Source organism: Eumetopias jubatus, unplaced genomic scaffold, assembly GCF_037043125.1.
Source record: "Eumetopias jubatus isolate StellerSeaLion01/CBP00866 unplaced genomic scaffold, mEumJub1_p1.0 scaffold_11, whole genome shotgun sequence".
Taxonomy (NCBI): Eukaryota; Metazoa; Chordata; class Mammalia; order Carnivora; family Otariidae; genus Eumetopias; species Eumetopias jubatus.
The window spans coordinates 94463976-94524923 of NW_028274817.1; the positions used below are offsets into that span (position 1 = coordinate 94463976).

Genomic DNA, 60948 nt, shown 5'->3' on the forward strand with positions numbered 1-60948 from the left:
GAGCTCAATTTCAAAGGGCAGGAAAATACATTTCGTCCCTTCTTGAGAGGAACTGTAAAGTCACATTACAAAGGGTGTGCACATAGGGAAGGGTGAGGAATGGAGGCCATTAACGCAATCCATCTGTCATGTGGGAACTACCTTAACGTAATGGTGGCCTCCAAGTACTCTGCCAGGCAAACTGTCCCAGAGGTCACAGAAAAGACCCACAGACCACATGAAAAGGCTTGATTGACATAGCTTATCAGACAAACTTTAAAACACACAGCAAATGGCAAGGGGAAAGAGACGAGGTAGGTTTGCACACTGCACACAGGGTGCAAACAAGCAGAAGCCCCACGCTTCCTGAACCCTGGAATAGGCAGTGGGCATACATCCTGTCTGTCTGTCTCTTATTGCGCCAGCCTGCCCTGTTGATGGTGTGGTTGTGAGCACTGGACTTGAGGTTTGAGCCCAGGGTCCACAGACAGAAAGTGCCTAGGCACAATGGCACACCCTTCCTCTGAGGGGTGCAGAGACAAGGACAGCCAGCCACAGCTACAGTTGTCAGTAAGTCTGCTGAACAGCCGAGGGTTTTATTTGTATTTCTTAGGGAGAGGACACACAGGACCAGGAAGGTGTAACCAGTGGGCGGCCAACATTAAGCCTTCATGAATATGGAATCCTTCATCATCCTCATGTAAAACAGTATGTCTCAAGTACCTCATGTATATTTATCACATATATCATTACTACTAGTGTTTTCTTGTTCTTTCCATTCTTTTCTTATTTTTATATATTTTTTTAAGATTTTATTTATTTATTTGACAGAGAGAGACACAGCGAGACAGGGAACACAAGCAGGGGGAGTGGGAGAGGGAGAAGCAGGCTTCCCGCTGAGCAGGGAACCAGATGCGGGGCTCGATCCCGGGACCCTGGGACCATGACCCGAGCCGAAGGTAGACATTAACCGACTAAGCCACCCAGGCGCCCCTCCATTCTTTTCTATCTAGGTTCATACACATATTCTGTACTTATTTTACTTACCTCACATGTCTTCCAGGTTAATAACGTACTCGTTGTTTTGGATGGAATTTTGTTACCCCAGAATTCATGTGTTGCAGCTCCCTCCTCCAGTGTGAGTGTATTTGGAGATAGGACTCTTAGGAGATACTTAAGGTTAAATGAGGTCATACAAGTGGAACCCTAATCTGATAGGACTCGTGTCCTTGTAAAAAGAGGAAGAGAAAGGGGTCTCTCTTTTTCTACACACACACACACACACACACACCAAGGAAAGGCCGTGTGAAGACACAGCAAGAAGGCAGCCATCTATAAGCCAGGAAGAGAGGCCTTACCAGAACTGAATCATCCTGGCACCCTGATCTCACACTTCCAGTTCCCTGAACTTTGAGAAAATAAGTTTCTATTATTCAAGCTACCCAGTCTATGGTATTGTGCTCTGGCAGCCTGAGCTGACCAAGACACTGACCTCTGCCTAACACACTGTATGGGTTTCACCTGTCCCACCTGTTTTCTTGTCTTCTACAGCAGAATTGGATATTCTCAAACAATACAGCAAATAGACACGATCCTACGACTGTGAGAGACGGTAGTGATGTGAATTAGACCTGAATAGACTAGGGAGAATGGCAAGGGAGAGAGATGGAAAGTTCAGAAGCAATATTGCTAGGATTTGTTGACTGAGGAATTAGTTGGATGAGACTGAGCAACAGGAAGGAGTCAAGTCTGACCCCTGGTTTCTGGTTTGGGCAGCTGGGTTAAGAGTAACGCCATATGGAGAAAATGGCCAGGAAGAACAACCCTTATGTGGAGAAGGGTGATGAATTCAGTTTTGTACAGGATTGAGTTCAGGTGCATCGGGAAGGAGAGATTTCCAAGGGGAAGCATTGGCTGGTTAGTTGGATGTATAAATGTGGAACACAATAATGAGGACTGGCTGGAGACAGGTGTGAGTGTCAACAGTAAGTAGAAGGTGAGCAAGGCCACAGGAGAATACAGCAGTAAGAAGGAGGCCAAGGGCAGATATTCCTTGGAGACTTTGGTGTGAAAGATAGCAGAAGAGAACGAGTCTGAGATGGAGAAGAGGAAAAGCAGTCAGAGAAGACAGGGCGAACCTGCAACTATGGGACTTGGCAGCCACTAGAGTTTCAGGAACTAGTCATTTGATGTCAAGAATTAGGTATAATACAGACTAATGAGTAACCCCAGACTTAGCAATAAGTGTAAGTTATCAGTGACCTCAGTAACAGGTTTCAGTAGACGGTGTGATCAATAGACAGTGGTGATCCAAGGGGAGCCAGATGTTAACGGGCTCAGATGAAAGATTGGAGTCGCCTCAAAATGGCTGGCTCTGATAGGGAAGAGAGAGCATGGCTGGATTCGAGAAGAAATGTGGATACCAGAGGGATTTGGTTTCATTTTGTTCTTAATTAAGAGCTTGTAAGTATTGGTGAGAACGAGCTAGGACAAAGGGAAGGAGCTACACGCAGAGGATCTTTGATAGAACAAGGTTCCTGAGTACTTGGAAGGAAGGAAATGGAAGGAACCTTAGGCAGGAGGGGGAGGGGCTCTTCTCTTGTAAAAGGTGGGAAAGAGAGTGCAGATGCAAAAAGGTCTGTAGGGCTGGTGGCAGGGGCTCGAGGGACTTCCTCTTTGTGGTTTCCATTTTCTTTGTGAAAGAACAGGAAAGGTCTTCTGTTGAAAATGAAGTGGTTAATGAACATTTCAGGAAAATGAAGAAAGCTTTCAAGCTTCGTGTCTGCTGTTCAGATATAGGGCTCGGCTGTAGAGAACAAAATGATTCAAGACAGAGTTAAGAACCCAATTGGCCCCGAGATCATAGATCAGCAGTGGTATGGATCTGGGGTAATTTTCATAGCCCTCCTTACCAACTTATGTGCAAGTGTAGAGGCAGAAGCCGGTTGAGGTGATCAGGGTTGGGTTTTGCCTGACAGGTGGTACAGAAGGACAGTGTGTGAGGGAGTTCAGGACGTGTGCAAGAGAATGCTGAAGTGATGGATGGTAGAGTCTAAGATGGGTAGAGCACCAGGAAGTGAACAGATAGGAGGGAGGCAAAGTCAAAGAATCGAAGAGAAACCAAAGGTTTTGATGAGGTCGAGACAGTCACCTTGGGTGTGAGTGAATGGGGAAGAGAGAGAAGCAGAAAGTGGTGATCCAATCAATGGGTCATGTCTGAGATGGAAACTTTAAAGGTGCTATACTTCTGAGAGATGACCAGGCTCAGAGCATGGCTATGAGACAGGGTGGCTGAAGTGGGGGGAGATGAAGATTTCTGAATGAGGAGGCAAAGGAAGAGTGAGGCAGGGTCTGGATCCACTGAAGTCACCCAGAATGAAGGCCCTCCTCTGGTAGCAAAGGGGTTAATGAAATTGCATAGACTTTGTTTGAATCCAGACCCTCTACGTAAAGCTGTATGACTTTAGTCAATCTGTTTCACCTTTCTTACTCTCACCTTCCTCATCTGAAAAATGGAATAGGGATATTAATACCTACCTCATTGGGTTGGGGGGATAATGAAGGGTATACAATGCACATAGGGCTCAACAATGCATGAGTTTTTCCTCCCTTATAAATGTGGTGCACAGAACTGAGAAAAATGTTCTAGGTCTTGTCTGACTAGTCAAGGGTGAAGGGGGATCTTGACTTCCTATGTTTTAAAGATAGCATGTCTGTGGTGCAATCTCAGACCAATTGTGCTACCCTTTAAAGACTTGCCTCACATTATTGGCTCACATAGAAATGTGCAATCAATTTCAACCACCAGATCATTTTAATAGAAACTGCAACAATTGAGGTATCTGATAAAAAATTTCAGGCCAAGTATATATAAATTGTGAATACTCATGGGAGGAAGGGCTGTTGTATTAGGTGGCCATAACAAAATACCACAGACTGGGGGGCTTAGACAACAGAAATTTATTGTCTCACAGTTCTGGAGGCTAAGTCCAAGATCAAAGTTTTGGCAGAATCGGTTTCATTCCGAAGCCTCTCTCCTTGGTTTATAGGTGGCCATCATTTCCTTTGTCTTTACATGCTCTTCCCTCTGTGTGTGTCTGTGTTCTAATCTCTTCTTATAAGGACACCAGTCATTAGACTGGAGCCCACCCTAATGGCTTCATTTTAACTAAATTGCCTCATTAAAGACTTTATCTCCAAATGCAGTCACAGTCTGAGGTCCTGGGGGTTAGGACTTCAACATGTGAATTTGGGGAGGGACACAATTCATCCCATATCATTTGTAAGTGAGAATTCCATTTTAAAACACTGCAAATTTGTCAAGGCTTCTGGTCATATTTTAAGACACATTAGAAACACACAAAAGTAAAAATGTTGAGATAATATGAACTAAGTATCAGTAACATGTAATAATAATAATAAAAATATTACTACTACTAATATAATATTCCTGCCAAAAGGGAAAAACCTTGAAAAATTAGTCACTGAGGGAAGAAATAAATAATGCGTCCTGCTCTGTAAAGATAAAATGTATAAACTGTTGAGTCTAAGAAACAAAACAAGACAAAATAAAACCAAAAAATCATGCGAGCAGGCAGTCCCTCTCTGTATTTAAGAGCTGGGCTGGTGTTTGAACACATGTTTCTTCTTGGAAACATGGGTAGACGTGTTCCTTGGGAGTTGGAGCTCTGAAAGAAGCTCTGCAAAAGAGTTCCAATGATGGTGCTGCGGCCCTCCAAGGAGGGGGCTTAGAACTGCTGTCCGAGGTGAGAAGTTGATTGCATCACATTATCTGAGTTCTCTCACCCACTCCTTATTTGAAGGCCACACAATTTCAAGATGGCCCCATAGATGTGGGAAGGAAAACAACACTGCTTGACCTACTGGCAGGGTCTGTGATAGGCGGTTGCATTCATTAATTCATTAATTCAATACAGTGCTCATGTCAAGATTAAGAAGTATTTCTTCTCATCCCCACTCTACAAATGAGTCTGTTGAGGATTAGGAAAACCAGGTACTTCATCTAAATTCTCGTGGTGGTAGTCACGGAGGTAGGATTCAAATTTAGGATGGTCTGAAGACAAAGCATTAGTACTTCTGGTTATAGCAAGCAAATGGGTCTAGACCAGTACTGCCCAATATGGTAGCTGCTAGCCACATGTGGGTCTTTAGATTTAAAATAATTAAATTTAAATAAAATTTAAAATTGAATCTCTCAGCTGCACTGGCCAGATTTCAGGTGCTCAATAGCTATATGTAGTTAGTGGTTTCTGTATCGGAGAGTACAGATGTAGAACGCTTAGATTATCACTGAAATTTCTATTGGACAACACTAACGGGCCCTGGCGTAATTTAACCATTATCATTGCTTCTGTGAACCTTTCATTGACAAGATGTTTTACAGCAACTAATAAAAATGTAGATTTTAAAGGTACCAATTTGATCACTTTTGAAAATCTCTTTAATAAAATCATGAAAGATGCATATCTGGAAGTGCATATAACATCAACGTACAGGGGCGCCTGGGTGGCTCAGTCGATTAGGGAACTGCCTTCAACTCAGGTCATGATCTCAGGGTCCTGGGATCGAGCCCCTCGTTGGACTCCCTGCCCGGTCTGCTTCTCTCTGCCCTCCTGCCCCTCTCCTTCTGCCCCTCTTCCCATTCGTGTTCTCTCTCCCACTCTCAAATAAATAAATCTTTTTTAAAAAAAATTAATGTACAATTTAACTAATAATTTTAAAGTGAACACCTATGTAAGCACCACCAGGTTTAAGAAATGGAACATCACCAGTCCTCTGGTGTCCCTCACTTGGTCTATCCCTTCCTGATTAAAGCCTAGCTGCCTTCCCTTCAGAGGTAGCCAGGAACCTGACTTTAGGCAATTATCAGTTTCCTTCATGATTTTACCACCTACGGGTTAAGTCACAGAGTTTAATTTTGCCTTTTAAAAAATTTCACATAAACTGAATCGTAAAGTAGGCATTTTCTCGTGTTTTTATGTCCAAAAGAACCTTAGTTAGATTCATCCATTTTGTTATGTATAGTTCATTTACTTCCTTTGCTGTATATATAAAATTCCCTTTGTATAATTACGCCACACCTCATTTTTCTTTTCTAGCGTTGGTGCTATTTGAGTTGTGTCCAGTGTCTGACTATTACAAATACTGTCCTTCTCTGAAAAAAAGGAGGATTTTCCACTCTGTCAAGGTGAGACTTGGGTTAAGAGATTTACCAACATTTCTGACCACAGTCACAATAAGAATACATTTTACACTGTGACTCAGTATACTCATAAATGTATAGAATGGAAACAAAAATCCCCCCAAAGAGTATTTGACGTGACATGTGGGATGCACTTTTCTATTTTCCTTTGTATTCAATTCTAGTCTATTTCCCTTTTTAAAAAAAATCCTGACTGTGACCCCCCCCCCAAATTGATTTTGGGATCCCTTGGTGGTTTGCCAGCCACAGGTGAAAAATTTCTGGATTTAAGTTACAAAAGATACGGATGGCAACACCAGGCTAGTGGGCCCCTCCAGAACAAGCCTTCCACAGTTTCCATGACTACCCATTTTTCTGGCCAATAAAAGCAACCATGCAGTGAACCAAAACTATCATGGCAGTCTGTTTCTTCCCCTCTTCTGCATCAGAACAGGAAGGCAAATGCGGCACAGGAACGAAGCAGCAGGCTTGCAGAATCCGTCGCCAACCTTTGTGGAAGGCATCATGTCCCAGAACTGGTGTGTCAACGTATCTCACCCAGGCTATGGAAGGGCTGACCCCTTCCCTCACCTCAACAGGCGCTCGGAGGGTAAGTTCTTTATTTCTGTATGGGCCTTTCAGGAGCCAGCCCTTCCCCAGGGTGTGGAGGAATGACTGACTTACTCAGAGAGGCCAAACCTCAGCTCTGAAGGGGCATGCTTCCTTGCAAGGCGCCCTTTGTGTTTTCCCCACATTTGCAAGTTCACCCGGCCTCCTTCGGCACTGCAGATCATGTCACCTCCCTCACCCTATGTCCAACCACCTGTTGCCATTGTGTTAACTTGCCTCTGTGGGGATTATAGGGGCTCTTTCCCATCTTGCTGGAGATGGGACCCCAGAGTAAAGGAGCACAGCCTTTCCAGAGTGGCAGGTCAAGTTGCCAACTCTGATTTTTCTGCAGAGCTGTGAGCCATGGGTGGTGAGGGAGAGTGACATCTGGCAAGTGTGGATGTGGGGTGGGCACAAGGGTGATGGCAGGCATTGTTCTACTTTTGGCTGCTGAAGCAAGAACATGTGATGTCTTGGAAGCCCTCAAAGGAGTGGGAGGTTAAGAGCAAGGGTTTTCAAGTCAGATGGTCTGGACTCAACTCTGGTTCTTCCACTTCCTGGCTGCATGACTTAGACCAATTTTTTAAAAGATTTATTTATTTATTCGAGGGGGTGGGGCAGAGGAGAGGGAGAGAGAAACCTTCACAGACTCCTTGCTGAGCACGGAGCCCGACAGGGGGCTCGATCCCACAAGACCCTGAGATCATGACCTGAGCTGAAATCCAGAGTCAAACGCTTAACCGACTGAGCCACCCAGGCGCCACTTAGACCAATTGTTTAACCTCAACCATGGTTTCCACATGCATAACTGTTACTTCTCAGCCCTGTTTTGAAGATGAAATGAGATGATGCATGTGACTCACTTAATGCTTTGCACATAGAACGGGCTCATTGGTCATAGCTGCTTGCGTTGCTGTTGTTCTCATACTGGGAAAGAGGAATGGTTGGAGAGGTCTAGGCAGCGGCCCAAAGTGCAGGATGTAATGCCCGGGAACTGCACATACACACCCTCAGACCCAGAAACTTGCCCTACCTGGGACGACAAATGTGGGTTTGTCTTGCTGGCCTGTTGTGTACGGGAAGCTTCCTGGAGAGCTGTGCTGACAAGGATCCTGAGGTCATGGCAAGTGTCAGGGTGGCAACAGATGTCATGATTGGTCATCTTAGCCTACTATGGGCTTGGAATGGAGTGACGAGTTTAGAGTGAAGACACCGGCTGGGCATTTGCCTTTCCTGCCCCTTTAGTGATTGAATATTTGGTGACCTACTATTGAATTTTCCAGACTTTTCAAAGCAGCTCTTTTCGAAAGCATTATTTCTGGTAGGCACCTTGCTGGCTGGTATGCAAGCCTCAACTATGTCTCTGCAAGGCCACCATCTACCGGGTGCGTATTTGAGGAGGTGCTTAGATGTAGGACACAGGTGGGTCAAGCAGTCCAGGGGAAAAGAAGCAGAAGGAAAGGAACAGCCCATCACAGGACACAAGAGGGAGTGTGTGACTTCTGAAATAGCAGGCCAAGCTCAGGCAGGGCTCCCGTGTTAAGGGGGCCGCCATTGCTTTGTATCTGGCTGAACAAACACCGCCACCTGGTGGCCAAGGAGAATGTGCCTCTGTCGAGGAGGCCGGTCGGAAATCACATACTTGAAAAATGTGAGGAAACGGGTGAATGAATAGAAACTAAAATATTTAAAATATCGTGTTTCACCATGTAAGGGTAAATGTGGGGTCTAGAAACCCGAGGCTAGCAGAAGTGACATTAAAAGGCAAATGAAGAAAATGCATCTATTTTTGTATAGCGGACATTTATTGCATGTTTACAACATGCCAGGCCCTAGTCTAAGTGTTGAATGTGTCAGCTCATCTACTCCTCACGTCAACTTTATGGGATAGTACAAGTGTATCCTGATTTTACAGCTGTGGAAACCGAGGCACAGAAGGATGAATGCTGGCAGTGCTAACATTTCAACGCGAGCAGATCAGCACAGAGCCCACTGCATATATTTGAAACACAAAGGGACCCACAGAGGGCAAGTAACTTTCAAAAATTTGAAGAGTAAGCAAGTAGGGAAATTATCTTTTCGCAAGTGAATCACTCCGCAATAGGACTGCCCTTCGCCTCCCCCCCCCCCCCCCCCCCCCCCCCCCCGGCTCAAGGAGTTCCCAGTGAAGGTGAGGAAGTAAAACGCTCATGGAGGGCATGGAGGACGCAACCAGAAAGCAACATATAATCACATCAGAGCATGGTGTGAGTTGTGTAGGGCCGAGTTTCGGTTATGGCCAGGAGAAATCAGGAGGCAGTAATGAGTGAGATACAGTGGGGATGGGAGCCTTGCATAATAAACAACTCTAGGTTACCGGAAGTGTCTGGAATTCAAAAGAGCCTGAAGCGAAGGAAGGACTTGGATGCCACAGAGACAGATTAAATACTGTGGGGAGGGGGCGCTTTAATGGTTGATAGTAAATACAGTTGAAGTCGCCTCCCAAGCGTTTATTTACTTTTTGAATATTGTACTCCAACTTCTCCCAGAAGGCATTTCAGTAGTGAGATCTCTTGGGTCTCCCACGTGAAAAGATCGCTTCCTCGAAGCTTCTCACCATTGCATCTCCCAAGAAGAGAAAGGAAAAGCCGCAGAGACGGAAGGGGCGACGTGGAGGGAGGGAAGAGCTCGGGAGGTTAAGAGCATAGACTCTGGGGGCAGTCTAGATTCAAATCCCTGGTTGACCTTGCCAGCTGTGTGACTTTGGGCAGGTTACTTAACCTCTCTGTGCCTGTTCCCTCATGAAGTTGTCACCAGGATTAAGATGATTTGATTCGTGTAAAGCCCACAGAACAGGGCCTGGCACTTAGCAAACTGTTCCTATATAATTGTAGTAAGAGTGATAATCGTATCTTGAGATGCATATTAATGGACTTCTCCCTCTTGCATTCCATGCAGCTGACCCTTGTCCCTAGTAACCCTGAGGCAGCATCTGTTTAGGATGGGGGGATTAAGGGATGTAATATGGGCTAGAACTGGGGCGAGGAAGGCGGAGCATTTCCATTTGGAACTTGGCAAAAAAGACTTTTTGAGTTGAAGACATGATCTTGAAACTCAGGCTGTGTTGTGAGAGAGAACCGTTTTCTAAGTTCCTTTGGCTCTGAGCACAAAAGCAAATCCTAGAGGGCTGGGGCCACCCTGCCCTTGTAGAGCAGAGAGGACACTCTCAGCCTGGGGCACACAGAACAGGAGACATGCTGCCCCAGAGAAGGCCAGGCTATGAGGCAGAGGAAGTGGGCAGTGGGCCCTTGGGTGATTATGGGAAGAGGCATCTTGATGCCAGTCCCCATTCCCGGGGGCATATTGAATCTATCGAGAGAATACCAAAGGTTTAGGAGCTTTTGCTCCTCTTCCCATTGGTGACTCTTGAGGGACATTTATCTGGGGACCCACCTAAGCATGTGTTAGCAAGGAGGAGGAGAGGTGCAGTCAGACAGACAGAGGACAGGGACTAGCCCTCTGGTGTGGCTATAGGGATTTAGGTAGGACGTGAGGCTGAGGCCTCCATATACCCTCTTCCGTGTGGGGAACAGCCCAATCTCCGGGCCTAAAGGAGGGAACGGTATGGGCTCGGGTCTGCAGCTCACAGCGAGTCAAGGAAGGCTGAGGAAGCAGACAGAGAACAGGCCCCCCCACCAACCTGCAGACCTCAGCAGCAGACTCCAACAGAATGTGTAGGACCCAGATGTGAGCCAACACTGGCCTGACCTGGCCTCAAGACCAGCCTCAGGCCACAGGTTCTCTGCCTGTGAAATCACACAGTCTCTCTCCCACAGACTTGGGTGCTGCCATCTTAGGAAATGAGGAGGGCAGGGCAGGCATTCTGAAAGACAGAGCATTTTGAGTCTAACATGTCCAGTTAGTTCAAAGAGACTTTAGCAGAGAAGCCAAGCTTAGCAAGGTCTTGTGGGTCCTGTGTGTGTGTGTGTGTGTGTGTGTGTGTGTGTGTGTGTGTGTGTGTGTGTGCGCGCCCACACGCCAAATGGGGATTGGGAATCATGAGGAAGTTCAGATGCATTCTATTAAAAAGATACATTTTATTTGGACATCTGAGCACAGTGTGGGGAAATCAGTGATTTTGCTACTTTTAGACACATATATCTGATGAAAGATTCACTTGTTTAAGCCCCAGACACCTACCTCTGCTTATGAAGCAAGATTTCTGGAATACTGGAGAGCCCAGGTACATTGTAATCGCCTGGGGAATGGGGGGGGGAAACCCTGATATCTGGGTCCCACTCTCAGACATTACCATTTAATTAGTCTGGGTGTAGCCTGACTTCGGAATTTTTAAAAGCCCTCGCCCTCAGGTGATGCTAACGGACAGCCAAGTTTGAGAACCGCTATATAGAATAACATTTTCCCCATTGCTCAGGGCACTCTCTTTGAATACAGAAATAATAGTGAGGAGTACGTGTTCTTACTGTAAATACAATTTTCCTCACACAAGGGGAGGAAAATGCCATCCAAGGAGCAGACCTGCCTGCTCTGGCATTTTTCTGGTGTACTTAGCATTCTTCATAGAAAAGCAGGTCTTAAATGTATCTGTCCAAATGTCCACATATAACACAAACCACAAGTGCCAGCCACATATGACATTTAAAATTTTATAACAGACACATCTAAAAAGTAACTAGAAAGAGATGAAATCAATTTTAAGCCATTTTATTTAGCCCAATATGTCCGAAATATTATCATTTCAGCATGTAACAAAATATAAAAATTATTAAGATATTTTCCATTCTTCTTTATACTAAGTCTGGGAAATCTGATGGGTCTTACACTTATGACAAATCTCAATTCAGACTAGGAACATTTCCAGTGCTCAGTAGTTACACATAGCTAGTGGCTGCTAATACCGGTCAGTGCTGGTTTAGACATCATGGCATTCACTAATAGAGGATGCCGAATCAGAGTGCTATCTAAGGAGATGATATTTTAGCATAAAGTTTATTTCCCTTTGGAAATCTGTTAATGATATCAGGGCCCTGAGAACGTAATGTTTGTTTCCTCCCATAATCCCAGGTAGCCCTGTCAGGTACAGAGTCCCACCTTGCCTTACTAGTTCTTTGGGACCTAATAGAAACCTTGCTTATCCCTTTCCTTCAGAATCAGTTCTCCAGAGGAAGTAGAGAATGAATTCAGATGGGAGACGAAGGTAAACCAATCCCAAGGAGTTCCAAGACCTAAAAAGTGATGTCAACATTCAGGCAGAAGAATTAGGATCTTTTTTCCCCCTGCCCTGTAACCCACGGTACTAGAGATATGTCACCCCAGAGGCTGAAGATCACTCTTGCCTCCTTTTGCAACTCCTGGGACCCTCTCCGTAATTCAAGATGTCCAGAGCCAATTGGTCAGATTTCAGGGCCAGGATTAGTCCACATGAAATCCATTACAGGTGAAAGATGTGCCCTCTGGAACAGGTGATTGAACATTTTGGCCCGTTGGTCTTTGTAATTCCAAGAGTTGAGTATTGGCAGTGAGAGGAAATACATAGGGGAAGTCTTATAGCCTGCGGTTAAACATTTAAGCTACCTAAACCTTTCTAATGTGGGGAAAAGGATCCTTCCAGATGTGTCAGACCAGCTAACTAAAGTTCTGCATCAGAGTTCGGGGAGATAATAAAATCTCTTCCTTGCTTCTCTCAGGGAACACTGTGGGTATTCGTCCTCCCATAAGCTAATGGATGGTGGCCCCTTTGCCAGTCCCCGGGAGTGAACGCTGCACAGTCGTGGGAAAGCATAGCAATTGCATTCTCCTTGTCGGAGACAGCTTTAGAGGTGGGGATGTGACTCAACCCGAGCCAGGAAGAAACGGGAAGATCTGCTGTAGGTGCTGGGGGGCTTCTAAGAAAGTTTTTTCTCCAGAAGTAATAGAGCTGCCCAAAGGGAAATCCCCTTTCTAATTTTGGACTTGGTTGTGTATACGTGATGCCTGGGACTCAGGTTGCCACCTTGTAATTACAAGGAGGCAAGCATGAAGGTGAAGTGACAGGTTGGAGACAGTGGAAAGGAAGCAGGAAAGCCTCTGGGGCCTGAGGCTCTTTGGCCCATTGGAATCTAGAACCACCTCTCTCCAAACTTCTTGTTAGGTCAGGTAACACAATCCTATTGTTTAAAAAACCACTTTTAATTGGGTGTTCTACAAATTGTAGCTAAAGGTACCTTGCTATATAATTCCTAATAAGTCCAAGGGGGTGACTTGGGAGGTGAAGTGAAGAATGCACAGAAATCAGTTCATTATTGTGATGGTTATTCTGCTAACATATACATTTATTAGTGCTTTGAAAGTGTAAAAACATTTCACCTTGATGACATACTTTGTGTGAAGGTGGATAATTTACTTTGTGAAGGTAGAACATTCACGTTACATTTTAAAAAACTAAAAATATTTTCTCATCTCTTGAATCGAGCTGCAAATGAGAGAAGTCAAGTGATTTGCATGTGAACAACCTTCATTTCCAAAAGAAAAGAGTATATGATAAGTATGCTTGAGAACAATATTCCAGCAGAGCAAAAAAAACAAAAACAAAACACAAAAACCAAAAACCAAAAACAAACAACTTCCAAGGGTAGTAATTCCTGATATTTCTAGTTACAAAGGAGGTCTTTCAAGGTCACCTCCCACACAAGAGTAGTTGAATTTTTAATACCTGTTCATGGTAGTGGCTGGGGGGATGATGACAAAGTTACTTTTAATGCAGCAACACATTTAATCAGTCCTGTTCTATCACTCCCAACAGCATTCCCATCGGTTTGGAAATTGACTGCACAAGTGTGTGCCAGATATCTCTAGTTAGCCTGCAAACATCTCTTGTTAGTGTAGAGGAGGGCAATGCCTGCCCAATTCTTGGAGGTCGGCAGCCCTACAGCCGGGCACCATTGCTCTAAAAAATTCTGCCACTCGGCTTACAGTCACTTCGTTAGAAGAAGGTGACACCAGGGAATCATTCTCCTCTGCACTGGGGTACTGGCAGGGATGGTCTTACAGCACCACTCCAAAATAGACTTTCTAAATCCTGTTTTGTTTCTTGAGTGTTATCGCTCCTGAAAACCTGCCACATGAACTGTACAGTGTAGGTAATTAAGAGAGGAAGCTGACCGATAAGAAATGAAACCAGTATGCATAATGTGGATGTCTAAGGAGGGTGATATTCCCAGGGCTCTAGGAAGCAGGCTAATCAGGTTTCAATCAGGAACCCATCATTCAGAAAGAATTAATTCAGGCTGGGAGGCAGGGAGGGAGCAGAAGCACAGGTAGGATCTCAAGATCTAACTGGATGACCCTCTCCTTGGGAGGAGGCAAACCATCTCTGCTGTTATGAAGTACCTTTTCCTGGGGCGGCGGAAGGCTCAAAATATTACCCATTTAATTACAGTATATAGAGTTGACATTTCTGAGCTCCTTCCCATTTGGAAAGCTATGCAGAGAGAATATACTCTCCTGGAAGAGGAGCACCCAGAGAAATATGGCCATAGAGAAATAACATATATTTCCCTCATCTCCTTCATAATCTTTACAAACGTGGGGGAGGGGGGGAGGGAGTAAACTACAGGCTCACGTATTAAGCAGCAAATCTTGATGCCTAAAATGTACATCCCTGAAAAAACTACCCAGTTTACCAGTAAGCGTCCCAAATGTACGGTTTTAAGCTGTTCATCAGTACCCGTAACATGTCCCAGTGTTCACAGGGAAGTTAAAACGTACTCATAACTTTAAATAAAGACACCCTCTGAGAAGAGGGCTGCGTAGATTCTCATAGTTGGGGAAGCGTTGCGAAAACAAATGAAGTGATTGGCACCGCTGTGAAATGGACTCTGGACGCCAGATGAGATAACTAGTATTGTGTCCGTGTTGAATTTCCCAAATTCGGTCACTGTACTATGCCTTTGCTCTTAGGAAACACACATTGAAATATTTCAGAATAGCGGGCGAAAGAGACAAAGCGAGAATGACAAAGCAAACACAGCAAGATGTTAATAGGTGGACCTAGGTGCAAGATACAAAGGAATCCCTTGCAGTGTTCTTGAGGCTTTTCTATTAGTTTGAACTTATTTCAAAATGAAACATTTACAAACACCAAACGAAGTAATTTTAGGTTGACCTACTCAAACACTATATTTGTTGACATTCACTTTTCTCAAGGGGTTGACTGAATGCCAAGAGCTCTCTTTGAAAAAGACTTATCCTACAGCTAAGTCTTTCCAAATTGCAAGGCCATCTTCAGAAGAAAAGGAATTACTCCAACAATCCACATCTATCTCATGCCCTGAAATGACCCCTTTAGTAACTGATAGTTTTTCTTCCAAAACTATCAATGGATAGTTTGTAAATGGATTGTCATTTACATACGATTACTCATGTTAATATCTGAATCAGTACACCATTTATGTTTGTCTAGAAGAGAGTTGTATTGCCTCTCTTTTTTTGGTTATCACACACAGCAATCAACAGACAGCTGAGCAGAATCCTAGTATCCAGCAGTGCGGCTTCAACAAATGGAATAAATGCTTATAAAACAGAAAATTCCATGAACTGTCTGTCGGTGTCTTGCAAGTCACAATCCTAGCAGTCTCAAATTTCTCATCCTACAGAAGGAATTTCCAGGTGAGGTTACAAAACCATAATTAATCACAATGAAACCATTTTCAAATTTCTGTTTTTTTTTTTAAATAGTCCCTGACATCAAGAAGCCAGGAAAGGACTGTATAAGGAATGAAACACAAGGGGAAATTGAAAAATTAATTTATTATATGAAGAAACATAAACAGTATTTATTAGAGTCAATGGCTGCATAGAAGCAGCCTGCAAAAGCTCACATCCACAGTTTATTGACTGAGAAGTACTGACACATCACACTCATAACCACAGCACTAATGTTCTAAGGTGGTTTCCAAGGAAATGCTGTATTTGACACTTTTAGTATTTATTTTCCCATTTACAAGGCTGAAAAGATTAAACCCACATTCAGTTAAAGTGTACCAGGATCAGGCATTCAACTTGTAAAGCACAACTGTCAAAAGACACTAGCTACTGTGTCCTGAATGAAAGATGCAAGATACAAAAATGATCAACCCATGATCACCAAAAGCAATTTCTCAGATGCCAGTGGGTTTTCTTCCTCCAAGTACCATGTGTTTGGGTGCTAATATCTGTAAGCAACTAACGGCAAGAGAAAGGGCAAGTGCTGAGTTCTCTCCAAGAATAAAGACCATTTACACATGCCCAACGTATTCACTGAACACACTCATGTGGATGACACTGCTTGTTTCTTTTCTAACAGTAAAAACATAGTAACAACCTGTTTCTGGACTTGAATAACTATACTAACAACTCCTTAAATATGCATGGCACTTTAAAATATTTTCACAGCATTTGCACATCTATTATTTACCTTGATCTTTCAACCAACAACCTTGTGAGGTAGGCTGGGCAAGTATATCATCCAAATTTGGTGGGTGAAGAAACTGAGGCATACAACAATTAACTAACTTGTGGGGCTACACGGGGAGGTGCCAATCTCTACACTGTGCTGTCTCTAGGAATGAAGAGACAAAGCCTAAATGTGTTTGATGATCTTATTTCAATATATTTTGATGAAATACTTCACCTCCGTTCAGCTAAATGACCACGATTCAGTTCGAGCAGTTGTCATGACAAGTTATGGCATGCAATTAATTAGACAAAGCTCTGAGAGTTTTAAAAATTGGAATTATAATGAGAAACATTTTAACTCTCAACACATGAGGGAACTTGCTTGTTTGTCTTTAGGGCAACCTAGCTCTGCAGTCTGAACTATCACTTTATCATTTCAGAGGTATAATATAAATAATTTTAAAACAAAAATTCTCAGTTCACTATGACTTAAATTTTTACCATACAGAAAAACACCAGTGGTTTCTCTCCCTCAAAGTGAATGGACACACATAGCCCCAGAGCAGGGCTATCTGTCTAGCAAGGGTTAAAGATGACAAAATGTCCAATTTAGTTAGCAAACCTCTTTGTCCTTATAAATGTGCCTTATAATTGGGTTATGGGAGCCTGACAGACCATCACTGTTAGTCTGGTCTGGGGTCATTTAAGATGCTTAGCTATCTTCTACATTGAAATGATTTTAAAATGCATTTGAAGGCTCCGATTTTGTAACGGTTCTTGAGACAGGCTTCCAAGCCAAGGTTGGATGTATCCGTCCCTCCATCCCTGTTTAATTCAGACCACGATTCCTGCTCAAACTCACCATGTGTAACCTGTCTCCTGACAGACTGCCTATTAGAAGCTGGGTGGGTCAGAAAGTCCAGCCATTAGGGGTCCTTAGACCATCAACCCTGACTGCCCTGCAATGTCCAGCCTAGTCAGTGACAGGTCGCCTGTTTCCAGGTATTTCATTATCAAGGTTTTTATGGCAGACACAATGGCACTAGATCCAGGCATTTTCCCGAGACAACTGAGAGTATGCTACACAATCCTTTTATGAAACAAATACGGTTCCAGATTAAAGGAGAAATTACACTGGAGACAGGAGAGCATAGGAGCATAAAACTGGAGATATCATTCCATAAACTCACAATCATGCCAAGTCAAAATACATTCAGTTAAAGACTAAAATCCTCTGGTCATTTCATCTCTTTGTATAATTTAAAAGTTTCTGACGTCAATATCTAACTTGGGAGAGGAGAGCCTTTTCCTTCAAAAAAAAAAAAAAAAGTAAAATGCCCTACACAGTCACGCCTGGTGAGAGATTTCTAAGGAGTTTTCTAGAAAACCTTAAGTTAACCAGTGTAACTCTTGTCTAAAACTTTTCTGACAGGCAAGGAAGAAGAGGGGGAAGAGAAGGCTATGGGTTTTATTTTCTTCTTCGTTAAGAAGGCAAATCCTAGCAAATTCAACTAGAAATTTCCCAGAATTGTAGGATGGGACTGAACCTTGAAGAGCTTTAAACCTACCTTCCAGCAGATTCATTTATCTTCAACCATCCCGAGAAGGTAAGATTTCTGCTTATAAAAGCCTACATCATTCTGATGTTTTAACAACCTTCTTAATCTAGAATTTCTTGAACACATTGAAGGAATACAACTTTCTTAACATTCTAGCGCTTCTATAGCCAGATTCAGAATTCAATTTTGCATCCATGGATCCCTGGGAATAACGTCTCCAAGTCTAGACTTTTGAATCAATCAGTCAGAGATAGCAGGCCAAGGTGGCTATGGCTGGTTATGTACAAAGAGCCCTAATGAGAGAAAATGGAACATCTGTATATTCAAAAAGCAAACTTGAACAGCCCTCTCTGACAACTCTGACAGGAATGATATTGCTGATGACAAAACCCCAGTAACCTTCTGTGGTCATGAGGACAGCTCTTGGATGAAAGCTATGCTCAGGGAAAATAAGACAAGGGGCTACCTACACCAGCAGTTCAAAAAAACCTAGAAAACAAGAAAGCTCCTGTCCTCACTCTACCTGATGGATCTAACCAGCCCAACTCAGATAGCATGGGGACCTTGTCAGTGAGAAGGCCAGTAATGCCTGGGAGAACAAGGTCAACTACAAATGGCGGTACCTTAGGCTGCCCCTCCAACGCTCAGGGGTTTCCTTGGCTTCTCTCCATAGTTCCCACATGCCCAAGAGCTCTCTATAGGGGAGCAACTCACAAGGAGTTGAGAGCTAACTTCCCTCTCTTGTTAACTGCGCAGGGCCGATCACTTGTAGAAAGAACAAGGATCAACCCAGAAAACAGTTATGTCTGAACCCCGAGAGACTCAGGCCCTATTAAGCAGAGCAGAGCTCATCAGTATTCAAAATCTGGCTGGGCATAGAACTTATTTTACTGCTAGAAGGTGTCTCATCCCTGTCTCCGGTTGACCTTAGATCCGTCTTGCCTACAGACTCACGGGATTTCTGCTGCCTACAGTCACAGCAAACACACTTTAGCCACTCTTGAAAGCCTTCGGAAACACTGGAAGAAAAGAGCTTTTTGCAAGGGTGGAAGAACTGATAGAACACCAGCATGAACAGGATGGCTGTGCAGTACCCAATGAGCAACTGCAGAATCAACAGAGGAGCACACACATACATATAGATGTCGGTCTTGTAAAGATACCACATGAGGAGGAGGAAGGCGTTCTCAATGAATCTCAGCATGTAGTACACCAGGAGCCGGTACCAGTTCTGGGACTTGCTGATGAGGTCAGGGTTGTTGATTTTCAGCTGCACAGCTGACCAGCAGAACATATTGATCCCGGCATAGAGTAAGGTGAGGAAGCACAGCACAATGGTGGTGCCCACCCGACTGAGGGCCTTCTCGATGTTCTCCGGGAATGGGGAGCCACTGCACCAGAAGAGGATCCAGGGATAGAGGAAGAAGCTGAAGAAGTTGATGAGTACAACTATTACCACCCAGGCCTTCAGGACGGAGGTAAAGAGGACCAGGACAATGACTCGAGTGGCAATCTCGAAGCTCCTCCAGAGGAAGATACACACATAGGCCAGAGGCTTCACTTTGACATCGTATTCATCATACTTGATCTTGATGGCTAGGATATTGCAGCGCAAGGCTCCGTACACAATGGACAACAGGGATAGGACCATGAAGAGACCTGGGGAGAGGAGAGAAAGAGCACTGTCGAGTCTCACCTCGCCAAGAATCCTACCCTTGCAGACACTTCCTTGCCCCTACTCCTTGGACCCCTCTCTCTTATGTTCACAGGCCGACTTCCGGTGGTCCGTACCTGCTCACTGTGCCTCAGGGTTTCTTCCAGGGCTGCACAAGGCTGCTCTGCCCAGGGGCCAGGGAGGCTTACGGGCCAGGGAATCCGTGCCCCTGGGAGAGCCCTCCATACTCAGGTCCAGCCCTGCTAAGAGCTGGAACAGAACTAACCCGGCTCCCCCACGCCTTGGGTAGCGTAACTCTGAGGCCTGTGTCCTCTCCTATTTACCAGTGTCTCCTCACAGGGCTACTTTCCGGTCACCCGTGGTGACAGCTGTCTAATCACGCTCCCTTTGTTGGCTGCCTTGCCTGCCTTGTCTTAGTCCCTGCTCCTGTGCTCCTTGCACCCTCCTCCAAAAACACATGCACTCAAAGCCTTGTCTCAGGGTCAACTCAAACTGAAATGCCTTTCTAATGCCATCTCGCTCTGTCGGAATATGTAAGGTCCTTTATGTGGTGTGCTCTGTTTCCTCACTTGGCGGATAAGCTCCCGAGGAGTCAAGAATGACCAAGTCTGACGTTCTGTCCCGGTGCCTCTCAACATACACCAGCAGTAGGTACACAAACAGAAAGGTCTCAATAATCAATTGCTCAGTGAGTTCCTCTATATCTGCGCGACCTTTGCAATTTATATCCCGACTATAGAATGCTCACTTTTCTTTACTCTTCAGTTACTATAACTGCACATTGCTGAAGAAACGGGAAGCTCACCATTACTGAGAATCTTGTCTTGGGCTGAAAGGCCTTAGTGTAGTGTTTCAAGAAGTCTCAACTCGAGCTGCTTATTTCTTAAAACGACCTATGGCTAATGGGTTTATCCAATTTATACCAAGCAGAAGTTTGGCATGGCAGGGGGCAAAATATAGCTCATTTAAATGGGGCATGGTGCGGTGCCTGGGTGGCTCAGTCGGTGAAGTGTCTGCCTTCGGCTCAGGTCATGATCTCAGGGTCCTGGGATCACCCCTGAGTCAGGCTCCCTGCTCAGCAGGGAGCCTGCTTCTCCCTCTCCCAATGCCCCTCCCCCTGCTCATGCTTTCTCTCTCTCTCTCTCAGATAAATAAAATCTTAAAAAAAATAATAATAAATGGGACATGGTACCGTGTTCGAGAGCACGACACTGTGGCTGTAAGCTACTATCTCAGAAATGTGCCACCAAGCTATGAACACAAACTGTGTGGTCGAAACTGAAATATAATCCCTTACAACAGGCCAGCACCACCTCCAAATACTGGAGCAAGGAGAGACCGGAGGCAGGGCTTGGGGTTAGGAACCAAGCGTCTGGCTCTGGTTTTAGTCTTATCCCGCCAGGCCACACTAGGGAAATGATGATCTCTTTGGGTTCTGTTTTCTCACCCATAAAATTATGATGATAATACCTTCCATGTCTGCTTTATAAGGTGCAATGTCCATATAACATAATTGTCTCTACCCTAAATGTATAATTTTAAACACATGGCAATAAAGGGTTTTATCCTTATTTAAGTTCTAAATCAATGGAAAAAACACCTATATTGGGTGGACATAAAAGCTCTGAGGCCTTGGTACTTATCTGCCTGGGAGAAGCTCAATTTTACTCAAAGCATTGACTTTTTTCATAGTCTTTTGGCATTGATTTAAAGCATCAAATTCATTCACTGGAAAGACTGTCATCTACTAATCAAATTTAAAAGATAGAAACACTATCACAGGAGTAGACTGGGCAGCAATTGGACTGAATTATTTTTCCTGAGGGGCTAACTCAGCGGAGCCTTGTAAAGCAGTACATATCGGTGATGTATGTTTATATGTTTTATATATTTTATATTTTTACAAATTTCTACACTCTAAGGATCTAACATTGAATCCTTTTCTTTTAGTCCTTTGGTTCTTCCCACTATAAGAAAAATGCTTCCTAAGCAGAAGATGAGCTAAGCCTAAGTAATTAAAATGTCAATTGTGCCTTCGTACACACACAGTATTTATATTGTTATATTTTTGGTACTTCAAATTATTTATTACTTTTAACAGTGCAATGACCCAAACAATTTTTTAAGCATTTACCCGTTTCTCTCTTGTTAGGTCAATTATTTCCAAATTGCATTTATTTCTCTATGAAGAGAATGAGCCAATGATTACCCAATTGGTGCTCAGTGGCAACTACCCACTGAAGCCCTCTGAGAATGCAAAGAAATTGTCGTAAAATCACTGACTTCGACCGTCACTCCCACTGTTGGGTGCTCACTGCCAAATGTCACAGATAGAAAGGGGTCCAAGAAGAGAGATGCACTTGGAAGACAAGAAGCTCATACACTCATGCAAATACCTACTTATTCAGACTTAAATGGAGAAAAGTTCCCTGATGCCACTTGCCAACCTTATCCTCCAACAATCAACACAGAAGGGGATCCGTTGGCAGTCCTGCCCATTTAAGTGGCACTTCAGAGAAGTCTCACTTCCCCTAATAATCCTATTCTCATTTTCTATGGGGCGGGGCGGGGCATTGTGCTGCTCTCATCTTTTATTAGAAGGCAAGACATCCCCTTAGGTAAAGCTGAATAGAAGGCTTTGGCACTTTTCCAAACTCTTACCACACTTATAAAGCTTCTTCCCACTCAATTCCCGCCAAATCACCTTCCAAATGAACTCTTTTCCTATTTCACAGAGAAACAAATTCTTATTGGGCATGAATTTACTAATTTCCTGACTTGACATCAAAACTGAATCCTTATGTTAAGTGATGATGAATATTTTATTCCTCGAGATTCCTCTTAGGAGGGGAATTCTATATGTAGGAGAAGGGGAACGGTTTCTCTGTTGCTTTGGAGAGGTAACAGAGGCTGCTCCCCAGGTGGAAGACGGTAAATGGCTGTTCTCTGTGATGTGCCTACCCTCCATGGACACTGGATCTTCAAATAAAACGACTAAACTTACAAAATGTTTAGGTGGAATAGATATTTCCCAAAAATTTAATGAATGACTTCAAGGAAGGAACCAGCACACACGGAAGGAATGTGGAGTACGGTGGCAGAGGGCAACTAAAGGGGTTAGCACAGGAAGCTTCTGAAAATCGGAATTTTAACCAGATTTTTTTTTTAAGATTTTAGTTATTTATTTGCCAGAAAGAGAGCAAGAGCACAAGCAGGGAGAGCAGCAGGGAGAGGGAGAAGCAGGCTGCCTGCTGAGCAGGGAGCCAGATGCAGGGCTCGATCCTAGGACCCCGGGATCATGACCTGAGCCGGAGGCAGATGCCCAATGACTGAGCCACCCAAGCGCCCTTTTAACCAGATTTCTGAAGGGCAGTACTTTTTACCTCTTCTTCTTTCAACTCATTAGCTGCAAAGTGCTTTCCTTACTATCTGGAGCCAGGATCTGCTGTACTGCACTCCACCACTTGCTTCCTTCTCAAAAGCCTTGCTCCATCAATTACCATCTTTCTCTTCTCAAGTTGCAGCTGCTCCCTCTCTCAGCTCTGTTCGTTCAGTGTACAAATATGCCTAAGTCAGCTGCATCTAAAAAACCATCCTTCACTTGCAAAAACCGACATAATTGTGGAAGATGTGTGATGGATACGGGAGAGTCATTATAATATCTTCTCAATCTTTTTGCCTGTTGCAAAATTGCTATAATAATAATGCTAAAAGGAAGGAAGGGAGAAGGGAAGGGAAGGGAGGGGAGGGGAGGGGAGGGGAGGGGAGGGGAGGGGAGGGAAAGGAAGGGAAGTAAAGGGAAGGGAGAGTAGGGTACGGGAAAGAGAGAGGAAGGACCCCTCCTTCACCCTGAACTTCTGTCTACTACTCCAACCTCCTTGACACTTTTCAGTCAATCCTCTTGAGTTATCTCTAATCAAAACACTCACTCTTTAATCCTCAACTGCTTGCAGTCTGGATTCTGGTCTGGCTCCTTCCTGATCTCTCTGTAACATGGGATGTTGCTTACTCGCACCTTCCTGAAACTTTTCCTGTAGAAGAGATCACACTGTTTGCTCCTAATCATCCCCTGGCTTTCCTTGCAGCCTCTCCTCAACTTCATTCATAGGCACATCTTTTTCTTCCACTCCGGAACCATGGTTACACGGTCTCCTACTAGATTTCGCTTCCTAGATATCTTGTAGGTGCCTCAAAACAAAACAAACAACAACAAAACAGCACCACAAACAGAACAAAACTTATTTTCCTGAAAACTCCTCTGATGTTTCCTCTAACAGCCCCTGACACCATCACCCCGGATCACCCTATCCAGAAAAATATGTGTTTAGTAGGACTTTTCCCCTTCCTCTCCCATCACAGCCAAGTAGATCTCTAAACTTGCTCTGCATGGCTCATGGACCAGCAGCACGGACACTGACTGGGAATTGGTTAGACGTGCTCTGCCTCAGACCCAGTCCATCAGAATCTGTATTTTATTTTATTTATCTATTTGACAGAAAGAGACACAGCAAGAGAGGGAACACAAGCAGGGGGAGTGGGAGAGGGAGAAGCAGGCTTCCGGCAGAGCAGGGAGCCCGATGCGGGGCTCGATCCCAGGACCCCGGGATCATGACCTGAGCCGAAGGCAGACGCTCAACGACTGAGCCACCCGGGTGCCCCCAGAATCTGTAACTTAACAGGATTTTCAAGGTGATCTGTATGACCATTACAGTTTGAGAAGTACGGCCCTAAGTTCTTTTCCTCTTGCCTTTCTGCTTCTGTCACTAGCTAACTCTCATGTGGTTCTTGCCACAGTGTCCTAATTCATTTCTTTCTCTGCCACCACTCTTCCTTTTCTCTTTGCCTGAATAAACCCTACTTATTCTTCAAGGTTCAGTTAAAGGGTTAACTCATCAATGATGCTTTTCCTTAGCCTTTATTCGACTACATTCATTCAGTTGTGCTAAATGCTTCCAAGACTCTTCCGAGCCCAATTAACCGTCCCTTTATTGAGATCTCATAGCCAGCCACCTATGCAGACCTTTATTTCATCACTTGATATCTTGGATTTGGCGCGATCTCCTAGCTGTAGCCACTGTTTCATACAGATTTTTATCACCAGCACCTAGCACAGTGACTGGCACAAAGCAGGTAATTGATACATGTATGCTGAATGAATGAATGAATAAATGAATTAAAAAATTGCACTTGTGAACAGCCTTTTTTCAGCACTGGATAAGGAATTTAAGCTCCAGATCTCTCACGGACTTAAAATTGAAGTGAGCAATGAGAACTCTCAAAGCCCCTTACCAGAGGGTGATTTCTGTGCTTATGAGCTTCCTATGCAAATACATCTGCTTCCATGTGCCTTTCTCAATCAAGAAGTTGCACCTGTTCCCAATATTTCCTGAGGTTGGATCCAAATTAGAAAATGTCTTTGAGATTCAAGTCTACATTCTAAAAAAAAACTCCCTTTGAGGTACATGAGAGGCCTGCAAAACAGGGAGATGTAGGAACAGTACAATATTCTCTGACCACAGGCATAACTAAGGAAGCTAAGCACTGCTTCAGCATGTGGGGGCCCAACCAGAAGCAAGACCATTCTGGATGATCTTGGCAGTGTTGGGTTTTCCTGGCCACTTATCTAGATCACTGTTCTTGCAGGATTCCACAGCTTACTCCCGGGAGCGATCGCTGACCACTTATTCTAGAACCCAGTGTTCTACTTTATTATTTTTCTAGTGTGCTGCCCTAATTCCACCCCAGGCCCTGATAACTGGTTAACAAACTGTCAATAAAGAGGTTGAGAATGAGAAAGCTCATCATCACCATGAGCATCCGCATCTGCCACCCGCCCTCCCTAGCTGCTACTACAAATACTGCTTTGGTTCTTTATTTTAATGGCTTTATTGAGATATAATTCACACACCATACAACTCACAATCTAAAGTGTACAATTCGGTGGGTTTTTTTTAAAGTCGATTCACAAATATGTGCAACCATCACCAGAGTCAAAAATTTTTTTTTAAACAAGCTGTGGCCAGATTTATTAAAGAAAAATTTTGCGTGATTTACTTTTCACCAGTCTGTTCTGGCATGTTTCGAATGATATCAGAATCACCTGGATCAATGACAGCCAGTGTGCGTACTCTGTAGTATTTCCCACATGCTGTGCCCAATTTAATATTACTGCCACTGTAGTGATGGACACCAGTTTTGGCCAACATGGTGTAGTATTCTATTTCAGATTTCCTCAAGGCTGGGCAGTTGTTGGCAAGGAGGACCAGTTTCGCTTTGCCATGTCTGATCATTTTCAGAGTCTGCTTGTACCCCAGCACGTATTTTCCACTTTTCATAACAAGCTGGAGCCTGGAGTTGATCGACTCCAGCGACCTTTTCGTCTTCTTTGCAGCCACCATCTTCCTGCCTTAAATGCGGGACGGCCCCAACCAAAAGCAGCCGCCAAAATGGCCGGGAGAGAGAAAGGCCACCAGAGTCAATTTTAGTACATTTTTATCACTTCAAAAAGAAACCCAATGCCCATTAGCTACCATTTCTCCAACCCCCTCCGCTACTCGGCCCTAAGCAACCCCTAATCTACTTTCTGTCTCTTTAGATTTCCCAATTTTGGACTTCCATGTGAATGAAATCATATGTGTCTTTTGTGACTGGTTTCTTTCACTGAGCATAATGTTTTCAAAGTTCATCTATACGGTAGCATGTATCAGTCCTTCGTTTTTATGGTTAAATGATATTCCATTGTATGGATATACATTTTTTTTATTAAAGATTTTTATCTATTTATTTGAGAGAGAGAGAGAATGAGAGATAGAGAGCACGAGAGGGAAGACGGTCAGAGGGAGAAGCAGATTCCCTGCTGAGCAGGGAGCCCGATGCGGGACTCAATCCCGGGACTCCAGGATCATGACCTGAGCCGAAGGCAGTCGCTTAACCAACTGAGCCACCCAGGCGCCCTGGATATACTACATTTTTTAAATTCATTCATCAGTTGATGTAAATTTGCATCATTTCTGGTTACTATGAGTAGTGCTGTTATGAACATTCACGTACAAGTATGTTCTCTTCAGTCTATCATATATGCTGGGTCATAGGATAACTTTATATCAAATCATTTGAGGAACTGCCACACTGTTTTCCAAAGCAACTGCACCATTTTATATGTATGCAGGTGTATGAGGGTTCCAATTTCTCTACATCCTTGCCAATGTTTATTATTATTATTGACTTGAATTTTTATTAACTTTTTGATTCTAGCCATCCTAGTGGGTGTGAAGTAGTATCTCATTGTGATTTTGATTTACATTTTCCTGATGACTAATGATGCCAAGCATCTTTTCATGTGCTTATTGGTCATCTGTCTATCTTCCCTAGTTGCTTTTCATTACTAACTGTAGAACAAACTCATAAGAGATTTCACACTGTCCCATATGTATCCCAAAAAGCTTGACAAAATTCAAAGGCCAGATCTGCACAGATTAATTTAAGAATCAATATATTAGCCTTACCCAGAGCCATCAATGAGCATTTTTTAAAAAAGTACAATTCTATCTTCTCATGCTTTTTTAATGCCCTAAAAAAACAAAAACAAACAACAACAAAAAAAAACAAAAAAAAAAAACAAAAAGGCACCAAAAAGCAAAAAGAGGATTTTCATGCTGGCAATGGTAGATTAGTTTGTTTTGGTCTAGTATTTCTGCCAAGAACAACTGGAAAAATATCCATTCAAAGGCATTAGAGATCTACCAAAGCAGTGAGTACTTCTTGGGCCAAGATCTCAAAGAAAAGTCCAAAGAAAAAATTCTGAAGCTGCTTTTCCTCTTAAGATATTTGTCCATTTGATAGCAGGTACTAAGAGACTAAGACTCTGAATACAGCTTTCAGCAGTATCTCAAAGCTGGTGGGTGTGGGAGCAAATATTGACATTCTGGCCCTATAATGGTCCTGGTATACACCCAAAGCTTTCTGGTGGGAACCCAAAAGACTAAATGCTAGGAGTATCGGTGACCAGAAGTAGATCAGCCCTCACGAAGACTAAAGTACAGAATTTAACCAACTCAAGTTGTAACTGAATAATCACATTCATCTGTATCTAATCCAATTACCTGCTATAAACAAAAGTTAAATCTTCCTGGGGGTGCCTGGGTGGCTCAGTCCGACTCTTGATTTGGGCTCAGGTCATGGTCTCGGGTGGTGGGATTGAGCCCCGAGATGGGTTCTGCATTGGGCATCAAGCCTGCTTAAGATTCTCTCTCCCTCTCCCTCTGCCCCTCCCCGGCCAACCCCCCAACCCCACTCGTGTGCGCTCTCAAAAAAAAAAAAAAAGTTAAATCTTCCTGAAGAAAGATAATTCATCCAGACTCTCAAATTATCTCTATTTTTAAATACAAATAACTGACATTTAATTAAAAATAAGTCGGCATGCCAACAACCAAGAAATGATCAAAATCCAAGAATGAGAACAGATGATAAAAACAGACCAATAGGAGATCTAGATACTGGAATTATCTGACTTAGACTTAAAAATATCTGTAATTAATATGTTCACAAAATTATACGAGAAGATGAAGAATTTATCAGAGATTGGAAACTATTTTAAAAACTGAACTCAAAAATATAGAACTGAAAAATTCACTAAGTACAATTTAAAAATCAACAAGTGGGTTTAACAGATTACAAATAGCTATAAAGATAATTAGTACCAGGCAGAAGGCAGGTCAGAAGAAAATGGAGAAACAAAAAGGACTTACAGGAAAGGGACAAAAAGAATGGGTCAGAAGCAATATTTAAAGAACTGAAGGCTAAGAATTTTCCCGAGCTGCTGAATTATAAAAACTAAGCCCCAAGTAGGATAAATACGAAAACTACACTAAGCATATCATATTAAAATTGCTGAACACTAAAGTCAAAGTGAAAACCTTAAAAAGCAATCAAGCAAACAAACAGATTAACTTCAAAGAAGCAACAAGGACATCGGCATCTCAACAGAAATAATGGAAGGCAGAAGACAAAGGAATGAGCATCTCAAAGTGGAAAGAAAATAACGTCTAAAGATGAAGGTAAAAGAAAGACATCTTATGACAAAACAAAAATGAGGGAATTTGTCACCAGCAGACCTGCTCTAAAGAAAATAATAAAGGTGATATTTTGGGCCCAATGAAATTTATCCCACATGGAAGCATGGAGATACAGGAAGGTCTGAACAGGGACCAGAAGGATAAATACAACTCAGTTTTTATAATGGGCAAAGAGACTTGAACAATCAAATCTCTCTCTCACACACACACACACACACACACACACACACACACACACCCCAAAATGTCCACTTAAAGATGTGAAAAGGAACTCAAGCTCATTAGTCATCAGGAAACACACATTCAATCTAAAATGAGACACTATTACATACCCACTGTATTACTAAAATTAAAACCAAGTGTTGGCCATTGGAACTCTTACATACTGCTGGTGGGAATGTAAAATGGTACAACCACTTTTGCAGTTTCTATCAAAGCTAAACATAGGCATTCCCTATGGCCCAGCAATTCTACTCCTGAGGATAGGCGTTAACAGAGCTGCATATATACGTATACTAAAAGGCAAGTACTAGGATCTTTTCAGCAGCATTATTCTTAATAATCCCAATCTGGAAATAATCTAAATATTAATCAAGAGAAGAATGTATCAATTCGCTGTGGTATATTCATACAATGGAATGCTACAAAACTACACTAAAGAACAAACTTGTACCACAAGCCACAACATAAATAACTCTCACAAAGACAGTGTTGAATGAAAGAAGCTAGGCCTGATTCTGTTTATATGGATTTTTTAAAAACAGGAAAAATTAATCTGTGATGTTGGAAGTCTGTTTTCTGCTTTTTATCCTTTGGTCAGGAGGCTTGGGAAAGTGATTGAGAAGGGGTACAGGGAGGCTTCTGGGAGTGCCAGGTACTCTTCTGTTTCTTGACCTGGACAGAGGGCTACATGGGCGCATTTACTTCCCACATATGACGAGTATAGTTTTCTGTATACCTTTTATACTTCAATAAAAATATTTACTTAAATACATCTAGATGCACTACTACTATACTTACTAGGCACTTAATAAATGTCTATTAGACAGTATTTTTAATTTTTTTTAAAGATTGTATTTATTTATTTGACAGAGAGTGAGCAAGCACAAGCAGGGGGAGCATCAGGCAGAGGGAGAAGGAGAAGCAGACTCCCCGCTGAGCAGGGAGCCCGACGTGGGGCTTGAACCCAGGACCCTGGGATTATGACGCAAGCCGAAGACCGACGGTCAACCGACTGAGCCACCCTGGCGGCCCTAGATTACATTTTTAAAAGGCAAAAAAAACTACTCATTCATTACCGCAATGAAGTTGTTTCAGAAATAGTTTCCTTCCGTACGCTGGCAAAATGCCAAATAGAAAACACAGTTCAAACCCCTACTTAGCTCACTTTAGCAAAACCGGTTCTACAGACGTAACCAGAATGACACTCTAATGCTGTAAAATACGTTTTAAAGTTCTAGTGATTAAGACCTTACTGTTACCAAAATCTCACTTGAATATCTGCCAGTTTACCAGATGTTTGATCAGAAATTGAGGACTTTCAATATGTATTTATATCCTGTTTAGTACTCAGAATTGTCAGAACAAATATTATGGTCCATCATTCATAGCATGGATGATGTGATTATTACTGTCTACAATCCCCAGAGATCCTGAATGATTTTGCTGTTTTTCTTCCCAAAATATTTTGATTTCTTGCCTAAGGAAACTGGATGATAAAATCTCCTTCAGCTCATCTATGTTCAAAAAAATTATTGTACTTTTACTTCATGCCAGGGACTAGTATAAACACTTTATAGGTACTAATCACTTCATCCTAACAAGTCTATAAAGTAAATACTCTTATTATCTTCATTATACAGATGAGAAAACAGATACACAAAGATGCTAAATAACTTCCCAGAAATCACTCAACTAGCAGAGTTAAAATCCAAACCTAAGCACTCTTGCTCTAGAGTCTTGGTCTTAACTAGTAGGCAATTCTGCCTAAATAAATATAATGAGGTCCATTTCCCTAGCAGTGGTCTTAGCTTCACTTTTCACCTCTTTTATCAATGGGAGGCAAGAAGCAGCAATCTGGTACCCCTGAAACTGCCCAGGGCCTCAAAGAGTGTGGCGAAAGCCCCCCCTCCGAGTATTTGAGGAGTTGTCCAATCCTTCCTTGCTTCCACTGAGCCCAAATTCCATACCTATTTTCTATTAACATAAGTATTCTCTACATAAAGACTTCCTGAAACCGTGCTGTCTTAGGCACCTGGGAGTGGGTAGACCTCAACTGCACTAAGCTGGTTTCTGGGAATCGCCTCCCAAGGCACAACAAATGAGAGGAAAAAAAGTGAGGCAGGCTCCTCTATCTGCCCTTCCAACTTCCTTATCATCCTGCCTCAGGCAGAGAGGAGAGGCGTCAGTGAGTTGAGCTACAGAAAAGAAAAGCCTTGCCCTCCATAGCCAGACAAAGGAATTTAGTACCTGACCCATGTGCAGGCCCCTATATCAGGTTATCTAACAGCAAAATGGTAGCAGGAACACTCAGAACCCCAAGACAGAAGTTCTACATTTTGCTACACCTTCTTAACTACAGCAAGACACCTCAAACCTTCTTAAAACACAGTTATGTATGTACAGTGAACTTCATAAATAATTCAGGCACAGCCACTTGACCCTCCACAGCTGAAATAATCTCTTCCATTTTCTGCCTTTGCCAACACTTGAGCCACAGACACTCACACAACTATGTGCACACACATCCTTACCTCCACCAGTCTTTTCAACTCCCACAATGATTCTCAGTATAATTTTCCCCCAAATCTATCTTCCCTTCCCTCTTTTCAAATGCTTTTTTTATATTTCATCTTTTTTCTTTAAATTTTTTTGTTATGTTAATCAACACACATCATTAGTTTTTGATGTAGTGTTCCATGATTCACTGTTTGTGCATAACACCCAGTGCTCCACACAGAACGTGCCCTCTTTAATACACATCACCAGGCTAACCCTTCCCCCCAGCCCCCTCCCCTCTAGAACTCTCAGTTTGTTTTTCAGAGTCCATCATCCCTCATGGTTCGTCTCCCCCTCCGATTTCCCCCCCTTCATTCTTCCCCTCCTGCTTTTTTTTTCTTAACATATATTGCATTATTTGTTTCAGAGGTACAGATCTGTGATTCAACAGTCTTGCACAATTCACAGCGCTCACCATAGCACATACCCTCCCCAATGTCTGTCACCCAGCCACCCCATCCCTCCCACCCCCCACCACTCCAGCAACCCTCAGTTTATTTCCTGAGATTAAGAATTCCTCGTATCAGTGAGGTCATATGATACGTGTCTTTGATTGACTTATTTCACTCAGCATAACACCCTCCAGTTCCATCCACGTCACTGCAAATGGCAAGATTTCGGGGTTTTTTGATGGCTGCATAATATTCCATTGCGTGTGTATACACACACACACACACACACACACACACACACACACACACACATATATACCACCTCTTCTTTATCCATTCGTCTGTCGATGGACATCTTGGCTCTTTCCATAGTTTGGCTATTGTGGACATTGCTGCTATAAACATTGGGGTGCATGTACCCCTTCGGATCCCTACATTTGTATCTTTGGGGTAAATACCCAGTAGTGCAATTGCTGGGTCGTAGGGTAGCTCTATTTTCAACTTTTTGAGGAACCTCCATACTGTTTTCCAGAGTGGCCGCACCAGCTTGCATTCCCACCAACAGTGTAGGAGGGTTCCTCTTTCTCCGCATCCCCGCCAACATCTGTCGTTTCCTGACTTGTTAATTTTAGCCATTCTGACTGGTGTGAGGTGGTATCTCATGGAGGTTTTGATTTGGATTTCCCTGATGCAGAGCGATGTTGAGCACTTTTTCATGTGTCTGTTGGCCATCAAATGCTTTTCTGTTCTTATTTAATGCCCTTATTTTGTATGTGCTTATGGTTGTAAATGACATGAAAACCTTTAGAAATATGTAGAATATAAATAACAAAAAATGGGTAAGTAAATGGCTTGGACTTTGCAAAGAAGACCTCAGTTCTTCTGTGTGTGACTATACCTGCTCAGGGCCCCCAATTCCAAGTTGTACTACCAAGACCTACTTTGCATCGATGTGGATGTGGAGTCAGAAGGTCCTGTGCTGCATTCTTCAAACACAGGCTCTAGAAAGAAACCTGCGAAGCTATATAAGCAGCACTGCCATCCTCCAGTGAATCCAAGCACAGCCTTGACAACATACTCTTACAGGGAGTAGGGGGAGGTCCTTCACACTGAGTAACATTAAGTAACTTCCACTGGCTTGTGGCCACAGAATCCAGAAAAGAAAATCGAAGCCTACACCCAGAGAGAAGCCAAGCCTGGATGAAAAGTTTTGGTGGTACACAAGAGCATTTTCTCCCCCCGTGCATTCAGAGGTGAGTTCAATTTAGGAGCAATGGATATGAACCCACCCTCAAGTCTTCCAGACTTCGTATTGTCATATACATTGACATACACCATTATATAATCACAGAGACCACTGTTTAGACTGCTATAACAGCTATGTATACTATACTGAATATAGCTGAGAAGGCTCTTTGATGCAGAAAAGTATTATATATACATTATCACTTCTTTGTTGGATTTGCAATGGCTAAATAAATTCATCTGGTTATAGGCTGCTGATGAGAGCATTGTGCAGTTCAAACACAGACAACTAACATAGAGCAGAGGTTTAAGCAACTTCCATATTGGAGCAAAGTCGATACAATACACCTAAATCAACCTTAGGGTAAGAAGAAAACAAGCTGTAGTAATCTTTTACAGTTTTATTGTGGTATAATTGATATACAAAGAACGGTACATATTTAATGTGTACAATTTGATGAGTTTGGACATATGCAAGTAAAATTTTTAGTAGCTAAAATTTAAAATAACCACTAACTTCATTGAGCCTATGTTTAACCAATTTTCCAACTACCCAGTGCTCACTTTTAGGTAAGAGAGAAATATGTCTAATTCATACCCTTAATAGAATATAAGCTCAGCCAAAACACAGATCCTGTTTTGTTCACTGATGCCTGGCAACAAGTACAGTGCCTGGCACACAGTGGGTGTTCAATAGATATTTGTTGAAGAAGTTAGGTGATAACAAAGATTTACTATTAAATAAAAAATCGTGTATTCAAGCCAGTATAACATATCTTCTTCGTTTACCAAACCATATGTTACAAACATGTTCCCAACAGTGTACCATCCTCAATCCTTTAAGAATGTTTCTAATACATATGGGATCTTCTCCAAAGAAAGGCAGAAGGATAACAAATATAAGGCTGAAAAGTACATGAGCAAAATAGGTTTCTGGAAGGCCTCTGTTTACCAGAAAACCAAACACCCAGAAATCTCCATTTCCTTTGGACTGTTTAACTGAGTTTCATGGCACATTTGTTCTGCCAGTCACTGTTATTTTAAAAGAGATCAGTTAACCAACTCTTTGCTCAGCATATTACTATCCTTTTTACTAAGCATTAACTAAAATAATTCAAATGCACTTCTAAAATATTTAAAAATGAAGAAAACTTTGAAATCAAAGAATTAGCAAGTTTTCTAGATTCTTCCTAGATAATCCAGTGCCCTACTCACACACACATATGCACTTCCTTTAATTAACCCTGACATTTGGATCCTAGTCCACATCCACCAGAACAACTGTGGTTGTTCACAGAAGCAGAGAGTAACAACTGCATGTCCTTAAGGTCAACTCGAAGTAGCCAATTTTCCGAAGTTTTGAAGTCATGAATTTATTGTCTTACTTTTTCCTAAACACAATGAACATACGCCACTATAGTTATAAGAGACTTTAAATTTATGCTTAATATTATTTTCCCTAGAGAAAATTCTATTTCATTCTATCCACTGATTCCAAATTACTTTTAGGTCCCTTGAAGCACAATTAGAAATACCAGATCTAGCTTCCAATCTGAAGCAAGCATTAAAAACTACTTATCTCTGGAAATATAAAGCTTGGCTCTCTAAATCTTTTTCAGCCTCCTACATGCTGAAAAACTGCAGAGTCAGCCTTAATAATAAAAAAAAAAAGGCCAGCGATACCAATGATTATTACCCACATTATAATACAGCTGTGGGAGCCAGTTTGACCCTTTCTACATGTTCCCCTTGCCCATCTGCAAATCTCCAGCCCTTAGCCAACCTGCTTCTCCCACTCAGGGTGATCTTTGACAGCAGAGGACGAGGAAGGATCGAGTATGTCACACTTGAGAAATAAAAATGTGAATTCAATTCACCTTTTTAAAAGTCTTTAGTATGTTCACATGCCTGTCACCAGGCCAAGTCCTATTCAACATGTGCTTAATTAAGGAGGTGTTTGTAGTAATGTATGAGGAATGCTATTATTTATGCATATTTTTCTCAAATTACAGTTCTTATTTTATTTTATTATTTATAAGATTTTATTTATTTATTTGACAGACACAGCGAGAGCAGGAACACAAACAGGGGGAGTGGGAGAGGGAGAAGCAGGCTTCCAGCTGAGCAGGGAGCCCGATGTGGGACTCGATCCCAGGACCCCGGGATCATGACCTGAGCCGAAGGCAGACGCTTAACGACTGAGCCACCCAGGCGCCCTAAAGTTCTTATTTTAGGATAGTTTTAAAAGTAGACATACAAAAGCTGGTTCTTTGAAAAAAATCACAAAATTGATAAACTCCTAGCTGATCAAGGAAAAAAAAAACAGAATATGAATTACCAATATCAGAAATGAGGTGCTATCACTACAGACATTAAACGTATTAAGGAAGTATTATTAATGTTTGCCAATAAATTCAGTAACTTAGGTGAAATGGACAAATTGCTGGAAAAATACAACTTAGCAAAAGTGACACAAGATGAGATTAAAAATCTGAATAGTTGTCTATTAAGGAAATTAAATTCATTAGCAATACCTTCCCATGAAGAAAAATCAATTCATCACTGTTTTGCATCAAGACCAGAGAAGGAGCCAAAACACAGAATCCAAACTCACTTGAATCACCTTTTATAAGGTTAAAAATTTCATTAAATTAAAATCCATTAAAGTTACCAATGCTATACCAAAAAAAAAAAAGTAGGCATATAACCCTTGCAGACTTGTCATCTAGTGTAGCTTCCCTAAAAGGGGACCCTCCATAAATAAACAATAATATAGTAAATTAACCTATAGTGAGCATCTTAACCAAGGGCCTATACCACATGCCAATGTTTTCTGCTTGTCTTATTTAATTTTCACAACAATCCCGTGAAGCCTGTGTTGATAGATGCAGTTTATAAATTAAGAGACAAAAGGTCTCTGAGGTCAGCTCAGTTACACTATTCAATAATAGAACAGGCAATGAGCCCAAGCTCCTGACCTTAGTCCCAGAGGATTTAAACAAAGTGCCAGCTGTGTTTCAGTTTTGAGGTTGCCCAGAATGAGAATGCCCCCTGAATTTCCCAGCACTGATGCCCCAGAGCTGTGGGGAAACCTCCAGCAAGAATATAACACTGTTTGGGCTCAGAGCTCCCCAATCCCGAGCTGCCCCATAGGATCTTCATGTGTCTTGACCATCTAGGTTTCTCAATGAGCTCCCGGATCTCTTCATGGAAATTTAATTCAGGGCCAACAAAACGGAAGGAGGAGGGAAGGAAAAGAAAGAAAAGGGAAGTGAGAAGAGAGGAAAGGAATAAAAGAGCCTCTGTAACATTTCAAAGCATTTTCAAATCCAGTATCTGCCTTGTCCTCCTACCCTAAGAAGGTAGGCAAAACAGTCATTGTCACTTCTTCATAAAAGAAACTGAGATCTAGGAGGCCATATAATATCAAAAGGAGAATGGAAAAATAGTGTTAGACTCATACGGTAGAACAAGGGTTGGCAAACTGGGTCCTATTTTTGTACAGCCCAAGAGCTAAGAATGTTTTGCACATTTTTAAAGGGTCGGGAAAACAAACAAAAACAAATAAGTGACATAGACCATGATGGCCTGCAAAATCTAAGGTATTTACCATCTGTCCCTTTACAGAAAATTGTTGCCTGCAACAGAACACTTCTAAGTCACACATACAAGATAAACTAGCACTACATTCATCAGCATGCATGGTTCTCGAAATATTAATTATGTGGAGCAAAAATGCAAATTTCAAGATGATGTTTGCAGTATGATAAAGATTAAAGATCTACAAAATCAATGTATGGTTTTTATGGATACAGTACAAATGCAATTAAGTTATAAATCCTGCATGAGAATGATAAATTCTGAAATCATGACAAGGGTCACAGGGTGCCCCAATTATACTAATATGTTATTTCTGAAAGAGGAAAAAAAGATAATTCTGAAGCAAACATGTCATGTGAATATCTGATAAAGTACACAAGGAGGTATGTGGGTGTTTGTTATATTATTCTCTACTCCTAATTCTGTCTATATGCTTTAATATTTTACAATACCAACATTTTGAGTTAATGTACAAAGAAAAAAATATCTGCACTTAATAAGTGGGCGGATAGTGCAGACACTGTGTGTGGTTTTTAGCAGACCGCAGAGAAACTTCAAAAAAGCCCTCCTTGTGGGCAAGTCACAGAAAGCTCATATGCTAATACGAGTGCAGTTGGATGGATTTGCAACTGGATAAGCAATTTGTACTCATACTCTTCACTACTTCCATTCAGGCGAAAGGGCATTTATCAAGGAGCTTGAGGCTGTGGCTTTGGGGCTGTCCTAGTCTCACATTCTTGTCAACTACTGAAGACGTCTGAGTATACCTAGGACAAAACTGGGAACACAAGAGCATCATGATTCAAAATGATCTCGACAGGCTGATACCCTGGGCGTGAATCCAAGAAAAGAGAATAGAACAAGAAAAAATATCAAGCCCTACCTTTATATATTTAAAAATACACTGTACAGGTACAGAATGGTAAATGTTGGCTTAGCCGGTCTCAGTATGACCAAAAAAAAAAAAAAAAAAAAACCTGGGAGAATTTATATCCATCCATAGAAACCAATTGTACCATTCAGCTCCTCCCGAAGCTACATTTGGGCACATAAAATCACAGAGTTCAGAGTAAAGCCAAAAAATAAAATAAAATAAAACATAGGCCCACTGTTATCAGCTTTTGTGGAATAAGTCTGCAACATCCCATGCAATTACGAATGCCATGTTTTAAGAAAAAAAGTGACAAGCCAGATTTTATGTCAAGTACAGTAACCTTGATAGCTACAAAGCATTCCATTAGAGAAATGACTGGAAGATCTGGAGAACAGAAAAGAAAAAGGAGACAAGATAGTTGTGAATATTTGGAGGTCTGCCATGAAGGGAGAGTGGATGTGTTAGTGCTGCTTTAGTGGGAAAAAAATCAGGTCTAACCATGAGGCTGAAGATTAAAGGAGGCTGATTTCCATATAATACAAGTGAAAAATCTCTACTTAGTGTCAGCTTGGTGCGGTATTAGCATGAAAGGGATTTATTCCCGCCCCCCCCCCTCCGCCCCACAGTCTCCTCTCAACTGTGCTCTGCGGAAACAGAATGTGGAAGAAGTGACAGTGTCCCAGTTCTGAGCCTACATCACAAGAGGCTCTGCAGCCTGCATGCTTTGACTCTTCCCAGAGCCCTGCAACCAGCAGGCTAGCCTGCTACGGGAGTAGAGCTCCTGTAAGTGAGCCATTCCAAGTGCAGTCATCCTAGATCAGTCATTCCCCAATGACCCAAGATCAGCCTGGCTGGCCCAGACCAGAACTGCCTGGTTGACCTGTAGACTTATGAGCAATAATAAATGTCTTGGGTGATCTGTAACTTACAATAGCTAGCTGATATCAAGGAGACCTCTTGTCCCCTTTCCTGACATATGGTACCTTGGCCTCTACTCACCCCAGGCTATTCCCTCAGGTCTCTCACCTTCAGAAATCTATAAATGATAATCAGGCCTGTCTTTACGCTTGTGAATACTCCCAAACTCCAGGGTACACACACTGAACTATTTCAGGAGAACAGCAGTGGGGTGGGCCTGTGGGTTCCCAGCTTAGAAGATAGGAAATAAAGTGCTCGGATACCCATGTTGTGAGCACTCTTCATCTTGAAATCCCACTTTAGGTGGCTTAAGTGAGGGAGTAGCCTCTTACCACATATATTATGGAAGCCCCTATTCTCTTACCCTTTCCCTCAGGTATGTCCTTATAGAGTCTGAGGGTGGGGATTGGGGTTGATTGTGACAGGGCTGGTTTGTCACACTTGGAAAATCTTGAAGAAAGGAATCTCACCAATTCTTAGTGGCTTTTCTTTTTTTTTCTGAATGTGGCACATACAGCTAGCTCCTGGGCCTGATGTCTTCTGGGGGAAAAGGAAAGATACCACTTAACTTATTATACAAGAACATACTAACAAGAAAGTTTTATCAATGGAACGGTGCCTTTTGAGTACTGAGAGCTCTACTGCTAAATATAACCAAGCAGAGGCTGGTGGACCACCTTTAAGGGACACCAAAGAAGGGATTTCTACATAGAGTACAAAGTCAGACATGATGACCTCTTAAATCCTTTCTACCTCTTAACATTCTCCATCTCCATGAGAAGCAGTGTTGGCTAAAAGACTAGCAAAGGGCCAAGCATCCAAAATCCTGGGTTTCAGTCTTGGATTTGGGCCCTTAAACTTCCTGAACCTTGGTGTTACAGATACGATGGGCCTCCCACTTAACTGGTATCCTTCCTCCATTCTTCCTTGAAGGCAGAACTCTAATTCTGATTACATGCTCACCCTTCCACATGTTAAAGGAAGATGCTCACAGGTTTGGCCCCTGGGATAAAGCCAGATTTCTGTAGACCAGTCTCCTACAATTTTTTGTTGCAAATGGAAAAAATTACATTTGCATGGTATATTCACTGGGTTAAGTAGATGAAGTTATCTATCTATTCCAGGCCCTACCCAGCTGCTCTTTAGGGACAAGGGCATCTGTAACTCTCTATTACTGTGGCTAGGGACAGGTGTAGCCTGACCTCTGTCTGGCCAATGAAACCCGAGGAGAATTCTGCTGAATGAAAAGGTGTTCCTCCCCAATAAAAAAAAAAAAGCACACAGGAAGAAACCTCTCTCTTCTCCCTGACTTGGTCATGCCTACATGTGATGTCTAGACCTATAACAACCTGTAGATGTTTTAAAACACGGCGCCCAAATTCATTGATATTCTTCCCACTGAGAAGTAGAGTCTGTGTCTTCTTCTTCTTGAATCTGAGATCTAGTGACTAATATGGCAAAAATGACTCTGCCAGTTTCTGGGGGAACATATTAAGAAACAGAAAACTTCCACTGTATGTCTCTTAAAACAGTCATTCTTAAGACCTAGCTGCCAGACACTGGGGAGCGTATGTGCTATGGTGAGCGCCGTGAACTGTGCAAGACTGTTGAATCACAGACCTGTACCTCTGAAACAAATAATACATTATATGTTAAAAAAAAAAAAAGAAGAAGAAGAAGAAGAAGAAGAAGAAGGCAGCAGGAAGGGAAAACTGAAGGGGGGGGAATCGGAGGGGGAGACGAACCATGAGAGATGATGGACTCTGAGAAACAAACTGAGGGTTCTAGAGGGGAGGGGGGTGGGGGGATGGGTTAGCCTGGTGATGGGTATTAAAGAGGGCACGTTCTGCGTAGAGCACTGGGTGTTATATGCAAACAATGAATCACTGAACACTACATCAAAAACTAATAATGTAATGTATGGTGATTAACATAATAAAAAACAACCTAGCTGCCATGCTGTGAAGGAGCCAAGGAGAGGCCCATGGAAAAGAACTAAGGCCTCCGCCCTCAGTCCCAGCTAAGCAACCAACAGGAAACAGAGTACCAAACTGCCAGCCATGTGAGTAAGCCCTTGGAAGTGGATTTTCTAGGCTTCAGTCAAACTGCTCCAGCTGACGCCACATGAGGCAGAGATAAGCTGACCCTGTGGAGATCTGCCCAAATTATAAATTCATGGGCAAAAGAAACGACTGTTGTTATTTTAAGTCACTAAGTTTTGTGGCGGTTTACTACGCAGCAATATATTATGAATATACAGTCCTCTTGCAATCACGAGGGGAAACAAACACAAAGATGGAAAATGTCTAGGTCCTTGATGGACACTGTTGTGCCGATAAATCAGCCAACCATGGGATCATTCTGCCTCTGATGTTATTATATGAGGTGATATATATTATATATTTTTTTAATTTTTATATTTTTATTTATTTTGAAGCCACTTTTAGTTGGGACTTCTATCACTTGCAATTGCAATGTCTTAAATGATACCCTTTGCCTTTCCATCTATAAAAATGAAATTAATACGATTGCCATGCTCTTTAGTTTTCATCATTCACTGACTATATATTGAGAACCCATACGTGCCAAACTGGGTATGCACAAATGAGTAAGACCAAGACCCATGGCTAGACCAGTATCAGGCCTGACCACTCTCCCCACCCCCAACAAAAACTAATAAACATTCATTGAGGAAGCATGAAAAACACAGATAAGTGGAAAGAAGAAAAAATAACCCATAACCTCACTATCTCAAGACAACTAACATTTCAGTGTATTTCCTTTGAGACTCCTTTTGATGTTTTCTATTTTGTGTATGCATGTGCATGTGAGTGTGTGTGTGCACACATGCAAAAAACTGAGATGCTGTGGCAGAAACTTATAAAAAGCACTACATACAAACACACACACACAAAGCACTACACACAGCTATCCTTCAACATCCCTTCCATGTGCCTCTAAGGATGTACAAATTATAACTATTATCTTTAGATTAGTTCATAAAACACAGCTGGTCCTAGAAATAGGTGATACATTAAGGAAGTTTTTTTCTGAAGCTAGACAGTGTGTCTGGCCAAGGTACATGTCTGGGAAGTGACCTGATTAAAATGAAGGCAATTATATCAGGTTACCAAAGTTCAAAGAACTGTATTATACAATTAGACCGATGAACCCTAGCCTCTTCAGCCTTTCCCCAAATATGGCAGAAATGAAACAGCAGGGATGAGTTATAAACACCTCTGAAATCACTAACTGAAACATTCTATGCTAACCACCACCTTCTACCCATTCATCTCACTTGTCTAAGAACTACTACAACTGTTTTTTTATATTCTTATCAAGCACTCACATCAAATGAACCCTCTATTTCCCCCCATCCAGTTAAGAATCTTTGGTGCACAACTTCATTCATTCTCTTGCACAAACCTCAAACACACCTGCCCCTCCGTTCTTCTGCAGCCTGTGACAGAACTTGTACCCGGGAGGAATCTAGCTGCCTTTTCCACAGCTGCACGTGTCTGGCCTGCTGTGGTTTAAATTACCACCTCCATTCAGATGACTACTCTCAAGCAACAGAGCCTGAGGCAAGCATTGGGATGCAGGGGGATCATCTGGGATATAAGCCTAGGAAGCAAAGTGAAGGAGTGAAGGCAGCAGGGCTAATAAAGACTACATGAAGCTGGTTACCACTGTGGCAAGCAGGGCTCATTGTCTCTGGGGATCCACAGAGGACTGTAACACTTGGACCCCAAATTATCCATCTTAAGGACAGAGGCTAAGGCTATATCCATAGACTACCATCTCCTTTAGTTTGCAGGTGGCCTCGTGAGTGGTCCCTCACACTTCCCATCTATACTTGAACTGCATTCTCTGGCATAGGAGAAAACCCGGAAGCAGGAAAAAAGAGAAATACCAGTGTGCTGGGACTCGTAGTTGATGTGGGATGCTGGCAATGCATGCGGAACTCTTCCCCACAGCTGCACTGAAATCGAGAGGGCCAAGGAAAAGTGGCTCAGAGTATCCAAGAACCTGCTATGGGCCCCAAATTTAGCTTTCCAGGCTATATATCCATTCTTACTTACAAACTAAATCTTCAAACTCTATGATGATGCCCCACAGACACTTCCAACTCAAAATGAGAGAAACTGAGAGGAGTCAGAAGCATACCCATGGAGTCAAACTCTTTAATAGCACTGCTGATGACAGCAGCATGGGGCCCCCTCAACTGTGAGTGGGCTTGCCAGTGAATGAGGCTATGAGGGTCCTCGCCAGGCTCTAGAACACCGACATCAGCAATTCTTCCTGAATTGGGACATGTCATCAATTAGACAGATTGTCCCATCCCTAAGGAAGTGGTAGAGCTCAAGGTCTGGCACTGCCTTCTCCACATACTGTGAGGCGATGGTCATGGGCCTTGTTGCTTGCCAGCTCCAGGATACAGGCCGTCAGCTCACTGATACACACACAAAGTGCATGGTCCAGTGGAGGCTCAATGGTCTCTCCTCCCATAGTGTAATAAAACCAGTTTTATTCCCAAGGACATCTTTATTTCAATGTTCCTAATCAACATTCCTTTGTTCTCTTTTGAAGTGGTTTTTAACACCTGTCCATTCCTTCGTAAGTAATAAAATCTTTCAACATGTATCCATACCTATATGAGTGACATGATTTCACCTTTTGAAAAATATCTTTTCACTGCTTTGAAACTCACAATGAGATGCCCGGTAGGTTCACCTGTCAGAACCAGGTAAATGGTTCATGGAGAATGTACCTCATGTACAGTTAAAGCTCAGGAGTGTCCTTTCTTGGTTCTCCTATCTGAAGCCAAAGTGCCAACAGAACTGTGTTCATTCTGCCTTTTTCTGTCTTTTAAAAAATTGCCTCATACTAATGTATTTCTGTTTTGTTTTCGTTCATTTATGGCCATTAAGTTATTCTCCATGGTTGGCAGAAATGGATGGGAATTTGGATTGTGGATCTGACCATCTGGAGATCTCTTTACATGGACTCATGGTTTATAGAGATCTAGCCCCTGCTGGGTGAGAGGAAACAAGAGAATCTGGCTTGTCAGTCTTTTTGTTTATTAGTCTATTTTTAAGCTTAAATCAATTCAGAATTTCATGCCCTTTGGGAGGGAAATAGCTTTTTGAAATCTGGACTGGGAAGATTTTGTTTCTGTGTTTACCGTTGACCCATGGCTAAAATTGTAAAATTGAAGCTGTTTCTCTGGAGCTGTATGTCTCCACATCTGTAATTCAGAAATGCCTTCACCTCTGATTGTGTGTAACATTTTCTTACCTTGCAATGGTATTAATATATTAGATTATAAAGTCTCTTTCTTAATTTAAAGGAGCTCTGTTCTGAGTGGCATATGTAGATAAGTAATTGCTTATATAAATGGAATATAACAAAAATTTCCTAAAATACAGAAATTAAATATTTTAAATGTGCTAAATTTAAAATATATATTTTAAGAATTCAAATTTATATGGAATTTATGTAAATCTTTGACAATTTCAACTAGTACAACATTTGGGGTTTAATGAAAACTACTATGTTTTCTCGTATATATATTTCTGTGAAATATAATACAAGCATACATTTTTATGCCTCGGGTATGTTTTTGCTAAACTTACACAGGTTTATAATCAAATGGGCTAGAATTACCTACTGAATGTTTAAGATTACAAAAATATCAATTTATGTTTAAGCAAATTGAATCATTGTTCTGACGAACATGTATTTCCACAGTAATGAGGTTTTGTAGTATGTCACCTTGAAAGTGTTTCCAAAATCTTTCGATAACTGAAGACCTCTAACCGATATTATGAAACAGTAGACACAGAATGGACACTTAGATCATTTCTAAGTAAGAATACTAAAACATTCATTACTAAGTGTAATTTTAGTTTATATACTTTTGCTTATTTGTATATGCTACAAAGAGGCTATATCTTTGGGTTTGTAGATGAATGTGTTCATTTCTGCCACGTTGTGAAATGTATAAGGGAATCGTGTAGCTGAATAAAAGCTAGGTTGAGTGTATTCATGAGCTCTGCTAAAATGACAGAAATTCACAATTATCCACCCCCTAGTTTCCTCTGTGAAATGCGAGTGCTTAAACGTTATAAGTAATAAATATGAATGAGACTATATGTGACTGAGACTCTACTAGGAGTCTCAAGATAATGAGACATGGTTATTTTTTTTTTTATTTAAGTGCCAAAAAGAGAATGTTTCTGTCTGAAGTAAAATCACTTGTTCCAGAATTTCCTATGGCTGCTGTAACAAATTACCACAAATCTGGGGGCTTAAAACAATACACATTTGTTCTCTTACAGTTCTGGTGGTCAGAAGTCTGAAGTCAGGTTCACTGGGCTGCAATCAAGGTGTCAGTAGGGCCCTGCTCCCTCCAGAGGCCCTAGAGTAGAGAATCCCTTTCATGGCCTTTTCTAGCTTCTAGAGCTGGATTCCTTGCATCCCTTGGCTGGTGGCCCTTTCTTCCAGCTTCAAAGCCAGCAACCCTCACATTATCTTCTTTCTCTGTTAAAAAAGGTCCTCCTGCCTCTCCTTTATAAGGACATTTGTGATGACATTAAGGGCCCACCAATGTCATTCACAGGTTTTAGGGATTAGAACCTGAATATCTTCAGGGTCCTTATTCAAGCTCCCACCTCACCTTCTGTGTAATCTGTCCAAATAGCAGAGATTCCATATCTCACCACAGTAACACCTTCTTATGACTTTATCATGCCCTTGATTATTCCCTTTAAAATAAACCTGCATTTACAAATGTGTTAGTGATTTTGGTATGTTTAAATATTGTATTGTTACTTTATTTAATAAATAGCCAAGCTACAAACATTCATGTAATCAGGCAGGCACCCATGATCCCATCGTAGGTCTCAAATCTCCTGGGAAACTTCAATTTTACTTTCCAACACTGAATCCAAAACGAAAAATGAAATAAAACTTAACAACACCTTTTGTACTCAAAACTGTCTTTGAGATTTCCTGAGGTCCCTAAAAAGTCAAGAAGATTGTTTTTTTACCTTATAAAAAATTAGAAAAAAATAGCTCAATTTGTTATGTTAGTATTGATTAGTTGCATAAGAAAAAGTCAAATCAAAAGAGGTATTCAGGGCGCCTGGGTGGCTCAGTTGGTTGAGCAACTGCCTTCGGCTCAGGTCATGATCCTGGAGTCCCGGGATCGAGTCCCGCATCAGGCTCCCTGCTCCATGGGAGCCTGCTTCTCCCTCTGACCCTCTTCCCTCTCGTGCTCTCTGTCTCTCATTCTCTCTCTCTCAAATAAATAAATAAAATCTTTAAAAATAAAAAAAAGAGATACTATTTAAAAAAAAAAAAAGAGGTATTCAGCCTTCCACAGATTAAAGTTGAATAGGTAAAATATTAAGAATATCAATATTTCAGTTCTATGCTATATGCAGAGTTCCTAGATTTTGTCAGCACCCTTATTGTCTATTGTATGTTTCTTTTTTAAAAAGATTTTGTTTATTTATTTGACAGAGAGCTAGACAGCACAAGCAGGGGGAGAGGGAGAAGCAGGCTCCCCACTGAGCAGGGAGCCCAATGCAGGACTCAATCCCAGGACCCTGGGATCGTGACCTGAGCCTAAGGCAGACACTTAACAACTGAGCCACCCAGGTGCCCCTATTCTATGTTTCTAATGCCGGAGTCCCGCTGTTCCTTTCCCTGATGCTATCAGGCAACAAGCTGCAGCTCCCCATTAGCCACATGGACCTCCTACTGAAAAAACAGGTCACTAAATTCAGCGCCTGAGCTCATGATTCCTGTTTTCCTCACTGGCATTCTCGAGTACCTGACGGCCAACATCCTGGAGCTGGCAGGCCAGGAGGCCCCGAACAACCGCAAAATGTGCATCACCCCAGAACAAGTGCAGAGGGCCCTGGGCAACAACCAGCACCTGAGCCGCCTCTTTGAGGATAACACCTACTCTCAGGTGGAAGCCATGCCCCAACCCAGGGAGTGGTGAGGCCCGGGTACCAGAGCCCACAGCCTCATCTAGTCCCCAATGCTGCGCATAGATGAGGGAGGCCTGCTCTTCTGTCAGCAAAAGCCATTAAAGGATTTAAATCCAGGGCTGTTCTTCTGACTGTTCTCTATTTCTGTCCTTCTGAGAGGGAGATGTCTGTCAGACATTCTCTCCCCTACAACCAGCTACTCCCTTTGGAGTAGCCTATGATTTTGAATGTTAGGGAAACAACAGGGTTTCCTTCCAGCAGAGACAAAATTAAAAATGGTCCTTACGTCCAAAATTTATTTGATGCTATACTCCTGCCAGGACCTCTGGCTATTATGAAAGTCCCTGGTCATTTTAAGTCAGACTCTCTGGAAGCCAAAGGAAACCACCTTGCTGATATCTGCAAAAACACCACTTTTATGGGATCCAAAGACCAAACCTCTGTCGTGGTCCAGAAAACTGCTTCCCCTAGTGACAACCCAAGAGAATTAGCTAGGGGAATACAACAATTGGCCCCTGAAAAGGAAAAACAAAATTGGAAATCTTAAGGCTATTGGTGTCATGAAGAATAGAAACTTGGTTTGGACCCAATAACAAACCAGTCCTGCCAGAAAATTTAAAACTTCCATGTTAACTACCATATGTGAATTCAATCACTGATTAATAAAATAACAATCATGAATCAATACCGGTGGGGAAATGCTGACAAGACCACAAAACGCACTTATCTTCCTTGCTCCATATGCCCTAAATTTAACCCAGGGAAACCTACCTGTACTGTCCCGGACATTTTAATTTGCCCCGGGGACCACTCATATTTGGCAAACGGATTTCGTACAATTGCTCCCATCTACTGGACAGAAGTACATTCTGGTAATGGTTTGCATGTTTTCAGATTGGACTGAAGCTTTCCCATGTAGCTAGGCAATTGCTTCTTCTGCGCCTAAATTCCTATTAGAAAAGATTATGTCCACTTGGGGAATCTCCTTTGAACTTCATAGTGATTGGAGAACCCATTATAGGGGTCAAATACTTCGGTAAGTCCATGCTGCCTGGCCAGATCAGCAGCTGTGTCGCTGCGTTACCGTCCTCAGTCTTCAGGACTGGTCAAATGTACAAATGGAATTACTAAACTCAATTAGCTAAATCAGCTGAAATCTTCCAAATACCCTGGTCAAAAGCATTACTGCTGGTTCTTCTAAGCCTTAGATCTACTCTCTTCAGGATACATAAACTTTTGCCTTTTGAAATAATTACAGAATGGCCAATACGCTCAGCCCCCACTTCTTTTGACCCACAACTAGTAAGGGGGGGGTAGGGAGATATACTTCACTTTTGCAAAGGACTGATCAAGTCCATAGAAAATAATCACACTCTGGTAGAACAACCTTTCCACAGTGAGCTCCTGGGAAACCAAGACATCAAAAATCACACCTTACAGTCTGGATGTTTCATCTATTGGAAAAGACATCTCCAAAGAGACTCCCTTCAACCTCACTGGAAAGGCCCCCACCAGGTGTTGTTAACTAACCTCTGAGCAGCCAAACTTCAAGGAATAGATTCCTGGATTCATGTGTCTCATCTGGAAAAAAAAAAGCCCCCAAATCTGAATGGACTGGCACACCATCTGGTGACTGAACAATGAAAATTTCTAGTAACTGAAGCAGGTGACATCAGAAGTAGACAGTCTACCCAAGATGTACAGACCAGGCCTGTACTGAGTTTGTTTTCCCTTCTCACCCTGTGTTTAACCTTGTCATTCAGGTCTTCAGTCGTTTCTTCCCTAGTTTTCCTACTATCCTTTACTCTAGCTTTAACGCATCCTTTTAGCTCCACCTTACAAAAACTCTCTGATTCTGCTAAACTTACTGATTTCTGGATTTGTGCCAGAGTAAATAATACTCATGATGATGAACCTAGATTGGTGGCCTGGCCACTATCTTTAGAAGGATGGCAAAACCTACCTGACAAAGGTGTAGGATCTTCCTTTGGTACCTCTGAAACCACACATCTTCCCACCTGGAAAACTGGCACAAAATATTATGGTTTTCCACTGGGTACCCCCCACCCATAAAGCAATACTCCCACTCGGGTCTGGACTCTTACCCAAAAATCTTTCTTTTAAAAAAAATAATGGAAATGGCAAAACTCTAGGGTATCGCCCAGTAAATATCTGTAACTATACTATTTTATAGAACCTAGATGAACATGAATTCACTCCCTTTTGGAATCCAGAAGACTCGATATATATATCGTCTTCCCTATGGTGGGGCAATAGAAATGCAATAAGATGGGAAAATTGGAAGCTAATGTACTCCCATTCAATGGTACTTCACTGGGGACTGACCAAATATCTGGCAAAAGATGGAAACTTAATTCAACTCGCTTTTTTCCTAGAGATCTCCCAGACCTCAACCAAAATCTTAACTTATACTAGATCAGCTCATTTGTTACCTCAGATCTATAGAAATTTAGTGCTCACATAATCATTCCCATAATGCTAGTAAAACAGATTATCATGTGCTCTGTATAATAATGATTACATTTCTGATTATGAGATCTTTTCTTTCATTCCAGGGGAAAGAATCTGGGCAAAAGGACCCAGTTATGCCTTATCCTTAGAAGACAGTGGGGACTTCTTTTTATGTGGAAGAAACATGTTCTACACTATCCCTCAACTAAAAGGGATGTGGAGGGGTTGTTGCCTTACCCCTGATACTGAAATTAGAAAAACCCTTCCCACTTCTGCTTATATACCTAACATAGGGTCTTTCTCCTATCAACTTAAATGGATACCTCGGAACTGGGAAGGTTACAATTATGGCTGGATACCTATATATAACCCTACAGTGGACAGAAAAATTTGGGGCCTGCTTTCACCAGAGCCTTTCTTCCTTGGGTTGAAGTAGTGAAAATTAAAAACAAAAAACAAACAAAAAACACCATTCGCAATCTTTCTATAGTTATGTCCACCATTTTAAATGCTTCCGTCTAAGCCTTTGCATATCAGCAGACCCAGATCGATAGCCTTGCAGAAGTAGTTCTAGAAAACTGCAGGGCCCTAAACCTCCTCTCTGCTCAGCAGAGGGAACCTGTGTCCCACTCAGAGAAGAAAGTTGTCTTTATGTCAGTAAGTCGGGGAAAATAACACAAGAACTGAAAATAATGAAGGACAATATCAAGCTGCTAGCTGAAGCTGGCCAACCTCCCAGAACTCAGGACATTTTTTATCTATTAAACATGGGCAGTTAGGGAAACTGGTAAGTGCATTTCAATCACTAGTTATCATTGGGCTTTTCATCCTCAGTTTAATCTTTTTAATTAAATTTCTTCTGTTTTGTATTAATAAGCAGATGTCTTCTTCCCAAATGTATGTATAAAATAAAATCCTTTTCCTTTGAAAAGCTTTTCCTGAAACTCAAATACTCATGGAAACTAAGCCATCCACCTTAAAGGGACATACCTGAGATTATTCATTTTTCAATCCTCTTATTGTTCAAATGAGGCCATTGAAATTCCATATCATTTCCCTCCTCTGTGGGACAAGACACCTGAGGATGGGGTCCTCCTCAGCTCTGTGAGGAAAGGTGACTGAGGTTGGTCCTCTGCTCCATGGGAAAAGATACCTGAGGACAACCCTCCTAAGCTCCATGGGACATACAATACAATCCACCTATAAAGAACTTTACTTTTGACAAAAATAAATACACCTGAAGGACATAACTGATCAGCAATGTTTTCTGTGAAAGATCCTGATCAACAGGGGGAAATGTGAAAGAACTTCAATCTAATATAAATCCAGAGGATATAAAATGGAAAATCTCACACCTGTGCCCTAAGGAAAACAAAATTTAAGGACTGAGAGACTGCTTTCCTCTAAGTGTCTAATTCACAACAAAACTGATAATATTGGAATTTTCTTAATGATAGGGAAGTAGTCAGGGGTTGCTTCATATCAACCCTGGAAAGCTCTGCTTATGATTTCCCAGAGGCATGAACAAGAAATGACCCGGGTCAGCTGGTCTCGCAAAATGAGCTGAGTTGAGCTTTGTAAGACTGGACTGGTTTTGTCTGCTTGGGGCATTTTTAAGGCTGGTCTCTACTTGTTTGGATTGTAACAGTCTCCATCTGAACTCTCCCCTCTTCGCGTTCCCTGCCCAGAAATACGGCCTACCCCCAACCTTCAGCGGACTTGCCTGAGGCTTGCTGTAGTGTGTGGGTCCCAAATTACAATTCCTCTGCTATTCCCAAATAAACTCATCTCCTTTTAGAATTTTGACCTTGCCTCTTCATTTAGGTCAACAAAGACAATCTTCATTTTCAAAAACTTGAGGAAAAAAAACTGGATCAACTGGCCAAAATCAAGTAGGCTATCACCACCTCTGGTCTCTTGCTGTGTCCCTGTCACATGGAAAAAACCAAGAACTGGGAAAAGGGTAGAGTGCCATGCAGAGGACTCACCTTGGTCAATGCCCATTCCAGTTATAAGTCCTTAGAGAACAAGGATGCCGCTACATTTATTGAGTACCTACTGTCTGCCTGGAGCTGTGGGAGGCATTTCACATAAATGTTAATGGACCGAGGTTCAAGACCTCAACTTTAGGTCCTGACATATCTTAAGAATCGTAGTCACTCTGAGGTAACCTGAATGAGCTGTGCCATGCAAATACCCTGTGACCCTGCCATAAATTAAGCCATTTTACCAGTGAGCCTAGATGGTAAAATCTAGCCTCGGCAGAAAGAAGAGAATACTGAGGGAAGTAAAATTAATTTTATTTTTTTTTAATTCCAATTTCTGTGTTATCTTAAATATGTATTTTTTTCAACTTAAGGCTTTTACCTCATTTTTGCTTGTCTACATAGTAAAACCTACCAGAATATCTGGTTTTCATTTACCTAAAATATTTGGGAGGAGTTGTTTCCTCTCCTCATATGAAGTTTTTTCACTTGTGTCTTAGGCATGTAGAGGTTTTTGTTTTGTTTTGTTTAAATCTGGTTTAACCAAAACCTGCCAAAGAACAGTCCAAAGGTTAGACAACTGTGTTCATTTAAAAGCTGAGCTACCTATTAGAACTTCAAGAAGATAGGAGAGTGTTCTTGATTCGATCATTCATCACAAAGAACCCATTACAACCAAGGGTCTCAGCTGGTTTAGAACTATCACTGAATGACGGGGGCAAAATCCAAAGAGGCCCAGCTTCTGACAGGTGCATTTTCAGCCCACAGCAAGCTGTTTTTTCCAAAATGGTCACGGCAATGAATTTCTAGAACTCTACCATTCCCCATCATGAGTCAGAGTTTCCTCCCCTCCCCTTCCTTTGAACCTCGATGGGATTTTTGACTGCTTCAACAAAGAAAACACAGCAGAAATAATGTCATGTGACTTCCGAGGCTGGATCACAAAAGGTGATCCTTTTTCGTCCCCAGGACACTGCCCTTGAAAGCGTCCACCACGCTGGAAGCCCCAACTAGCCCACATAGAGAGATGAAATGGAGAAGATCGGAGGCCCTCAGCAACAGCTAGCATCGGCCATAAGCAATGTGAGGGAAGGAGCCTTCAATGGATTCTAGCCCCCTATCATTGAGCCACCCCAGCTGATGTACAGTGAAGTGCAGGTGAGCCCTTCTGGGCTGCCCTGCACAAATTGCAGATTCATAAGCAAAATAAACACGGCTACTATTTTAACTAAGTTTTCAGCTTAGTAACTGGAACACAGATTCAGAACTGAAGGCACATACGAATGAATTTCACATGAAACAAAATAAACTTTGTTTTACTCCCACTTTGACCCCTGAATGCAGGCAGAAATGAAAAATATACATACATCTTCCAATAGTGACGTCCTGCTGCAGGGTGCTTATATACAGCTGCAGAGTCAGCTGGGGGGCTGAGCCCAGGAAGGCCTGGATCACCGATGCGCGACTGAACGCAGACCGATGAGTGAAGAGCTTGCCCTCGGCCTGGCCCACCTCCTTCTCAACTTCTTCTGAGAAGCCATTTTTTGGCATCTGTCGCTTCTTAGTGATGCTGACATATGGCTCTTCGATGTGGCCTGATTGACAATAGATGCAGAAGACTTCAAAACACCTGGAAACAGATCAGCAAGTCATGTTAATCAGAGACAGACAGGATTCTGTTTTCTCTCAGTTACCCTGCTTACACTTAGCCTGATTCTCAAAGCTTTGACTTGGCTACTCTGGACTACAGCCCCTTCTCTCAAATCACCCACTCCAAGGAGTTCTGAGCATGAAGTTGGTCCTCTTGCGGCCCTCCAGCAGGCTGACTGAAAATGAGTGTGAACTTAATTGAGAGAGGACGCCAAAGGCCACCGAGGCAAGGAAACCAAGTAGGGAAGGGGAAGTGGTTCAGGCTCCAGAGCCAGAGAAGAATGTTCAATTTCCCTTCATGACACTTACTAGCTGTGCAGTCCTGGTCAAGTCATTTAACCTTTGAACGCTTTCCCTCAATTATAAAGCAGAGAGAACACGTACTTTGCCACACTGTTGTGGCAATAATACAGTATATGGGTGTGTATGTTTGTGTGTGTACTGATATATATATTCATATATATGTATATTCTTTTTCCACATCCAGTAGATGCCCCATATCACCTCAGTTAAAGCAGCAGCTATGGGTGGGAGAGCCCCTAGCACAGAGCAGCTTGCCATCTAGCACTCGCCTAAAAGACTACAATATACCACCTAGCTCTCGGCTCTCATAAACCCTTAATGGGACATGACTAAAGTCAATCCTGTCTGGAGGTCTGTCAGCTATGTCTTACTTATGGAATAAGCCTGCCCTAGGGAGGAAGCCTTAACCAGTCGCCTTTCTAGACTGACAGAGTACCTAGCTTTTAAAATTAGATTTTCTTCTCTAGGTAATGATATGGATACCAAAGGGAGGAAGAGTACTGACCTGCGTGATTTACTCCGAAGTGCACACACACACACACACACACACACACACACGGATTGATGGGTCAATCGAGGGATGGAAAGACGCATGAAATAAAATGTTAACTGTAGAACCTAGGTGGTGAGTACTTGGGTGTTCACTGTATAATTCTTTTAAGTTGTCTTCTGCATGTTTGAAAATCTTCATAATATAATGCTGGGGGAAAATGTGTTTTTCTTAGAAATAAGAAAAATGTTCATGGCCTTAGGTTTAAAAGTTGTTAAAGGACTTTTTTTCTCCCAACATGCATTTTCATAACAACCTTATGATGCTGCCAGAAGGTTTTATGGCTTCATCTATTTTATTGAAAGTTAACTTTGTACTCTCACCTGAGGCAACTATGGCAACAAGAATACATTTATAATTAAATAATAAAATAAAACTTGATGTAAGAAAGGAAATGCAAGAGCCTCTCTGATGAGTACAAAGTGGACATATTTTGTCACTACTGTCTTTGTTCATTCCTTCCTGGGAGGAAGAAGGTACACAGCAGTGTTTGTGTGTACGTAAGAGAAAGAGAGATAAGGTGGGAGAGACAGGTTTGTCTGGTACATTTTGTCCAATGGGGTCAAAGACACTTTTGATATAGTACATAAAAACAGGTTAAAAAGCCTGGGTCAATTTGTTCAACTGAAAATAATGAAGTACAGGCTGTGAGTTCAAGTCCAGCTAAACCAACTGAATTTTCTCTGAGAAAAACTCCAATCTAGGGGCGCCTGAGTGGCTCAGTCGTTGGGCGTCTGCCTTCAGCTTGGGTCATGATCCCAGAGTCCTGGGATCGAGCCTCACATCGGGCCCCCTGCTCAGCGGGAAGCCTGCTTCTCCCTCTCCCGCTCCCCCTGCTTGTGTTCCCTCTCTCGCTGTGTCTCTCTCTGTCAAATAAATAAAATCTAAAAAAAAAAAGAAAGAAAGAAAGAAAGAAAAACGCCAATCTATAAGAACTATTTGAGGCCTAGCAACTTCACACAAGGACTACAAGACAAAATAAACTGACCATCATCTTAATTCTCAAATATGTGATGAATGCAGATGGACTTTGCCAGTGCTGTGGGAAATGCAAAGACAGCTGGGGTACACCTGCCTCATTCAGAGGTGCTCACAATCTAAATGGAAAAGAGTACGTATACATGAGAATAATAATGAACACAACTAATATTTACATAGCACTTTCGGTTTACAAAATATTTCTCAAAATATTTCTCATATAAGCCTACTGCAAGAATTTGAATCATAGCATTATTTGCAACAGGAAAATTCTGGGAATACTCTAAGGGTCCTAAAATAAAACAAGAATTAAATAAATCACAATATATACATTCAATGAAGTATTACCCAGTCCTTAAAACTGATGGTATAGACATACATCTACTAATATGTAAAAATGTCTACTATATTTGGTAAGTGAAAGGAGTAAATTATAATAGAATATACATAGAAAATTCCATTTTTTGTAAAAAAAAAAAATCACATATATAAAAACATATAAATCACACATACACATAAACACTGGAGTGCTGGATTTGGCTCATACCGACTCAAGAGGCTGTTAAATTGTTAGGAATCATGTGAGCCAGTTGTTAAAAAACTGGTAGCTTGAAATAGGCCATGATGGGAATATTTACATCACAGAAACCAGCAAACTCTGCAATTCAGGGCTTTTCCCCCCAAGAGATAGTTTACCAGCTTACTGCTATAAAAATTTGAGTAAGGATATACAACAAAATGATAAATATTGTTCTTTTTAGGCAGTCAAGTTAGTGTTTTTTAAATTTTTTAATTGTGTGTATCTGTTTTCTGCTCTTCTGTCCTTTCAACAACAAACATGTTTTACCTGAATTATAAAATCAAGCTTAGACTTTTTAAAGACTAAACAACCAAACACCAGCACATGCTAAGAGGTGAATGAATGAAAATAAAGGTTCAGAGGAGAAAGCCAGTCTCTCTCTCTTTTTTTTTTTAGAAAGCCAGTCTCTTGATGCTGAGGAGGGTGCTGTATTAAACAGGAACCATGTACTGAATTGTTGACAAATTGTTGACACTTCAAGGTCTACCAATCGGGATTATAGAAGGTTCCAGAATGGCTGACAGAGGTGGCCCTGAAGCCCAAGTGCACATCCTCGCAATCCACTGTTTTTCCCAATTAATACATTTATCTCAGCACAGAGTTTTACACATAGTAGGTGTTTAATAAATGTGTGTATGGTCCTAAGACTTCCCCTACTTGCCACTACTGGTTAAGAAAACTGGTAAGAAACAAACTACCATTCTTCTTGAAATTCTGCAAAACTCATCCAATTATTCCAAATGTGGGGTTTTTTTCTTTCTTTCTTTCTTTCTTTTTGCTGGAGAGATTGTCTGAATATAGCTGTAAGTTAAATATTTTCATCAAAATCGTTCAAGGCTATTTTTCAGTATCATGTAGACCAAGGGTTGGCAACCACTTTCTGTAAAGGATTTACAAAGAGTAAATATTTTAGGCTTTGCAGGTCACAGTCTGTATCCCAACTATTCAGTCCATCACTGCAGTGCAAAAGCAGCCATACATAATACATTAAATGAATGGGCATGGCTGTTTTCCAAATAAAACTTTATTGACAAAAACAGGTAGTGGGGGGATTTGGCCGGTGAGGCATAGTCTGCCAACCCACAATGTAGATAATCAGCAGGCCGATCCATTTTTTTTTTTTTTACTTCACCCCATTTTCAAGCATCACAGTTGAAGGAGTTTATCCCATAGCTGAAACAATGCTTGTTGGTGTCTGCACAAATAACCTGTGGTATCAGAGACCCTTTAAAGCAGTTAACAAAAACATGTTTTCAAAAGAAACACTATGATTTCCTACATGCCATGTTATCTTCAGATGACACACATGCTCAATGAGGCTACCCAAGAACCAAACTGGTTACATAGAAAGCAGGATGTGACCTTTGAAAAGCTACTTGCCTCAATTTCTCAACTGTAACAAAAAGAAAATGACAGGTCTCAGGGTTTTACAGTGGATGGAATTAAATACTGTACGTATAAGCACTTTGCAAACAAACAAAAAAAAGCTCTTAAATATAGGCTACTATTATTTTAAAGTCTTTTTTTTTAAAGATTTTATTTATTTGAGAGAGAGAGAGCACGAGAGGGAAGAGGGTCAGAGGGAGAAGCAGACTCCCTGCCAAGCAGGGAGCCCGATGCGGGACTCGATCCCGGGACTCCAGGATCATGACCTGAGCCGAAGGCAGTCGCTTAACCAACTGAGCCTGGACCCAGGCGCCCTATTTTAAAGTCTTTTGAAAGCTTATTATACAAAGAAATACTCTCATGAATCATGTTGCAATGTTCTGTAAAAAAATTACTAGAACTTCTTAGCTTTCATTTTTATAAACCCAGATTTTCCTCATTATACCAGTAAATAAAAATGGAGGAAAATTCCTTGAACTTGAAACCCATTTATATTTATTCCTTCTCCCAATTTATTTAAAAAACTAACATTATTGTAAAAGGATGATAAACAGATTTTGTTGTTGTTAGGTGTTTTTCCCCCTCTGGTTTTCTAGAATATCTATTATCATTCACAATAAGATCATCCTTAAAATAAAAAATAAATTCAAGATACTATTCAATGATCATATCATTCAGACCTAGGCTTAATAAGGAAACAACCACACAAACTGCAACTACAGTTTTAAATATAAGACTGATAAATGAAATACGGTGCTCTCCCAGTGCTTCCCTAAAGGAAAGAAGGAACGGGGCCTAGTTTTTAGTATTTAGCCCATAATTATTATAGTGTAATGCAGTGCAGTTTAACTGAGTGAACTCAAAAACAGCATCTCACCCAAAAAGAACATGAGTTTGGCTAGTTAGTACCCAACCAAAAATAAATTGAGCTAAATTTTCCAAAAACAATTTCAAAATATTAGTAAGTCAAATTAGTAAGGAGGGGAAAGAAACAGACCATGACTCTCTTTTGTTTGGGGGAAATAATTTTGATCTTAAGTAAAGCTGATGTCTTGGGAGTTAAAATAGAATCAAACTGCCAGCAGTAAAAACTTCCAATAAGATACTAAGTCCTGCGAATACACGTCAGCAAATTGCTTTTCTCTTAATCTGGAAGCTAAGAGGTTTGGACCCACGTTTTGTGTACCTCAGCTCTAAGATCATGGGTCCAATATCTCCTTGAAATACATCAGTTGCATTAGAATGGGAGAGTCCTTGCTGACAGAAGGGGGTGGTTTGTTGCTTTATTTTTTAGGTCTTATTCTGTTTTTCCCCCAAGAAGGCAATGACCCATTCAGAATTTTCTGGAACTAGGTCTTTTTATGGAATTGAAACTTTTTATATAGCTGAGAGGTTATCTCTTCAAAGCATCAAACTTTTTTAAAAATAGTTAAAATATTTTTACTATAAAAACTGAAAAATGTAGAGTAGCATATAATGAGGGGAAAAAATGATGCACTTTTTTGTATTTTCCAGGAGACAATTAAAACCGCCCATAACTCTGTCATCCAGAAATTACCACTCTCTACAACTTGGTATATTTCCTTGAGCTCAGGTTTACATGTGCCACCTTATTTTTATACATATCACGTCACTAGCTTTGTCTTGGGTCACTCTTAATATTTAGAAAGATTTTAAATGGCAGTAATGATAGAGATCACTCACCTGGATAGCTATTTAGGTCGTTTGTTTAGATTTTGCCAAGATGACCAAACTTCCTTAATTTAAGATGGCGCTGCTGGTAAAACATACTCCACACTCTTCAGCTTTCTTTCAGAGTGTAGGGAACATAAACCAAACTCAATTTCTTTTTTCTTTTTTTTTTTAACCAAACTCAATTTCTAAGAAGCTTTGTGAACATGGTCTGGGGTGTCCCTTTCCTTATCTATAAAATGGGAAAAGTGACATCTACTCCATGGTGAGGATTCAGTGTACTGAGGTATCTTAGCACCAACCAAACCATCTAGCACAAGCAGCACTGAGAAACACCAGTTCCCCTTGATCTGTCACTTCATTTAAACATCGTGAGCAATGAGTTTTCTTTTCACAGATAAGGTTAATAAATGATGAGTGCCTTGCCCAAAGTCAGATCACACTGATTTTACCGAGCGGGATTACAATCAGGATGCTGTGGCCTACTTGGTCAGAGAGGACTACCTCCTCACTAAATAGCACCAGTTTGCACGACTTTGAAATTCCTCTCTTTCTTTCTCTCTCTCCTTTTTTCCTCCCTAATTCTTCCCTTGCAACTCTCAGATGTCAGTAGCAAGGCCTTAGTACCGCTAGTGTACCTGTTTCTGTTCCTCTCTAGGATTCTGTGGCTTCTGGATGCTGGGAGACTTGTTCACCCAGTTTGTCCTGTGTGTGAACTGCAGGTCCGTAATCTGAGCGTCAGGTGGGATAGCTGTATTTAATGTGAAGTGCAAAGTTTTAGAATAGGGCTCTCTAAAATCTATCTTGCTACTGGACTTTTTTGGGTCTCTGTGTGTGTTGGGGCGGGGGAGATACTGCCTGGTAGGTGAAGATTCCTGGCTAGCTGAATCTTCTGGCAGCTGAGCTCTAGCCTTTCTATCTCTTCCAATTCATCTATCACCTGTGTCTAAATTCAGTATTATAAATTGCTTTCTAATACAGGTAAGAATCCTTTGTTTTGCTTTTCCTACAGGGTTGAAAGCTGTGGAAACAACACATTTTAAACTCTCTCCATGGTCCTTAGATAAGCCAGTCTACTTCATTACCGTGCATTCGACTTGCTTTGTGTTAATATAAATTAATTTCCAGAAATGTCACTGATGGTTTTTTTTCTTAACGCACGAAAGTTTCTGTCTTCATGGCACACTGTGTTCCAGCTTCAATCACTATGTTTGTAAGTCAGGCAGGGCAGGAAGGCATTTCTACAACCCTGTTTCCACACCAACAGAATGATGCATAATTTCTAGAGCTCTGCATGAGAATTAAATAAATTAGTTATTTGTGAAGCGCTCAGAACAGTGCCGGCACACAGGAAACTCCGCGTTTGATAAATTAAAGAACCTGCACACGCTTTTGCTCTAAAGGCGATTCAGCCCACACACTTCTCAAGGGTTTGTCACGACACAAGCCAATCCTGCCAGAGCCCACCTGACCCCAGAGAAGGCTTGTATTTCATGAGGTCGAACTATGTGCACCTGCCATTTCTGTTGGTCAGGTTCAGCTGAGTGTTGGCAATTTCATATGCGAGAACCTAAGAGGGAAGGCGGTCCGCCCCGGCTTTATCCCCACTCTCCCCGGATTCTGTCGCATTCGCGTGACTGGAACGGTGGGGCCGACGCGCAGGGCCGGCCGGCCTGGGCCCGGCACCCAGGCCAGCCGCCGGCCCCTCCCGGAAAGCCGCCCCTCTCGGCCAGGGCAGAGGGCGAGGGGACCCGGGGGCCCGCACGCACCTGAAGAGCGGCCCGAGTTGCAGCAGGTGCAGTAGCAGCACGAGCGGGCGGTCGCGGCTGAAGTCGCGGTGCACGAAGAGGAGCGTGAGCTGCACGAGAGCGCAGGGCAGCAGCGAGAAAAGCAGCGTCAGCGCCTGCCACATGCCGTCCCCGCCCGAGCGGTAGGTGCTGCTCAGGTACAGCGCCGCCGTCGTCTCGGCCACGAACAGGAACACGGACGCCAGCACGGAGCCCGGGAATTTCATCTCCGCGCGTCAGCGGCGCGCACCGGCGGCAGACAGGGTGGCGGCGGCGGCTGCCCGGGGGGTGAGGGGGGCTCCCGGCATGCCCGGCCCCGACTGCTCTCGCGCCCTGCGCTACCCGCCGAGGGCACGGGGCCGGCCCAGAGGCCGGGGTGCTGGAGCGCGGCCTGGGGGCGACCTGCCGGGCCGGGCTGGGGCGGGGAGCGCGGCCCCGCCGACACGCCCACGCGCACCGGGCGCCGCCCGCGCGCCACCCTCTGCCCGCGGCGTCTCCGCGGCGACGGACCTCAGGCGGGCCGCGAACCTGCGTCCTGCGACTGCTCGCGCCGCAGCCCCAACGGCTGCGGCGGGCCCTGCTGGCCCCGCGCTCAGCCTCTGGGTCCTAGAGCCCTTGGCCCGAGCTCCCGTACACATCCCTTCGAAAAACTGCAACCAATGGGGCCCAGAATCCGGGGCTGGACGCCTTTCCATCCCAGGTCTCTATTTTGTGGGCCTAGGGAACGCCTAATTCCTCAAAGCACCAGCGTTTCCAGTCATTTAAAAATAACCAGACCACACAGATGTTTTTCAAAGTACAAGCGTAAAGTCCTGTATCCAGGATTTACTGTTTCAGTGGGCCAAGTAAGCACGCCCTTCAGCCTTCCAGATACAGTGGTCTAAAACGTTGCTTGCAGTGGTTAAAGAGCATCAGAGACAATCCTTAGGAGCCAAAGCCTTCTCTCCCAGAAAAACTGCCTACATAATGTATTCCTCTGTAACTAACCCGCACAGAGTAAAGACCAGGACCTAATAAGGAAACGGTTTTCTAGCCCAAGGCATACCTCTGCTTGCTAGTGTGTGCCAGCCCCAGAACTAACATAATTCCTCTTCACTCATTGAGCTTGTGACAACCTTGTGAACCTCAGGAGGGGCTCAGCCCACCCCCTTGTCCCTCAGAGTTTGAGCAAGTCATTAAATCTCCCTAAAACTCTGGTCCTAACCTGTTCCATAAGGGATTAGACCTTAATAATTACAAGGTC

At 42.3% G+C, this 60948-nt stretch overlaps 1 protein-coding gene across 2 annotated transcripts; it reads right to left on the bottom strand.

The window, feature by feature from the left end:
* Positions 1-15558: 15558 nt before the first annotated feature.
* Positions 15559-60054, bottom strand: XK (X-linked Kx blood group antigen, Kell and VPS13A binding protein). 2 transcript variants are annotated; one of them, XM_028113515.2, is made up of 3 exons: positions 59688-60054; positions 52147-52409; positions 15559-19422 (listed from the first exon to the last, which is right to left on the bottom strand). In XM_028113515.2, exons 1-3 carry the CDS (start codon positions 59930-59932, stop codon positions 18596-18598), a joined length of 1335 nt encoding a protein of 444 aa, XP_027969316.1. In that variant the 5' UTR covers positions 59933-60054; the 3' UTR covers positions 15559-18595. The 2 variants fall into 2 exon arrangements, with proteins under 2 accessions (XP_027969316.1, XP_027969317.1); XM_028113516.2 differs by lacking the exon at positions 15559-19422 and adding an exon at positions 25438-25844.
* Positions 60055-60948: the final 894 nt, after the last annotated feature.

What these genes read in the sequence shown, in the direction of transcription:
- XK (XM_028113515.2), bottom strand. Translation starts at nt 59,932, where the DNA reads ATGAAATTCCCGGGCTCCGTGCTGGCGTCCGTGTTCCTGTTCGTGGCC. An exon ending in CAACTCGGGCCGCTCTTCAG is followed by an intron (nt 52,410 to 59,687) that starts GTGCGTGCGGGC and finishes ATCTGTTTCCAG; the next exon opens with GTGTTTTGAAGTCTTCTGCA. An exon ending in GGACGTCACTATTGGAAGAT is followed by an intron (nt 19,423 to 52,146) that starts GTATGTATATTT and finishes TCCTCTCCCCAG; the next exon opens with GTCTCTTCATGGTCCTATCC.